This window comes from Odocoileus virginianus, chromosome 15, assembly GCF_023699985.2.
Source record: "Odocoileus virginianus isolate 20LAN1187 ecotype Illinois chromosome 15, Ovbor_1.2, whole genome shotgun sequence".
In the NCBI taxonomy this organism is placed as follows: Eukaryota; Metazoa; Chordata; class Mammalia; order Artiodactyla; family Cervidae; genus Odocoileus; species Odocoileus virginianus.
The window spans coordinates 35,005,916-35,078,004 of record NC_069688.1 but is presented as its reverse complement, the minus strand read 5'-3'; the positions used below and the strand labels follow the sequence as shown (position 1 = coordinate 35,078,004).

General features: G+C 37.3%; 1 long non-coding RNA gene across 1 annotated transcript; it reads left to right on the top strand.

Annotated features, from left to right (window-relative positions):
- The first annotated feature begins 19,044 nt into the window (after nucleotides 1–19,044).
- On the top strand, nucleotides 19,045–60,646 carry LOC139038397 (uncharacterized). The gene is made up of 4 exons (XR_011491361.1): nucleotides 19,045–19,262; nucleotides 43,364–43,500; nucleotides 58,596–58,646; nucleotides 59,761–60,646. It is a non-coding gene; the product is annotated as an uncharacterized lncRNA (long non-coding RNA).
- The last annotated feature ends 11,443 nt before the right edge of the window (nucleotides 60,647–72,089 follow it).

Here is a 72,089-nt window from a genome sequence, read left to right as displayed (position 1 = left end):
TCACCCTTTATTTTTCCTGTTCTTTTAGATTCTAAAGCATTTTTATGCTTCTACATAATCATTAAACATGCTTCTTAGATTAACCAGTATAAACACAGATATGGTGTGATCTTGTCTTATATCAGTCTTGAAACTGGATTAATGATTCCATTTTACCCCTCAAAATATAGATTCAAGTGTATTCTGTGCTCAAGAGAAATACAGATTTTGCTGACGATTTCTTGGGAAGAAAAAGAAGAGATATTACAGCATACATACATTTTTCACTTGGCAAAATTTAAGTATGGCTATATACATTCCTAACTTCCCCTGAATTCCTTTTGTGTATGTCAAGAAACTTTTCTTTCTTCTCTCCTTTTTATATTTCAGTGTCTGAAATCTTTTCTATTTTATTAAACAATTCAATGCTTGCTTCAGTTGTGCATACCTACTCTGAGCTAGGACAAAGAAAACTCTTAATTTAACTGAACTTGATTCCCTGAAACTCAGCAAGTAACTGTTATTGCTCAGTGTTACTCTTACAGTCAGCTCGTGCAGCTATCAACAAAAATGGTCTTTTCTTAGAGGCAAATTCAAATGTTAAGAAAAATACATTTTTTCCTGACTTTTACAGTGATATTTTCATTATAGTATTATTTAATATGAACATTCAATCCTTTGTCTCAACTGTAATTTACTCTGTGAAATTAACTTATGGAGTGAAATTAATTGTCTTTCAAAATGCTAACTAGTTTAAAAACATTCACTTAATACATATTAATTGGTTAATTAATTCATACTTATTGACTAGCTGGGGAAGGCCCTAGAGGTCTTACTTTTAGAAAACTCACAGAGAAGGAAAGACATAGAAATATTAATAACTTGATATAATAAAATATGACCAGTTTTCTAATAGTGTATGCTATAGGAAACACTGAGGTTATTTAATAGGTAACAGATAACACTGAGGCTATTTAAGCAAGATAATGGGAAGATTTTATATGGGGACAAACTGAAGGACAAGGAGAAATAGGGCAAGAAGAGAAAGTGTGGACTTCAAGCAAGAGGGAAAAGTATATGAAACAGTGAATGAAACAATGCGTGAATTCTCATTACACCCCCTTGTTCCTTCAAGAAGGCAAAAATCACTGCACAAATCAAGAAGAAAGCTAGCTAGAAGTATCTTCTTTACTAGGACTTGACCCTCCTGAAACTTAGGCAAAGGTAATACTCTTCTGTATTAATGTTTGGTTAATAAAATAATACTACAATTTGACAAGGTTATGATGATGATGATGGGGGCTTGAAGGTAGTGTTGCTCTTCACCCAAAGCAAAACCAACAAAGCGGAATCATTGGTAAGCAACTTCTAAGAGAACAACTAGCTTTAGACAAATCAATATAATTAAAATTTTTTTGATAGCAAGTATGAGCAGTAGAATTTTTAGTGGCTTCATAGGCTATTAATATCTTATTTTCAATTTAAAAATATAAATAACTGAAACATCACTAGGAATCAAATGTCAAAGAATATAATATAGTATGTTTCTCTAAATATCATAATGTGGATCAATTGGAGACATAAAGGTAATGGAATATTCTATGCTCAGAATAGAAAGAAGCTGAAAAAAATACTTTGTGTCTAGAAATATTCACAGAGGCTCACAGGGTATTTTTTAGAACATATTTTTTTCCAAGCAGGTACATACACAGAGCCTAAATTTTATTTGGACATATATATATATATAACAAGTAATAAATTGTTTTTTGTTTGCAGAAGTACATATTTAGAGATCTGCATTTGTGATTGTTGGTGAATTTAAGAAAGTAACTCTATAGAATTTGAAAGTCATACCATTTGCAAAATTGTTCAGGCCTATTCATAAAGACTTATTTCCCTGGACTATCTTTAAAAACATATGTGTATGACTGTGTCTTTTCTCATACTTCACTTTTCTTATGTATTGTGACATAGAAAGGCAATAAAAGAACCAAAGCAAATGGTCCGTCTACAAGGAGAAAAAAGTGTACAATGAAAAATAATTTCCATTCGTTTTTTTCCCCCTACGACAAGCGATTATTTTTTCATGTTACTTTTAGTAGATATTTCTTTTTCTCCTCTCTTTTTTTCATTTATACTCAAAGTGATTGAGGAAAGATACAGTGCCAAGGGAATAAAAATATAGCTAGTTTAAGAAAAGTAAAAATGATTTGTTTGGTGAGCTTGAAAATATGGAAAATGGCCATCATATTGTCTACCGATTCATTAGGCAGAGTTGTTTGTTTTAGGCAGAGGAAAAAAATAGCTCAAGCAGAGACTTATCAGAAAGATCTGAAATACAATTTTCACACTTGTCTGGAAGTGCAGTACATTTTATGCAACCCAATACAAAGCAATTTGTACATTTATAAATCCATAGAAAGCACAGCAGGTTCAGAAAACACGTTACTGGTGGTGTCTAGACGTGGAGAAACTATGACCTCAGTTAGAACAACCCAATATTGACTTTTCCTTTGCTAAGAGCAGTGTACCTCATGATCTCAGTGCTCGGGGCAGCTGGAAGAAGGGCAAAAAACAAATTCCGCACTGGGCGGCAATCTTCAAACACAGCCAGGGCCTAGACATTCCAGAATCAAGGAAAATTTTCAGGAGGATACCTACTTAGACTGCATGTAAAGATATTTCTGTTGTATAAGCTCTCTATTTTCTATTCACCCCAAGAACACAGTACATATAAAAATCAATTCACTTAAAAAAAACAAAAACTGTTCAAGTGATGAACTCATGAATGTTCTGTACCGTGAGAGATGGAGAACATCTTGAAATAGGCTTTGTATTAATGCTGCAGATGCTAACTTGTGACATTTTCTTGTGTCTCCTCTAAACTGCTTGGATCAGAGTTCAGTGTTTTAAGATCAGGGAATTTTACATTTGACCTCAATTTGATAGGCTTTAGTGTCATCCAATCAATTATTTTGATTAAGAAGTCATAGTAAATTACCTCCCCCCTCCCTGGTTTTTCTTATAGTTACATTAAAGTCAGGATTCTGGGATTATGTTATATTATTATGACAGTCGTGAATCATATCAAGCAGTTCAAGTTTTCTAAAGCTCCTTTTTAAAGTGTCTTAGCATCTTAGTACCACCTGAGGGATACCTCCTATTTTCACAGACACCACGCTGAGCACTTCCTTTCCAGCCGTGCTGTCCAGGACCAGGTTCCGTCATGCCTGGCTTCCTGTGGCCGGGGCCTGGGGCATTTCATGCCAGGACCTGAATTGTTTAATAACAAAGGGGCTACCTTCACATTTTTCTTTATCTCATCAGACCTGTGTAATTCTTTAAGCCATAAACACATACTCCATTGTGGCACTTAAGAAATACTGAAAAAGTATCATAAAAATAGAATTAAAAATAAAAACAGGCCCTCCTAACCAACCAATCAACCAACCGAATGAAAAGCAAAACAAGTCTTTAAGAGTTACCAACAAGGTGATTTTTAAATTTCATTTCACACCAGCATCATGCAGATTAGGGAGGATGCAGAAACATGAGTATTACCTTTACACAAGAACAGAACAGGCAATTGAGATGGGATTGTGAGGTCCAGCAGTCAAGCAAAAAGGTGGTAGGCAGGCAATAGTTCTTCCTTCAGGCCATACAGAGGACAGAAATGGGGATGAAGAATGAGGAATCTCGAGAGGTAGCTGTTTCTCTGAATATCAGCTTATCATAATTTACTTTCACATACTTGAACCAAGTTGTTTAATGATGGCAGCAACACAATTCAATAATGTTGTGTATGCCCGTTGACTTTGTTTCTTTTTTTTTGGTCCACAATCTCTAAGGACATTCTTGAATGAAAGGAGAGATGGCTCAATATTTTCCTTTACATGATCAGAGCTGTTACCTGGGGTTGGATTTTGGAAAGCAAGCGTGAACAGAAGCAAAAAGTATTATTATGGGGTTTAGGGGTGAGATGGCTGTCCTCTGTGGATTTATATCCAAGACTGCAGAAAGTGTTAGTGTTCTCTTGTCTTTTTTTCCACAACTGATGAGGCCCATAGTGAAACTGCAATTTTCCCACAGCCAAGCTTATGTCAAAGGAAAATAAAAAATGAAGAGATATGTCCAAAGTCACATAACTCATGAAGAGTAAACAGGGATGCAACACTTGACATTTTCTCATTTACCAGGTTAGAGCACCAATCAGATTGTGATTGGCAGTCACATCACCCGTGTAGACTTTTTCCATGACTTGGGCCATACTTTGTGGGAGATTAAAATATGGGTGTATGTGTGTACTACCTCTTTGGTTTTATTTTTCTGGAATTATTATAGGTATAATTTGCCTTGGTTATTTACAAAGTAAACTTTACCAGTTATTTTCATTATCACTGGTATTATCTAGGTGGAACTGTTTTGCAGAAAGGGAGCAGTAGCCTGCCTCTAGCTTCCTGGGTTGTGGTTTTCTTTCATTTTGTTGTTCTAAATGTCCTGATGGATTTAATTATTCTGATGCCATCAGTTTCTTATATTAGGGTTTTGTTCACTGTTCTAAGGGCTTAATGTTATATCAGCTGATTGTATCCAAACTCTATGGCATATTATTGTCTCTGAATCAGTTAGGTAGTTATGCCTTGAAAATTTATACCACTTAAAAAAAGAAAAGGAGTCCATATGGTTTTTTCTAACTCCACTAGTTTTAATTGGATCAAAAATGGAAATGTTTATCATACTCATCTCAGAGAGTGATGGATGGTACTCATGTTAATACAGGTTATATTCCATTATAGCAATGCTCCTGCCAAAATAAATTTCTGTATAACAAAAATTATTTTCAGGCCCCAGCATACAAATATACTTTCAAGTGATATTTAATTTATTCATTCATCAGGGAAGGAATCAAGAAAGATTTGACATTTGAGCACAGGCTTTGAAGGATTAGATAAAATGTGGGCTTGGGAATGGAAGGGAGAAAGGATATGGTAGGCTGAAGAGACATTTTGAGAATCACATTAAATAAAAAAAAATCTTAACAACATTAAAAGATTTGTCAAAATCTTTGTTGTTGTTTAAGTTCTAGCCCTTTGAGATGCCATCCACAAAACTTTCATACTCCCTGTTTCCAGACAGAATTAATTAGCCCTCTCCCCCCACTTAGATCTTCTATCTCACTATCTTCCTTATTGTACTTAAGTCTTATAACTGATTACATGCTTGCCTCCACACCAGCTAAGGCATTACTATACTAGAGGGTGAACACTTTATACTCTACCGCTTAATTCAAGAATAACAGCAATTGTATCGTTGTATGTGTTGAATGTCTACTCTGAGCCAGATACTGTGCTAAGCAGTTTGCATACATCGATATCCAACAATCCTTGCTATGAGATGCAGGATGCTGTCATTTCCACCGTTTTACAAAGGGTGTGATGAGTACCAATGCGGCGGGGATGCTGACTCTGAGCTCCTTTGCATTTTGCTCAGCTGCTCAGTCATGTCTGACTCTGCGACCCCATGGGCTCGCCTGCCACACTTCTACGTCCATGGGATTCTCCCTGCAAGCATACTGGAGTGGGTTGCCATTTCCTCCTCTGAGGCCCTTTACTGTGTGCGACAGAGCTGAGGTATAACGTTGAGGGCGCGGTAAGGCTCCGAACCACACAATCTCACCCCCCCCCCACCCCCCCAGGTGCCTTGCTACGTTCTTCCTAGCTCCGTGCCTGGGGCTCAGGCTAAGCGCTCAAGAACTGTCTGTGGAATAAAGAAAGGAATGCATGAAGAAGAGTGTTTCAAGTACATGATAGAGAGGAGGATGAAAAAATTTGTAAGACTTCCATGTGGTTAAAGAAAAAAAAAAAATCTGTCTGTGCATCAGTGAAGAACCCTCATAGTGTTGGCAAAATAAACAACCTCTTGGAGTTTTCAAAACGGGATTTGCCTTGCATGCGTTTAAAGTAGAACGTCCCCGAGGCATTTCTGCAAATGTGCATCCGCCCAGACTTGAAAGGCTTGTCCCTCCCATCCTTCTAATGATGATCGGACCTAGACTTACTCCAGAGGCACCACAACCAGCTTTTTAAACAATTTCATCAGCACAACCTCGAGCCTCATTTAATCTTAAACAGTAACAGGGAGCCCTGACAACCAGCTTTTGGAATACAGCCCAGCTCCCAACAGTGCCTGCCTCAACAGGTTCCCATGATCTGCGCCACGTGCTCGGGATGGATGACGGCGGCGGGGTCCGCAAGCACTGCTGTAGGAGGTGCTGAAGCAACTAGATCATAGGCAGGGTGCGCAGAAGAAACGTGCGAACCGACAAGTCGGGGCCAAGACAGAGGTGAGGAGGACACAGCTAGGAAACCACAGCAGTTTCAGTAGTAGCGGCGGCAGCAGACTAATCTGTTGTAGGCTTTTTACTGTCGGGAGGGTTTGGCAGAACTTCCAGAGCTACAGGAGGGACTTCAGAGGTGGAACTAGAACACTGGAGGTCACAGTGACCTCCTCAGTGAAGGCAGACTGAGGTTGTTTTGGCTCAGCCTAGCAACAGAGAAGTCAGCGCAGCCCAACAACTTTGAGACACTCACCCAGACGACCTGATATGTTTGGGTGCTCACTGCTGGTAAGTAGGTGAGTGCACCCAGAACCTTTTGTAACACAATCCTGAGTAATGGAAAAATGAGTCACTCACTTCCTAAATTTGTAACCTGCCCATCAGAACTACCAAGAGTTCTTCCCTCCTGGCTCCGATGGTAAAAGTATCTGCTTGCAAGGCAGGAGACCTGGGTTCGATCCCTGGGTGGGGAAGATCCTCTGGAGAAGGAAATGGCAACCCACTCCAGTACTCTTGCCTGGAAAATTCCATGGATGGAGGAGCCTGGTGGGTTACAGTCCATGGGGTCACTAAGAGTCGGACACTAACGACTTCACTTTCACTTTCACATCAGAACTAACACAGTGATTGGCAAAGTTTGCCTGAATGAGCAGTTGAGTATTTTTTGCCAGTCTTTTCTTCTACTTAGATATCTCTTTTCCTTGTAGTTTTTCTCTACTGATAACATTTAGAATATTAAAGGCATTGGCTATGTAATAATAAGTTCCCCTGTATCAGAATTCCACACAATATATTGTAATGGAATCATGTCATGAATTCAAGTCGTTCAAATGTATATAACATAAATATAAATGCATCTATCTTCCTATAATTCCACAAAAACAACAACAACAAAAACTACTTCATTAAAAAAAAGGGCAAAAGACTTAAAGATACATGTCTCCAAAGAATATTACAAATGGCCAGTTAGCTCATAAAAAGATGCTCAATGTCACTAACCATTAGGGAAATGCAAGTCAAAACCATGCAGAGATACCACTTCATAGCCATTAGGATGGCTATTGTAAAAATAAAGCCGGAAAGTAACAAATGTTGACAAAGATGTTGAAAATCGAAACCCTTATGCAGTGCTGGTGGGACTATGACATGATACAGCTATGGAAAACTGACTGGCATTTTCTCAAATTAACTAGGATTACTATATGATCCAGCACTTTCAGTTCTGGATATATATGTGATCAAATGGAAAACAGGGACTCAGATATTTGTACACACAGATTTATAACAGCATGATAGCTAAAAGATTAGATGTAAACCAAGAGTCCATCAACAAATAGATACATAAAATGTGGTAGACCCATTCAACAGAATATTATTCAGCCTTAAAAAAGAAAATTATAACATCTGTCATAACAGGTTGAATCTTAAATACATTATGCTAAGTAAAGTAAGTCAGTCACAAAAGGACAAATACTGTATGAATCCACTTACATGAGTCACCTAGAATAATGGAATTTACAGAGACAGAAAGTTGAATGGTGGTTGCCAGGCATTGGGAAGGTGGGAATTAGTGTTTAAAGCATGCATAGTTTCAGTTTTGGAAGATGAAAAGCGTGGTTTCACAAATATGTGATTGCACTTACTGCCACTGACCTATACAATGAAAGGTGGCTAAAATGGCAAATTTTATGTTATATATGGGCTAGTATTCAGGTGCTCAGTCATGTCTGAGTCTTTGGGACCCCATGGACTGTAGCCCACCAGGCTCCTCTGTCCATGGGATTTCCCAGGCAAAACACTGGAGTGGGTTGCCATTTCCTCTTCCAGGGGATCTTCCTGATCTAGGGATTGAATCTTCTCTTATGTCTCCCATTGGCAGGCAGAATCTTTACCACTGTGCCACCTGGGAAGCTATTTTACCACAATTAAAAAAAAAAACAAAAATAAAATAAAATTACATTTCACAGAGATAAAAAAAAATACATTCACTATCAAATACTGTGTTTTACTGTATACATTTCATATGTACACGTATTGTATGAAGTTGTTTATATAAATGATATATACTTTATTATACTTCATGGGTAAGTTAGGAAGTATTAACTGGTCATTTCCCTCTATTATTGAGTTTACAGGCTGAATTTCTAACCTAATCATGGTGTAGCAGGCAACTGCACTGAATATGCTCTTCAAATTTTAAAAAGATTGGTTATGGCAGAAAAGTGAAACAAGATTGCCTTGGTGTATGTTATGGACTAAAATATAGGGCACACTATGATAGATAATTGTTCAAATTCCCAATAGTTTTCTCTGAATTCATTAGGTCACTAAGCATCCAAATCTCAAATGACATCTCCATGTCAACTTTGACAGAGTAGCCATGGATAACTTGGTGCCTTTTGTTTGTAAAAATCATTGGTCAAGATTCGAGCCAGGGACTTTTATTTCTTGGAAGAAAATGACAAGGTAAGTAAATTTTATATGCGTTCATATTGCTTTATGAATTTTGCTGACAAAACACATCAAAATAGATTGCACATAAAAATTGGGGGTAAGCATTATAACCAGCACTTTAAAAGGAAAATTCATGAAAGCCATAATAAATTGGAAAATTCAGCTTTATTACTTTCAAAAATTATGTCAATCATCTCATCATCTGTCAGTTTAGCCATCCTTTTGTAATATGTTGTTGAAAAGCCTACCATTGTCTACAGGCTTTTTCCAAAAGCACCCACACATTTTTCTCTTTTCAACATAAGGAATTCATTTTCTACTCATAGTACCTTTTGCTGCAATCACATTCAATTCTGTGGGTCTTGGTGACAAAGTAGCCCTGAGAGCTATTACTGGAAATAGAAATAGGAAACAGTGGGATCTCTGAGCCTGTTAACTTCCTTATTTCAGAATCTTAACAGAAGAGTGCAGAAAGGCCACTGGGAAAGAAAGGCCATGTTTTGAAACGGCTGAAACTTCTTCTCCAACATAACATCTACTTAGCAGCCACAGCAAAGGGTATAATCCCTCTTTCTGAGCAAAGATGGCAGAACTCAATCACAAAAAGACTTATTTCTGTTCCCTTTTAGAGTCAATTAAATTCATTTTTCTTTTCAATCTAGAACCACAAGAAAACTTCCTGTGTTCAACGTACCATGTAAAGAAACTAGGAATGAATGTCCCGTGTATCTTTAAAGGCAATGGCAAGTATTGGCCATTTATCACAGGGGAACCATAGAGGCATATCAGGAACTCCATCACTGAAAAAGGAAGGGCTTATCTTGCCAGTCTTCCCATATCCTACATAGAAATTCCTGGAGGTGAATATGATCTGGCTCTAACCTGAGGCTTATTTATGTGATTGTCGTCTCTCTTATTCTGTGAAAGATAACACTGGCAGGATACTGGAATGATGTTTGATTCTGTACTTAGAACTGAGATTTCAGTTGATAGCATTATCAGAAAATCTGAAACCCATGCTCCCTGATCTACCTGGAAACTTGATTTTTTGCCAGTAGGGGTGTCCATTAAAGAATAACTTTTCACTGTAAAGGCACTAGAGTTTCAATATGTTGAATTGGACAGAGGGAATGGCAAGAAATTATATCTATACTAAGGTATCCATATCATTATTTTACAATTATTTCTTTCACACAATTTTAGTATTCCTAAATGTTTCTCAATGACTCTACCTGAGATCTGTTCTATGGGAATAAATAGGAAACCTTTTCCCCTCAGGCATCTTTCCAAAGCCCCAAACAATGTCTACCCCTCTACAACTCATTGAATTGTTGTTGAAGCTCTAAATTGTGTCTGATTCTTGCGACCCCACAGACTGTAGCCTGCCAGGCTCCTCTGTCCATGGGATTTCCCAAGCAAGAATACTGGAGTGGGTTACCATTTCCTTCTTCAGAGGATCATCCTGACCCACGGATCGAACCCACATCTCCTGCACTGGCAGGTGGACTCTTCACCACTGAACCACCAGGGAAGACCTCACCACAGAATATCTAATGTCAAATGGAGAATTGGGACTGTCACTCTTAGAAGACAGAGCACCTGTCTTGGTCAAGCCTTATCCTCTCTCTCAAGTTTTGCATGTGGCTTTGCCAAGGTCGGCATTCATCCATTGCTTGCTGAACTTGAATTTTATTGCCACATGCTTTAGTTATCTCATCAGCCATCATCTTGGTGGATTTCTTCAAAAAAGCTGCTTGAAACAAAACAGTAGTATAAGGAGGGCTCCAAGAATTGTTGCTGTTTTTTTTTGTTTTAAGTAACAAATCTTAAGAGCTTTAATTTTTGGTCTCACACGTATCAACTTCAATAGCTGTACATAATAATTTTCATTCTGTAGGTGCAATGTTTATTGGCTTATACGAGGTATAGAAATGTTACAGCCAAGAGCATGGCCCATATTTCATGATACTTACTCTCATGATTTATAATACTTTTAATGTCTTATTTTCTCATATTGGGGATAATTCATTTGGTGATATTCTGTGATTCATGATGCTGTACAAGATTTTCTATGCAGCAATGTGGAGAGAAAGTTCCTGTAATTCTAGGCAGTGACTCAGATTCCAACGTGTCTCTGTGGCTTTCTCTTCAGACTGTTCCTGTGTAGACAGGATGATTAACTCAGCAATTACTGCAGGCTTGATGATATGTGAAAAGTAGAAAAAGGAGTGCCTCTGATTCCCATGTTCAACAAGCTTATCATCTCACTGGTGAGATCAAAAGAACAGATAGGGAACAAGAAGATACTGAGGATTTAAATGATGAGGTACCAACTATTTCAGCAAAGATCGAGCAAGCCTCATTGAAGAAGTGAGATTTAAATCAGGCCTTGAAAGAAGACTGTACTTTGAAAATGCAAAAAAAAAAAAAAAAAAAAAAAAAAACCCTCACTACAGGATATAGAGAATAAAATGTAATATATTGTGTTATTTTTAAAAAATGTATGAAGTATATATCTGTGTTTTAATTTCCTTGTGCTTGAAGAAAGAAACACAATAATTTAAAAAAGCAGCTAATCATGAGAGTGATGGACAAGAATAGGATGGAAAAGAAAAATCTAAATGTAATGTTTTTGCATTGTTATGATTTTTGAAACATATGGATTATTTACTCAAAAGATTAAATTTTAAGAAGAATGAGAGAAAGCACCATAAGAATTTTCTACTCTAAATACAATGAAATTTAAGAATTGAAAAATCTGTTCTGTGAGCACAAAAAGTATGGAAAAGACTGGCTTAAACAAATGTAGGAATTCTTTACTTCCATATTTTCCAGAGACTTTTGTAGGCTAATTATCGTTGTTAGTAACCAACAGGCAGTTAATATTTGATAGCATTTGCCAAATGTACCCAAAATTACTTTCTTCTTTTTTCCTATCTAAAGCACATGTAAATATCTTAAAGAGCAAAGTCTGAGAAATCCTACTATGTGTATTCAATTGGCCGGTGTGAAGAATAGGATTCTTTTAATATTTAATTCTAATATTTGATTTGATTAGAGGTGAAGAGGTCAAGGAGTGATGGTCAATGAATCTGCACGTGAAGACTAAACACAGCATCCTTCTTTTCATCCTTGCGTGCATGCATGCGAAGTTGTTTCGGTCATGTCCGACTCTGCGCGACCCTATGGGCTGCAGCCCGCCAGGCTCCTCTGGCCATGGGATTCTCCAGGCAAGAATCCTGGAGTGGGTTGCCATGCTCTCCTCTGGAGGATCTTCCCAACCCAGGGATCGAACCTGTGTCTCTTACATCCCCTGCATCGGCAGGAAGGTTCTTTACCACTAGCAACACCTTCCTGGTCCTTAAATAGTGTCTGGTACACTGTCTGCCCTCAATTACTATTTACTGAGTTCAACTGAAGCAAATTAAGAAAGATTTTTCAAAATCAAACATAGGAGTTTAGATTCAATATGGCAAATTAATGATTTCTTGATCATGAGCATGTCATGGTGTAAGTGATCAAGCTTTGGGAGACTAAGTGATGGAGTAGAGTACACATCAGCTTTGGATGCAGGTGAACTTGTCTGTTTTTATGACCATAGGCAAATTATTAAGCTTTTCGGAACTTCATTTTCTTTGTAAAAGAAAAAAAAGAGATTATCACCCATCTTACACGGTCACTGTGAGGATTAAAGGAAATAAAATGTGCCCAGTTCTTAGCATGGGGTCTGATAAATTCTAACTATTTTTACCAACTGGATAATGACATTATCTAGTTAAAAAGGGGAAGAGGCCGTCAAGAGGGATGTAAACGCAGCCTGGAACAGGATGGGGTTGTGAAAAATATACCAGAGAAATAAAAGGGAAAAACCAACAGGATTCAGAAAAAAAAAAATCATGTTTGGCACATGAAGTAAATAAGAGACCAATGTTTAGTATTCCAATGCAAATGAGGATGGTTTGTAAAAGTGATTAAAAAGTATGATTACTGAGAATATCTGACTTTTAGAAGGTACTTTTCTACTTTTAAACATAATCACGTTTTCCCAATTACTTTCTTAAATATACTTTCAGAGAGTTCTGACTTGATCAGCATAGTATTTATGGGGTTTTCTTAAAAAACAAAGAAAACATATTTTCTGGGATAGAAAATAAACACAAGTAAAGAAGTGATATTCTTAAAAAGGGGGCACTTTGAAAGGTCAGTGCTGTATTCCAACCTCATGGATTCATTTACAGATTTAAACTGATGCTGAGTTTTCTAGTGAATTAAAAGAACATTGGTCTATTTTGACAAATGATCATATAGTGGGTTACAGTCTAAGAACCACTGCAGTCCACTGCACAGATTTATGAAAAGTATGCTTGAAAAAAATTTTAAATATGAATTTATATTAGTAATTAATGCTTGCTTAGACCAGTAGTGATAAGGAAAGAAAAGTGAATGTGTCCTATTAAAAGAATAGCAGGCTGACTGCCAGTAGCGGAGCCGCCTTAGCCTGAAGCCTTTTTAAGTAAAATGTGTCCCACCTTTGCTTCCCCAAACAGGAAAAGAAGTAGATAAAGATGAATCATTATGCTCACTCTGTTAATGAAATGATAAATTTAATTAGAAAAGACGTTTACATGAAAAGTTTATTTTTCCTGAAAAATCATTTAAACTTTTGGCTTTACTGAGGTATCATGAGAGATGAGGTATTTGTCCTGAATCATGCAAGACTCAAAGGAAACGGAACTGGTCTTTGTTGCCAAAAAAAAGTCAGAGAAAAATGATCAATGAGGTTGCAGGGTAATCTAAGCTGAAAGAGTGTAGAGCACATGTGATTCCTCCACAGCCACCCATGAGTAATTCCTAAACAGAATTTTTTTTTCCCCAGCCTGATCATCAATGATCACAATACAAAAACCATGTGGGGGTCACACACACACGTGTTGTCCTTTGAACAATGGATATGATGAACTAGTGCCATTGTACAAAATTATCCCCAAGTCTCATAGCAACCTGTCTCCAATCGTAGAAGGAAGAAAAGGGGTCTGACCATGCCACTCTCTTATTTAAAACCCTTCAGTAGGGACTTCCCTGGTGGTCCAGTGCTTAAGGCTTCACCTTCCAATGCAGGGGTTATGGCTTCAATCCCTTGTCAGGGAGCTAAGAACCGCCATGTCTCGTGGCCAAAAAACAAAACAGAAACAATATCATAACAAATTCAATAAAGACTTTAAAAATGGCCCACTTCAAAACAAAACAAAAAAATCTTAAAAATAAATAAAAATCCTTCAGTAGACTCTCCAAGCTCTGAGGATAAATTCCAAATACTGGCGTGTGCAAGGAATAGATTTAATTCCTGTCTACTGTTTAGGATCTAATGTATTTGGCTAATAAATGCCTTGAATGGACTTCCCAGGTGACACAGCAGTAAAGGATGTACAAGATGTGGTTGAATCTCTGGGCTGGGAAGATCCCCTGGAGAAGGAAATGGCAACCCACTCCAGCATTCTTGCCTGGAAAATTCCATGGGCAGAGGAGCCTGCCCAGCTACAGTCCTTAGGGTCACAAAGAGTCAGCGTGACTGAGCGACTCAGCAGCAGCAGCAAATGGCTCGAGGTTTTCTGGTTTTTCTTCCTGGTTAGGTTTGGGACATCCTCCCCTTCTGTGTTCATCATACAGCATTCAGTGGTGCAGTCATGCTATTCAGAAAGTCTTCTTCTTCTGCACTGCTGGTGGGAATGTAAATTATTCCCACCATGGAGAGGAGTATGGAGGTGCCTTACAAAAACAAAAATAGACCTGCCATATGACCCACTAATCCCACTGCTGGGCATATATGCAGAGAAAAACAAGATCCAAAAGGAAAAATGCACTCCACTGTTCACTGCAGCACTGTTTACAATAGCCAAGACATAGAAAAAATCTAAACGTCCGTTGACAGAGGACTGGATAAAGAAGATGTGGTACAATATACAATGGAATATTACTCAGCCATTAAAAAGAATGAAATACTGTCATTTGCAGCAACATGGATGGACCCAGAGAGTATCATACTGAGTGAAGTAAGTCAGACATAGGAGGAGAAATAGCATATGACAACCCTTATATGTGAAATCTTAAAAAATAAATGATACAAATAAACTTATTTTACAAAGCAGAAAGAGACTCACAGACTTAGAAAAGGAATCTATGGTTACCAAGGGGAAGGGATATCTAGAGAGTTTGGGAAGGTCATGTATACACTGTTATATTAAAAATGGATAACCAAAAATGATCTGTTGTATAGCACATGGAACTCTACACAACGCTATATGCCAGCCTGGATGGGAGGAGGGTTTGAAGGAAAATGGATACATGCATATGTATGACTAAGTCTGTTCACTGTTAACTGTTCAGCACAACATTGTTAATCAGCTATACCTTTATACAAAATAAAAAGTTAGAAGTTTGAAAAAATAAAGTGTTCTTCAATCATTCCCTTCAAACCCCACTCGACCTAGTGTTTTCATACTACTGATCGCTTCTAATGGTGGTGTGTTTAATTGCTTTCTCTGCCACTAGCGTATGAACTTCGAGAGCAGGGACCCTGTTCCCATAACTCTAGCACACAGCACAATTTATGGCAGCCGGTAGATACTGGTAAATAAAGGAAGTGAATGAAACTCAACTAGGTTTCCAATATAGATGGTTTAATCCAGGTTTCAGGAACAGCTGAGGTCAGTGTCAATCCCTACGTAGAAGTTTTTCATGGATCATTGAGGTTGTCCAGTTTCCCAATCTAGTTCCTTTGGAATATATACTGTTAAAAAAAAATCTTTCTCTCTACTTCAAATTCTTTCCTATGTAAGAATCACTAAGAAGACACTTGAACTCTAGATACACCAGGAATTTCACATTCTTGGCACACACTTCAAGGTTCTTTCTTCCCTGAAAGGAACTCTTTTCTATGAATCTGATAGAAAACTATGGCCCTTTCCTTGTCCTCTTTGCTAGAGGCTATTTAGTAAACACAGTGTGGCTTTTCTAGAGAAATCTTAGTGATCGATGGAAATAAAACAAAAATACCACTGGAACGATATGAATCAGACTTATACCAGGAATATAAATCTCTCTTCATACAGTCTTCTTACTTCAACATGCATATTAAAAATATAAAGGTTTTAAATTGAAATGTTGGGGTGTCCTTGCCTCCTTGATGTGTTCATAAACTTCAAAGATACAACAGAAACTGAGAATTCTCTACTACTTTTTGTCCAAGTTATATAGAGATAAAGAAGGTAGCCTCTTTGTTTGTTGATGGTTTGATAAAACAACTTTATGGTTCCTACTAGTAGCTTTAGAAAAAATCCCCACTTAACTGAGTACTTACATTCCCTAAATAAACTTACTATTCTCTTCCTAAATAGAGTCCACTTAACAGTCATACATTATATACACCAAATATGCACAAACATATGTGGTATTTATGTATGTGTGTCTATGTGTGTATATAATAAGTTTCCATGACTATAACCCAAGCCTGCTCCCAATATGATCCAAAACATGTCATGTCACGTTGTCAGGAAGAATGCAACATTCTGGAGTCATATTTTTTCTGTTTGAACAGTCTAATTATATGATAGTGATTGGAGTCTGTAGCTATCATTTACCTTTTAAAATATTTTGTCAGAAGCCCTACAGCTTTTTGTTCCTTCAGGCATTTTTTTCCTTTTAATTAAAAAAAAAAAAAGAAAGTTAGGGGTGGCATTAGATGTCACTGTCACCACTGAAGAATATTCAAAAAGATTACATTTAATGAAAGTGAAAGGAAGGAGTAACATGGGGTAAATTGCTCTTGGCTTCACCTTCATGTTGTAGGCAGACTGGACTAAATGTCTCTGTTATTGGAGCTTTTTTTTTTTTTTTAATTTTCTTCCGGTCACAGAGTGTGAGGAATATGATGGTCAGATCTCCCCATGACTGTCTGCCTCTACCACTGCTAAGCTGCGATATGGACCCATGAACATGTAAGACAGAAAGTGTCTCTGATAAAAGAGGAAGCATCCAGAACACAGGCTTGCCAATGGAGGAAGAGTTCAGATGAAAGAGCCAAAAATCAGGCTCAAATATCCAACCTCTGCTATGTGAGTATAAGGGAACAGGCTTATTCCTGTCGAGTTAAGGAATAACTCGTAAGGCAGCAGGGGAACCAGACCACTTTGTTTCTTCCAAGAAGATAAACTGAAGTATTGGCAGTTCTTCTGGAAAATAACCCCACTTTGGAAGGGTGGGAAGAGATCCTGAATTCCTTACCAAAACTCTGCCAAACTTGAAAAATAGGAAATTCTGTCTTGGAAATTTCATTGATTTAAAAACATATTTGAATGACATTAAAAAATCAGGCTTCTCTTTTGTCATAAATTGAACTCAGGTGATCTTGAATATTTTCATGGCAACAAGTTATTAAAAATACAGAAAAAAACAGTTGTAGCTATTTTCAAAGCTAGGGTTGTAATCACCTGAAACCTAATACATTTTGGTTGATATTTTCATGTAGCTTCTTTCTTCTTCAATGTCTGGGACAGTGACTATAGTAATTATAACATCCTTCCATGCAAAATAGCTTAAAGTTTACAAATATTTCACAATATTTTTTCAAATTAAAAGTGAATTGAAAATATTTATTAGACTATTTCTTCCCCCCCCCCCCCGCCCTTACCAATATACCTTTGTCCTTGTTAGCTAAAGAAATGAAATCAGTGATGATTCCTCTAATTCAGAGTAAATTTTCCTTTTGCCTTGCATGCATACTAGTCAGATGAGTGGGCAATGATTTTGAAGGTTGACAATGTGCTTCAAGTCTTAGGAAGCAGACAAATCTCTGAAGAAAGAAAAAGAAAAGGAGGGGGGGAAAAAAAGCCTGGTCAACACAGATTTGAGATCTTAGTTTAGACTTATAGGAAGTATATAAACTTAGTAACAAAGAGGGGAAAAAAATTCTATCTCTGCTATTTATGAATGTTGCAATCTTAGGCAATTAGTTGTTTTTGGCTGAGCCTCAGTTTCTCCATTTTGAAAGTGGAGAGAGAAACATCTCCCAGTAATGGCCTGACAGTTAAATGAGTTACCGTCTACACTTAGCTTGGTGCCTGATACTGTTGTGGGCTCTCCACCAAAATTATTTCCATTCCCCTTTTCTCTCCTTCACATTATTCTTGCTTTCAGACTATACTAATGCTTCCTTTCTTTCTTTTTTTTTTTCCTGCTTTTTACTGAAACTAAAGCTGCCCCAACTTCTAAATGTTAAGAAATCTGTGGTGCAGCAGGTATGTCCTGTTTCCATGCGGCTCCATTTATTCAGCATTATTAGTCGATCCATTGATGCTTCTAAGCACAGGAGCACTCTTGAAAGTTACTCAATAGAAGTCCTTTTAGTTAAACATTTCCTTAATCCTAGCTACTTCACCACAGAGTAATACGTGATGACTGAATTCTGCTGACCTAGAGAAGTCACCTCTAATTTTATTTCTGATAGCCTTTAATTAGGAAGATCCAAAACAGCCTAACAATATCTAACGCCAACGTATGTCCCCAAAGGCAAGGAGCAAAACCTTCCATAAAGTCTTTTCTGGGATTTGTCCTTTCATGTCACTGAGTTTGACACTTTCAGCATGGAAACACAAAGTAAAAAGGTGTGTGTGTTGAGGGGGCGGGGGGTAGGTGAGGGGGTTTAGGAAGGCGGGGAGAGAATCCAGGAGGGGAATGGGGAGAGAAGAAAGAAATCATGAAACACTCCTCAGCTTTGCGAGTGTTATCAAATTGTGGACGAAGTCATCTGCCCAAATCTGTCACCAGATAGCTCAAATCTGTGAGTACAAACTGGGAGAAGGACCATCTTAAACAAACAAAAATCTTTGTGTTAACATAGCCTCTGCTTTTGGGACTGGGGCTTTTAGAACAGAATATCACATTTCTGAAAAAGCTAACTATGAAAGTAACAGTATTTTCAACCACAAGTCTCCCCTCCCCGCCCCCCACCTCCAGCAAACAGAGCTTCCAAAACGCAACACCTATCAAATATTTCCTCTGAAATGCCAGACTGTAAAGAGTTCTACCTTTTTTTTTTTTCTTTTTGACATTTAGACAGATTGAGTTTGAGAGAGGAAGTGACTCTGGGTCCAGACTGCCCCACACCACTGTCAGAGGAAAGAACTGAAGTCAAATGAAGTGATAATATACTGTAGAATATTTAACAGCGCAAAGCAGAGGAAAATGGCAATCTGGGAATATACAACTGATCCCCAAAATAGACACGGTCTCCAGTGCCAGAACAGATGCCAAGTACAGTAGATCATAAAATGGGAAAATTACCTCTGCCCCGTGGGCTATGTGTTGACACGGGGGAGATGACTCCCCAGCAGTCAGAGGAGCTGGGTCTCCATTCCCAGTCACAGTCGTCGTTTGTCATGGACCCTGCCAACTTTCCTTTCTACTCCTTTCTGTATAGTCATCGGTGTGGAAGCTGGTAAGTAACCCCCGTAATGGCTGCTACGTGCTGCCGTGGGATTCATGACAGATAAAGTACTAGTCTGAGCTCTCGGATCATGTTGTGAATGAAATCAGAGGGTTCTGAGCAGGACATTTTGCAAAGCTCTTTCCATTTCGTGGAAGACTCAAGGTGACTAGGGACATTTAGATTTCTCTCTCAAGGAAAGATAAATAGAGTGATGAAGGAAAAATACACTCCCTTCTATGTGCTTAATAAGCGACCTGCCACCTTCTGGGGGAAAGGGGGGAAGAATGCTTACGTGGTGGCTCAAAGTGATGTAAAGGTTGAACAATTGGCCAAACAAACTTCATCATGTGCTGAAAGCCACAGCGAGAGGAATGATGTTTCCAGGGGGAGGTACCTTTTCAAGGAAGACAGCTACCTCATATTCATAGTGGAGTTGAGGAGATTTACGTTTTCAAGTCCTATTTGTCTTTTTACTGTATGGATAAAAGAAAGTAGTCAGTTTTCCTCACTTCCTGGCAAATTTTCACTGAATCTTTCTTCTAGGTTTGTGACTTTTTGCTAGCCAGCCATTGAAGGCGGAGATAATTATGAACAGAAAGAACTAGGAAAAGTTTTTGTCCTAGATTTCTTTCTTCTTTTCCTGTTTCCTGCTTTTTTTCTTCCTTCCATCATTTCTCTCAATTTTTTTTTTTTCCTTTCAAACCCAAAGACCTCTGTAATATCTGATACAGAGGAAAAACAAATGAAGAAAAATAAACATTAAAGAGAAGGGGTGGACAAATAAGGAAGGAAAAATGACCAAAAAGAGCCAAAAGAAATCAATGCTGAAAGTTTTGCTGGGACCATTACATTATGAGACAATATGTGTTCAAGAATGTATGTACAAAAAAAAAAAAAAGAATGTATGTACACACACACACTATGGAAAGTTTTCCACAAAAAATGATTACTCTTGATTCCTGAACTTACAAAAATTAAATGACCTTAAACCCTGGCTGAAGTTTTTTTAGGTGTGTGAATCTATAAAGTTTCAGTAAAAAGAGAGTTCCTATTTGTGGAAAAGTTTAAGTTGCTATTATGTGAGGCAGAAACTAGGAATAAGAAGAATGGTTTACCAGAATTTCTATTCAGATCTTGTGGTTTTTAGAATAGAAATTTGTTCAGTCTTGGTGAAAAAGAACTTCTCATTTCAAAGAAGAAAAGTTTATAAAAATTTCAAAACATTTCTTCATCCAATAATTTTTATAAAATGTTAATTGATAAGTGGAAACTAGTTCTCTTTTGCAGATTTACAGAGTGTTAAAGGGACAATTATATTGGCAAGTTAAATTGGACATTTCTCACACATAAAATGTTTGTAAAAGCATTTCCATATTTTATATAAATCTGTATATAATTAGGATTATCTTTTCCTGGTAGACCATATTGATAAGCATAGGAGGATTTTTTGGTATGAAAACAGAAACAACTGTTTTCATTAACAGTGAAATTAAAGTTATTAAATGAAGTTCGGAAATATATGTGAAACTAGAAAAAAGCCTTCTCTATCACATAAATACAAGTACTTTTGATACTTTGATGTGGCTTATTTATTTCTCTGTGAATTCATTCTCTTAAATATGTTTTAGTTATAATTATACCATCTGCATAATTTAATAATAATGATGATATCCGTAAGTTATTAACATCCATAATTTCCCAGATATATTATCTACTTTACATTTAATCCCTAAATTAACCATATAAAGTAGGAAGATGAAGGAATTAAAATTCAAACTTGCCTAAGGTGACATAGCCAGTCAGTGGCATAGCTGACCTGGAATTCAGACTTTTTTACGTAGGCTCATTCCTCATCATCACAATCTGTCTATGGAATCTGAAACTATTTAAGTTTCAATATGAGCAATAAATAACATTGTATCTATAAGCATTTCCCACTTTTAATAAGTACACATTTCCCAAAGATAAGTTTCAACACAAAATTGCAGTTCTGTGATAGAAGCATGGTGGACAGTTCGCCTTTGTAACAGTTTCAACTAAAAATCCAAGTTAACCTTTTGGTTTTTGGTTTGTTGTTTTGGCTAATAATAGAATGTGGGTTCATACTAGAGTATGCCCACTCATGAAAATATACCTTTTTTTTAACTCTGAGAACTCTATATTTATTGCTAATTCTTTATCTTACATATTGTTATGATTTTAATTTTGATGGACTTGTAAGACCCCATCATGGTATTCCCTCATGCTGTGTTCTTGAACGTTAATTATGTAAAAGTAGAACAATTTGCCTGCACAAAGGAAAAGGATGGGGAAAAGGAGGCTGTCTGACAGTCTCAATTACGCAGTTTCTCAATAATACACAGGGCACTATTTGAACCTGTAGCAATTTTCTGGCACCAGGAGTATCAAAAGCATATTCAATGGATGAGAGGAAGGATAACAATTCCTTCGATTAGACTGGCAATTGACCATCTGCTTCAGAGGGTAACGATTCAACCTGTAGGTAATCACGGGGAAAATACTTTGATGATGAGTGTCAGACTTTATTTTTTCCTGGGTGGGGGCAGGGTGGGATGGGAGTGGTTAAAATACAAGACAGACAGCTGCCCTACCATCCTGTTAGAATCATGGACACATTCAGTACATTTTAAAGCATCTTCTCCTCAAACCAACCAGAAAAAAAAAAGTACAGCGTTCAACATTCAGTTAAATAAAGTCAAATTTAAGCTCCATCCCCTAATATTTCCTTAGGAAGATAACTCCTAGCATCAGATGAAATGTATAGTGTGTTACAGGTGTTCTTGCATTCCTCTTAAAGCCACCATCTGAGGACTAAGATGGTTAAGGTCAAAGGAATGATTCTGAAATTTTTATTAATGCTTATGTATTATTTCAAGGTTTTTGGAAGTTATTCGGAGCTTTTACTGGATAGAGTAAAATGCTATGCACTTTTGAGAGAAGAGTAGTTTGTGTCAATTAGATTTCTATCTTCTTATGTAGCCCAGCATGAAGCAACATAATACTGTTAGATAACAGACTTCCAGGTGGCTGCTGCTGAAGGCGTAGGTTTTATTTTTTAAGATAGTGATCATGGAATCATTTTCTTTGTGTTTAAATTTGTTTATTATTAATGCAACATTGTAAACCAACTACACATCAATAAAATAAATTTAAAGAATTTTTTGTTGTTTTTAGTAATGGGAATGCTTTTTGAACATAACCTGAAAGCTATTTTTTATTGACAAATAGTTGGAGAAAAGAAAGAAAGAAAGGATTCGCAGATTCCCAGCTAGAGCAAAATTTACACAGAAACATTGCACAGACCTATGCAGTAACTTATAGTGTCAGGAACATCCAGTGCCTGGAATTATACTAATAGCAGTTCCCTCTTAGCTCTGGTAATGCAAAACTCAAAAGTGTAGGGAATTTTAGACACAATGAATTATTCTATTATCCCCTCTAATACCCCCAGCAAGTGTCACCACCAACACAAATGTCAGGATGTCTGTTTTATTAAGTATTAATTTATAGTCATTTATTCATTCGATAAGCAGATATTTGGGGGCAACCTGCTCTGTACCAAATACTGTTCTAGGTTCTTGGGAATACAACAGTGAATGAAAACAAAACAAAACAATACAAAATAAGAAAAAGAATTCTCTGCTTCTGTTGGAGCTTACATGACAGTGAGGAAAGACACAATATAGAGACAATGAATACACCCAGAATATAGTAGATAATGATAAATGCTAAGAAGAAAAATCCTGAGAAAGTGGATAACTGAAATTTTAGGTAAAGCGGCATTAAAGATTCCAAAGAGGAAAAGAAGGGGTAACACAGCTAAGGGAAAATGGCCCTAAACATATGCTGTCCAAATACAGCGGCTCCTAGGCTCAGGCAGATGGCATAGTGGACAGCACAGATGTGGGGCAGGTCCATCTTTGCAGGAAGTTCTAGTGGATAGTGGGGCTCCCAACAAAAGGAATAGACAATACACAGGCTCTGAATTGGAGAGCAACAGAGGAAGCCACGAGAAGACCAGGGTGGTTGTGGCTGAGTAAAAGTGATGGAGGGAGACAGGAGGCTCGGGCAGAGACTTAGTGAGGGGCCAGCAGGCACAGAGCCTCTCACAGGTCCTGCATGGACTGTAAGGTGTTACCCTGAGCCGCAGGGGTAGTCTTTGCAATGTGTTGAACAGGAGAGTGACACGATCAGATTTGTGTTATTTCAGGGTCACTCTGGCTGCTGTTTTGTGAAATAAGTAAAAAGAGGCCAAGAACACAAGTTAGGAGACCATTGTGATGATCCAGAAAGAGGTGATGATAGTTTACAACAGAGGGTAGTTGTGAGAAATGATAGATTCTAGATCTACATTGGAGTAGGATAAAAGCCACATAGAGATCACTTATTATCATGTAGATTCTAGACCCTCACTCTTAGAAATCATAATTTAGGTGAACTATTATGGGACATAGGAATCTCTGTCTATGCTTTCTCCAGTGTAAATTCGAGTCCTGATGTCCCATTTTGTCTCCTGACTTGTATCTGCCCTGCATCCCATTAAACTTTTGAAATAAATCTGTTTGGATTTGTTTAACATTAATATTTCAGCTGATGAACACTGGGTGCTTCTGATGCATGAATTTAGGGAGCAATTAAAACCCCACCAAATGCCTCTCTAATATCATTGTGAAAGATAGGATACTTGACAAGTTTTTTTTTTTTTTTTTTTTTGCTCTTGTTTGATTCCCTAGAATTTAGCTAAAAGGTACACAGCAGGTACCTAAGTGAGATGGTATTTCCACTCTTTTTATCAATGTGGCAGCTATAATTTGGCAAACAGATCATGGACATACATTTCCCCTATGAAAGTGCTTAAAATTTACCTGTATAAGATAAAATCATCCCATGATCTATTTTCTCTTCTTTCATAAAGAGTACTGCCTACAAGTCTCCATGATATGATAATTTTTAAAGTCACTATCAAAAAGTACTTGCAAAATTGTATAAATGTTGAACAAACCTTTGCTTTTAATATTGGGATTAAATCAAACATATTTTGCTGTTTCATTTTTCAGATACATATAACTTCAGCTGGGAGTTTTTTCCCCTTTTTCTGTTTGTTGTTTTCCTTCATTACCTTGGAAAGTGAAATGAGATTAGACTTCAAGGAGGAAACTGAAGGAAATGAATTTAAGAGAAAAAAAATAGGTGAAGATGAATCAGGCTGAAATGAATAATTACATTTTTGTCTACAATCTGGCATAACTGCTTTCATGATATAATCACGAGGGGAAAGATGCTTCTAAGTATAATGTTCACATAAATCAAGTAGCAAATGAAAAGGAAAAATAAACTTAATATTGCCTTTAGGACTATCCACAGGTAGGTGGAGGACCATATAGGAATAGACTATTGGAAAGTAAATAGATATTATGGATAGGCAGAGAAGACAAAAATTAAGGATGGCTGAAAATTCTTTCAATATAATTTCCCTAAAGGTTTATTATTAATGATTTTTTCTTTTGTTTTAAACAAGACCTTAAATATACCCCGGGAGAAAAAAATCATGTAGTCACAATCTTTCAAGGTGAATTCATTGATCAGATCACTCTTTTTCCTGGCAGAAAATCCTAGGAAAGCTTTAAATATTTGATATCAGAAGTTTGAAAAGAAAGGCATGAAACAAAGACAATAAATCTTACTGCTTTTTAGGGACCAATTCAGAGAATAGTAAGAATATGCATAGACATAATTTCTGGAAATGCAGGTAGTTTCATGGCATATTCTAAAACATGGATAAGTTGAGTGCACTGTTTCACCAACTCCTGTATTTTTCCTTGGACTTGATCTAAAGGGTGGTAGCTGAGAGCCTGGTAATCACTCTGGGAGCCAATTGCATTGCTACCTGAGCTTTTGAGAAAATGCTTTCTATCATATTCACCCCTCCACATTAAGCCAAATAATTTTATCATGAGAATAAGGATGGCAAAGAAACTTGGGAGAGGCAAGGAAATGCAGGGTATGAGAACAAGGAAGTCTGGAGAAACTATCCTATTTTTTTGGTCCCATAACTCCCCTAATATTACCTCTTGGTTTCAGCCATCACTAATTTTTATCCTCCCTATCTGTAACATCCATTCCCTTTCCAATAGTTTAGCCCCGTTAAGAAGTCTTTAGGAGCTGACTCCTAGGGAAAAAAAAAATGTAATATGAGGTCAGTTCTTGGGAGGGACTTTGTATAGGAAGCCATGCAAGAAGTGAAAAAATGAATCTTTACCCAAAGGTGAAATGGTAGTTATACGCAGTGGTAGCAAAAGGGTATTTGTCATGAAGATGACTTATCTCATTGATTTTGATTTTTCAAAGAAAAAGATAATTTTAAGGGTCTGGAGTTGAAAAAAAAAGAAAAACCCAGAATGTCTCGATATGTTTTAAACATTCTGTATATAACCCAAGAGTAAACATTCTCTATATGCCCTAAGTATTTCTCTGTAAAAATATTCCACTAAAACTTCATTAAGCAAGTAAAAATGGAATGAAGCATCCTATTTCAAGAGATTCAAGTTACATATAACACTAACTAAAATTTCGGGGCATTTACTCTGATTAGGCTTCCCTGATAGCTCAGCTGGTAAAGAATCCACCTGCAATGCAGGAGACCCTGATTCAATTCCTGCATTGGGAAGATCTACTGGAGAAGGGACAGGCTACCCACTCCAGTATTCTTGGGCTTCCCTGTGGCTCAGCTGGTAAAAGAATCTGCCTGCAATGCAGGAAACCTGGGTTCAATCCCTGGGTTGGGAAGATCCCTTGGAGAAGGGAAAGGCTTCCCACTCCGGTATTCTGGCCTGGAGAATTCCATGGCCTATACAGTCTATGGCGTTGCAAAGAGTCGGACATGACTGAGCGATTTTCATTTCACTTCACTTCACTCTGATTCGCACTTTATATGCATTATCTCATTTAATAAGTGCTTCAATTCTATAAAGTAAGTGTGATGATACCTGTTTTTATGCTGAGGAAACTGAGCTATGAGATCACACAACAAAGAAGAAGCTAAGTCAATGCTGCAATCTTAATAATAGAATTCAGTTCCCTTGTAGCCTGGACTCCAGGAGAGGGTCGATAAAAGACAATCAAAACCCACCATTACTGAGTATCATAAGATATTCCTTATATATCGAATCTAGAAAAATGGTACTAATGAACTTATTTACAAAACAGAAATAGAGTCACACATGTAGAAAACAAACTCATGATTACCAGAGGTATAGTGGGGCAGGGATAAATTGGGAGATTTGGGTTGACATATACACACATTTATCTATAAAACAGGTAACTAATAACGACCTACTGTAGAGCACACGAACTCCACTCAGTACTCTGAGCCTCAAAGGGAAAAAGAATCTAAAAAAAGATACATGTTTATGTGTATCTGATTCACTTTGCTGTATACGTGAAACTAATGTGCATTCTCAGTTGCTCCAGTCCTGTTCAACTCTTTGTGACCCCATGGACTGTAGCCCAGCAGGCTTTTCTGTCCCTGGGATTCTCTAGGCAAGAATGCTGGAGTAGGTTGCCATGTCCTCCTCCAGGGGATCTTCCTGACCCAGGGATCGAACACACATCTCTTATGTCTCCTATACTGGCAGATGTGTTCTTTACGGTAGCACCAACTGGGAAGCCCATACCTGAAACTAATACATTTTAAGTCAACTGCACTCCAATAAAAATTTTTAAAAACCACCCTTGCAAATCTACTCTGATGCCACACTGGGCCTCCAGTGGCTCAACCGGTTCTGCAGTGGACACAAATGGGCAAACATTTGAGTTCATTCCCTCTGAAGCCTCTCACTGACACCTTCTTCCCACAAAGACTGCCTTCCTCTCTAGTCCCCACCTGTTGTTTTTGTCATAAATGTCCTCCCCTGGGACTTATGACTCAGGACCACCCTACCTTGCTTCTTGCCTCTGGAACATTTCAGTTTTATTGAACAGCTTCTTCTATAGCCTCCCAGTGTTGGCAGAGCACGCTTTTTCCTTTGCCCTGAACTGGAAGCTAGTTTTCCCTGAAAATATTGTCTCACTGGCTTGTGAAGTTGAGGCTTCTCTTTCTACCAGACCCCGGGGCCAACTGCATGGTTAGCACTATCCTGGGTCTCTACCACTAATGAGAGAACTTGTTCATCTCCCTCCACATTTATGTCCCAGCTCCATCCCACCCCCCAAACCTCCTCATCGCTGTCATCCAACACTCTCCCTGTCACTCACCTTTAGATTGATGATCCTGAGACCAACATACATAAAGGTTCTTTTTAAAACAAATGTACTGATGCACAAAGAAGGATAAATGGAAAGAATATATATCAGGAGATGCAGAGCTGTGAGCTGTTTTTACAGTGACGTCTGAGACACCCAGACTTAGAATTCTTTTAAAAATCCAAGCTCTTTAATAAGCATTCAAGAGCCTACATCATCTGGTTCGTGCCTGCTCACGTCTTAAACATCCCCCTTCATCACTCCATTCCTGACCTTTTAACACCTGAGCTGTGCAGAACTTTGAGTGGTAAAAAGAGAGCATTCCATGTCCTTCTTAATCCTCCTTCAAACCATACTCATGCTCTGTCTTCTTTGCCAGCCCAATCCGAGACCAATTTATTTGGCTAACTTCTAGCCTTAAGGCTCAGTTTAGTGGTTATTTTTCACAAGACCCTTGACCCCATCAGGTTAGTGGTGGTGGTGGGAAGAGGAATTTAACTCTGTAGTCATCTCTCTCATGCACTCCCTTCGTGGTTTTACAATCATCTATTACGTGTCTTCTTCCCCACTAGACTGTTTAAAGGGATGAACTATGGTGTACTTTTCCCCTCCCCACCCCCTTCCCCAGCGCATCCTGAGTGCAGAGCACAGAGCAAGCACAGGATGAATGCTTGTGCAATGAATGGATACCACCAGTGTCTTCAGGGGAAAGGACTCCCTTAGAAATATTTCCCCTTTTATTACTCCCTTTAAATTCCTTCATCATTAGGACAAGCTCCTAAATGTGATTTCCAAGTTGTAATTTTGCATTTCAGAGACCAAATTGATGTTGTGATTTATTTTTTCCAGAAGCATGACTGCCTTTTACATTGAGGGCTGAGCTGGGGAAACACACACTTGCAAGTTTTGTTTGCATACTCAGGACACTGAAAAATGCTCCCATTCAAAAAACCCAATGCTTTTAAAATCCCTGGCTCTTTCGTTTTAGAGAACATTCACGGTAGATGCCCCACCCCCACCCAGAGTAAAATAAATGTAAAATCAGTATGTATCAGAGGGCACATTTAAACATTTTAATTGAACTGCTAACCTAATCAGCTCCATCCTCTGATATATGCCCTCTCATTCTCATTTCCTGAAGCCAAGAGCAAGAAGCGTGCCTTGTTCCAAGACGTGCATTACGTGAGTGCCGCTTAATCAGCACATACAGGTCTCAGTCTTCAGATATACTTTCCTCCCTTCTCTTGACGCCACGTTGCCTTTACTCTTCCCATTATTTCCAGAACCTTCTTTAGGCTCCTACTGAGAACTCCAAACACAATTGGGGTGGGGGGTAGGTGGGGAGGTATGTTTGGCCTTCAGTAAGAAAAGTTCTGTGATCTCTGAGGCATTTGCCATATGGACTCTTACAGAGGCAGACACTGGAATGCTTTCTTAGAAGGCTCCGGAATGTTTCCAGAGACACAGGCATGCAAATTAAAACTTCGGCAAGGGCAGGACTGATTTACTGTATGCATTTGCCAGAGGCTTTACCAGAATATTTTGCAGCATGAATTGTAAACTTTTTTTTTTTTTTTAACAGCAAGAACAAGGAGGACATTATAAGCCTCCTTGTTCTTAGGACAAGAGTTAGAGGAGGTAAAAGAGTATGCTTTCCGTGTGTGTTAATTTCTGTCTAGTGTGCCTCCTATCACGTCTTTTATTGTAAAATTTGGTTAGCAAAAACAAGTGAAGAGAAAAACAGGTTTCGATGAAAGAAGAACAGCTTCAATGAGGAAGAGGAGAAGGTTATTTTGGGAGGGGTAGCTCTGAAGGTGCCATCATGGGCACCATCACCATAGAGCAGTTAGGCAGTCTGGTCCCATTGCTGTTTTGGAGGTTCAAGTGTTTACCATGTTCTCGATACGCTGTGAAATGGTAGCATGGTATCACTAGCGTGCCAGAAGGTAGCGCTGGCATTTCTACCGGTGGAAGGTTTACAGGAGGAGACTGAGAGTCTAGCCATGAACCTATTGAAGTACAAGCAGGTGGTGCAGCTTTAATGTAACTTAAATTTCCAGAGCTACAGGTCTCAGGGAAGTTAATGAATTGTGGTTTTACAAGAAAATATACATATAAATCATCACCTGGCAGTTCCAGGAATAAAAATGAACAGTGAGTTGATTAGCAAAGACTGTTTCCCTGCCATCCTGCGTCCTAATTCTTAACTCGCCTCAAATATTAATACTTTATACCTAAAGTCATCATCGAAATAATTATTTACAAACGGCTCTTTAAAATTACAGAACAGAATTTATTGTACAAACATGAATAGACTCCACATAAAATAACTCTTCAATAATATTTATTGACTACCAACATTTTAAAGAGTGAATAAAATTGCATATTGGAAGTTCATAGAAACAATTATCTTTTTAAAAAATTGAATGAACTGGAAAACTTGTGGGTAGATCACCTTTTTAAAATCAGAAAGAGAAGTATTTGTAGAGCTGTAATTAATTCTTGGAAACAATGCTTTTATCACTTGATATCCTGGACTCAATTCCTTTAATTAAAAAATTAGTACAGTAGAAAAAAAATGCCTGGTAAAATTTTAAATGTGTCTAAAAAGTGTTTAGTAATATTTGAAATTTGCTGAAGCAGAGCTCTTCAGTATCCTGAGGGATATCATAAAATTATTCATTTGGCCTTTATCTGAGAAAATACCTTTAAAAGCTATAGCTCTAATATTAATATCCTGAAGAGAAAATATGTGATTAATTGGTAAGTAAAATTTTTAAGATAAGATGGGATGGATTAGAAATATTTTTTCAAAAAATATTCAATAATTCAAAGGTATGAGGAGCTACACATTTCTCCCAAAATGCACACAGACTAAAATAAAAATCTGCACTCATGCTTTGTCAGTCACCAGTCAAGCTGGCATAACATTTGTAAGAAGTAGCGCATGAGGGTTAAAAGTGTGAATTAAGCACCAAGGACCAATTCTTAATGCTGAAGTACTGGTTACTGGTAATTTTTTGTTTTTGTTTTACTACAAGGAATGTTCTTCCTATAAACATTTTCCCAGAATATTCTACTTTAAATTGTATATTACTTTAAGCAATAATTCATCCTTCCAACACCTGTCAATTCATCTATTTCCTAAATCTCCATTATGCTTTTAATTCTCTGCTTTGGGCTGCTGTGTGCTTACAGCTGTTGATCATTAAGGTCACAGCTGGCCTATAATGAAGTAGTCTTTGCAAAAAGAAAAATTATTTATGTTTCTTCTCATGTTCCAGTGGACATTAGCTAAAGCAAGTCCAGAAGCAGATAGCCGGCCTTGTCTAGGCAGCTGGTTAGCAGAGTTACACACTGGCCTGGAAATCACTTTTTCTGCAGCTAATTTGAGTTTACAAACATCGAATAGGGAATATCATATGCTGTCAACTAGATTCCCTGGGATTTACACATGTGACAAAACTACTTGTTTATATTGAAAAAACAAAAACAGAAAAACAACCTCCTCACCTCCCAAAACCACACAAGTATTCACGTGTATTTAGAATAAGAACCTTTCAAAATATAGCTTTGTAGGTGGTGGTAAGTTCTGGTTGCCAGTACCTTTCTAGATTAATATCAGTGTGATTTTATGTACAACTGTTTGACAATAGGCAGTGGGACAGTGGAGCTGGTTATTACATCAGTGAAGTAACCCAAGGTATGCAAATTGAAACAAAGAGGCTCTTTCTCTTAAATAAAATAGAGAATCCCTGGAAGTTCTGAATCAGAGTGAAAACAAATTCCATTTCTATCAAAACTGTTTTCTAAAATGATGTCACTGTTTCTACATATAACCCTCTGAAAGCCAAAGAACAGACACAGTAGAATATTGATTAATTATTAATAAATAATAATACCTGTAATCATGATTTGTCATTTCACAAAGTAGGAGTCTTTCTTCATTTCATTCTATCATCAGTCCAGTTACCCAACAATTGTTGAAAGCAGTAAAGAGAACAAATTAAATGAAGCTACTTAGCATTTGCCAGATAAGCCACAAATTAAATACTCTCTTAAAAAAAAAAACATTTCAAGTCTAAGAAAAGAAGTCAGTGCTGGTTGATGAATATTGTCACTTGAAGATATATTTATGTCATGAAATCTTTTCTTTGTCACTTGAAAATTGTCAACAATCTTTGCCTTATATCTGGTTCATCTTGAAAGCCACAAATGGCATGATTTAACTGTTACATGGCCTTGGGATAGTAACAGTGGAAAAGAAAATGGAGGAAAATAAAAAACAAAGGCAATGATAAACTTTAAAACAGGTCATCCAATCTCTGAAAGAATGGGGAGAGATTAGATAAATCTAAGGACAAAAAATAAAACAAATCAGAAGCTGTTGGGTTGGCCAAAAAGTTCATTGGGTTTTTCTGTAAGACAGTACGGAAAAACCTGAACAAACTTTTTGGCCGACTTAATGTTTTTGTAAAACAGATTCTTTGGCAGGAAAAAAAAAAAAGAAGATGTCTAAAGAACAGAAATAAGCACCTATGACAGCAGCATATCTGTGGCTTTGACATCTTAGCAGAGGTGGCTGCTCGGAACTCTGAAAACAAAGTTCAGGCTTCCAAAAGCAGTGAGCATTCACTAACGTAGCAGTGATTGACTTGGGTTATGGTATCTCTCAAAGTGGGCCTTCTTTTTAAAGACAAGTTTTTTTGTTTTTTGTTTTCCTAATTCTTAGTACTTATTACAGATATTAGACATGTTTCCCTAGTGCGGGCATGTTAACCCTTGATGTGCTGGACAAATTCCAGTTTGGGTACTGTACTGTAAAAAGCAATAGAAAAATCTGGAACTCCATTTCATGTAAGAAAACATATGGCTTGAAACTAAATATAGTTTAAACATATGAAGCATATTAAATTAATTATTATAATTTAAACGATTTGAAAAATGTCTTCAGTTTTTATGACATATGCTTCTAATGATTCACATTACCTGTAGGTACTTCAAAAGCATTGGGATTTAGATTCTCTTCAGTAATTAGGGGGTCAAATGATACGCTGGCTATATTAGGGAAAAGAGCCCTCTGAAAGTGGGCCATGGACCAAGATAATACCCTTCAAGACAGATGGGAACCAAGCCTCAAAATGTTCTGCAGTTGTATACCACTTCTGAATACCATGCTTTACTGTTGTGGGAAAATATAAGGGTTGTATCTGAAGAGCTTCATACAATATTTGTATCTGAGGTTAAACAGAATGTATGTTTTTGTTGAAGGGTTCCCACCCTCAGAGCCCATTTCTACCTCCTAGACTATTATATGGCAGATGTATTTTCATGCTTTACCACCTCTGAACATCCTAATCTGAACCAAATACCCTATTTATTTACTCACTCACTCAGATATTTATTCTATTAATATTTATTGAATACCTATGTGTTCTAGACATTGCTTTAGGTACTAAAGGAAAGGTACTAAGGAAATGCGGGAAAGAAGAGAAATACAGTCATTGTGCTCTTGTCTTTTCTATTCTGGTGGTCAGGTGGACAATAAAAAATAGAAAAATAAAGAAAAGAAAATTAAGAAACATCAAATATGGAAAGGAAAATCAGAAGAGAGTGAGTGGTGGAAGATAAGTTTCTGTCTGCAAAAGCAGGTGACCTGGGTTCAATTCCTGGGTTGGAAAGATTCCCCTGGAGGAGGGCATGGAAACCCACTCCAGTATTCTTGCCTGGAGAATCCCCATGGACAGAGGAGCCTGGCAGGCTACAGTCCATGGGGTCACAAAGAGTTGGACATGACTAAGCAACTAAGCACATGAGTTTCTTTAGTCTGGGTTGTTCAAACAGGCCACACTGAGCAGCTAGGTGACATGTTCTTGAGACTTCAAGTGTGAAAAGGCAGGAACGCTGCTTTTTAATCTTGGAGGAACAGTCAGTAGATGGGCCTTGAGCAGGGAGAGAGTGGTTCAGAAAAAAGCAAGAAAACCTGATGGCTGGCTCCAAGCACATGGGGAGAGAGGAGAAGAAATGATTGTTGGGCAGAAGTGAGATGATACACAGCCCACAGTAGGATGTCTGTATTTTATTTAACCTAAAATAACCATGATAACCATAATGATGCTAATAGCAAGAGGTAACTCATTGAATATTTACTATGTGCTGGGCACTGTTAAGCACTACCTACAGCTGCCAGTAAGTATCTACTCCTCATTATTTCCGCTGCATCAATGGGAAAGTGAAGCACAGGGAACTAAAGGAATTTCCCTCATTACCAGGCTAGGCAGAAATGTCATTTGATGATAAATACTCTCTATGCCTTAAATTTCACAGAACTTGCAAACACCCAAATGAAAATTCTTAATCTTTCCTTTTAGCTCAGACCCTCAAATATGCCTTACATACCCACTCTCTGCAAGCCATTGTATTCAGCACAACTAGAATGCTATCTCACAATTTTACCTTTGTCGAGACTCATGTCTTACAGAGACAGGCCATGATGGAGAGTACATGGCAAAGTGGGAAAAGCAACAGATTCAAGAATTACCATTCTGGTTTGACAGGCTGGATGGAGTAGTGGTTAAGAGCATCTGATTCTGTGGCCTCAGACAAATTATTTGATCCCTCCAAGCATCCCATTTATGTATTGCTAAAATACAGATAATAAAAATATTGCTTACCACATGCAGGTGTTCATTCATTCATTCAACATATATTCATTGAGGGTCTTCAATTGCTTTTATGTAGGTCACATTCTTTTGGGATAGGCAGAGCTCAGCCATGGTTAATATATGTTAAAATGTATAGCAAAATGTACGATATGTTAGATGGTATTAAGTGCGGTGGAGAAAAAAAATAAAAGCATTAAGAATAACAAGAAGAATCAAGGTGGGGAAATGACTGCCGTTTAGGCGAAGAGCCCAGTTGAGCAATCACTGAGAAGATGACACCTGAGGAAAGATCCTTAAGAAAAAGAGAAATCCAGAGGCAGAGGCTGAACTGAGAGAAAGCCTGCTGTTCTGGAGAAGGTCAAGGGAATGCAGTGTGGTGTAGGATCTGCTGAGGCAGAGACATGAGTCTGGTTTTTACTCAGAGTAAAAATGAACAGCCAACGGAGGGCAGTGAGCAAATGAGTGATACAATCGGACCTATGATTTGACAAGACTTGCTCTGGCTGCTGTGTTTAGAAGGGACCATGGTGGAGAAAATACAGGCAAGGAGATCCCTTAGAGACTATTGTGGTATTCCAGGTTAGGGACTGTGGTGGCTTGAGCCAGGATGGTAGCCGTTGAGGTGGTAAGAAGTAATCATATTCTAGATTTATTCTGAAAGTAGAACAGACAGAATTTGCTGAGGATCGACTGTGAGATGGGGAAGAAAAACAGGGCACAGAAAAATTGCAAAGCCATTGCTTATTATGAAATATACATAAGAACCTGCATATAAAGCATGGAATATGGTGCTTAGTACAGAGTGGGGGCTCCTGGACTGACCATTCTTATGTAAATTTCAACATGGGCATTGTAATTTCTTCATCCAATACATGGCTTTGGTTCTGTCTGTAAAATAGGTTTACAGTCAGAAGCATGAACAGAAACTGCAAAGTGATTCATACATTTAAATCCTTACAATAGACATTTAACAAGGATTTGGGGAAGAAAGTTTACACTTGGCCCCCATGAATAATAACTGTACTTAGTACTTACAGAGCCTTGATAGAAGTTCCCAAATGCTAAAATGAGAAGAACTAGAACCATTCGGAAGGGAAGACAGAAAAATAGGTTCACTCACTAGAAGGGTTAAGGCACTGGGGAAATGACTAAGGTAACTGCAAGGCAAATTTCCCTAGAACAAACCAGAGGGGTATTAAGGTGAATGGACAAAGCCCTAGGGTTTATTTTTGAGTTAAGAGAAACTAACAATGAACTGCAGATTTCCAATAATAAAGTCATTAGTCGAGGAGAGCAAGACTAGACATAATAGGAAATTGAAGGTAGAGTCCATTTTAAACTCGCCTGCTTAGAAAATATTTTAGATAAAATGCTGACTAGATAAATCAAGAGGTAGATATTGTATTTCAGAGTTTTAATCACTTTACAATAAAAATGAAGGGAATATTATTGTCTGCCATTTTACTGTCTTCAAAAGCAGATCTTAAATTGTTTTCACATATACTGGATAGAAAAAAAGGGCCGCTTTTATCATAACTGAACTATTTTGTTCTATTCTTATTGTGAATCCTGTTAGATAGCTCTGTAACATGTGCATTCATGTCAAGCGCCTTTTTATATTTTAAGAAGTATATAGGATGTCTATCTGATTACTAGCGTTGGGATTTCTCAGAAACATATTACAAAGTCACTAATTTTTGAAGATAGCTGAAGAACTGAGAGAGTCATATCACTAAAGAAGGATGTAATTTGCAGTGATTAAAATGGTGGCTACCAGAAAGAATGGGAGATTATTCTAATAATTTATTTTTTAAAACATTTCATTACATTACCAGCTTCTTAAGGAAGCTATTGACAGACATATGTTGTGAGAAAAACTGTACCTCCACCTGCTAAGAAATTGTATTCATGATTATGAAAACTGCCTGGCATTTGTAGAATCAGATGCTTCTGTAACTTTCTTCTGAAAGGTATTACCCCTTGGAACTTGCATTTTAATTACTGATTATTTGCTCTGCTTTATTTCTATGTAGTGATCAAGGTGCTTGATTGAGCTTTTTGAAAATAGGACATATGCATTGTTTCAAAGTAGTTTTGCATAAAATGTGAATATGAATATAGTAACTACATTATTTATTTGAATCACAAATACATTAGCAACTATTACCTTCTGTCTTTCATTTAACTGTCTTGCAATAATATTAAAAGAATATTACATGTGTCTGAATTACTAAAGGTTTTTTTTTCCAGCTCTGATTTACATATTATTCACTTAAAGCTAGCAATGTAAAATTGCCTTTAATGTTTACTGTTTCAACTTGAAAGTTTTTCTTTTTAATCAGAGAAAATCAAGTTGGCAAAATACAATTACGATTTTCTCCAATTACATTACCTTTAGGCAATGCTGTCTTTTAGATTTGTAACATCCTCTGTTCTGGTACTATGGAATTATGGAATGTACAGTGTTTAAGTGTATGTTTCTTAAAATCAACAGATTAGAGATTCTTAGAAATACTATATACTGTATGTATTAAAACCATTTCTAGCACCTAAATGTACTTGTTATGTTTAACGTTTCAAAGAGCAATAATTCTGTGTTGAATTAAAGACCTTAGGAAAGTTTGACATTTGAGGGTGTATTTTTGAATTATTTAGATAGTATTTTAAATGTAAGAGGATACATCAGTTCCCCTTTAAGAATCACCAAAATGGTGTTATTAATTTCTTCCTAAAATATTTTTTAAAATCAAAAAGTTACGATTGGCTAGAGATTAACGGTGGAAAGTTTTAGAGTGAAAGGAAAATTATTCAGAAGGTTGAAAGCAGTTAGAGTTATAAAGGAGAATCTTTAGGTCAACTATGTAACATCAAGTCTCAAATGGAACAAAAATTTTTATTTAGTCTATTAATCTTAATCTTGATTTTCAAGGTGGATTAAAATGAAGCTGTTTTATTTTTTTCAGAACTTGCTCAATTTTACTATTTTGGTTAATTTTTCTTCTGTTTAAGAAAAACATTTTATTATTTGGAAACTGTCATAACTGACATTAGAAATCCCTGTCTATTTTTCTATAAAGTTTCAAAACTATTATTTTTTAAATTAAAAACTTGAACTAATTCTTCAGCTCTTTCAATTATATGTTTTTTCCCTCTCTATGAAAAAGAAAATCACTTTTTTGTCATAGGTTTATGCATTCTGTCATTACTGAAATATAGCAAAGAAAGTTAGTTTTAAAAAATGAATATTTCTAGTGTACTACAGATTTCAGCATAGTGATCCTGAGGTCTGAAAGATATGCTTATACTATTTTTCCAGAAAGCCTGAAGCTATCACTTAAGAAAAATTCTAAATGTATTCTATACTATACATATTATCTTTTAGGGAGGATAGTAGGGCAGGTGTTATTATCCAAACATTTAATTAAACACAGGGGAAAAAAGAAGCTATATATTCAGCACTTCTTCAATTGATAGAATTTTTGGCAATGGGATATTTGGCCCTTGCAAAAGTCTAACTCAAGCTGTTTTTTGATTAATAAGAAAACTCAAGTGCAAACTGGAAGAGAAGCTTTCAATGATATCAGCAGCTATAGGAGAATTAAAACTGGGTTAGGAAATGATCTAACATTATGAGGTCAGTTCTGCCTTTTACAGATAGAAGTCGAACCAAATAACCTCGTTCCTTCATATTAGAAAACTGAAAACAAACTTGCTTCTCAGAGAAAGAGAAGTTCATAAGAGATCAAAATCATAAACTGGGAGTTTTACTCTGGCTTCATGTCTAACTTATTCCCAGGCATTGGCCAAGTTACTTAAACCTCAAATGGCTCGTCTATAAAATGGGGATTACAATAATCCCTTCCCTTGTGATGATGCACAAAAATTGAAGCCTTGCTTGCAGTGCTTTTTGAAGTTCTTCAGTAAGCAGTAAGGCATTATTCAGACATGTGTAGAGATTATCATTTGGGAGAAAGTAGCATTGAGGAAAAAAAAACAAAAAACAGGCCTGTGACCAAATGTAATGACTCTTGGAGATTATGGTTTTCACTCACCGACCCATACCTTAGTTCTATTGACCTCAGTGATATTAAAAATAAAGCGAAAGACATTACACAAAATAAAAAATTAAAAGTAAAAGATGGAGCAGACCTGCCTAGAACTGATCAACATAGTGAAAGTAGGGGAAAGTGTTTTTGTATTCTAGTAAGGATGATTGTATAGATGGATCACTTACTTGGGCAGAATTGAAGCAAAAGTCTGTTAGGGAAGCAAGCAAGAATCTGGGGTCTGTAAGCACTTTCAGAGCACTTTTAATTATGCAAACCTTTAGTCACACTGTTTCTAAAAAAGGGAATAGATGCCAGCTGAGAAATTCCTCCAAGCCCCCGCTTGCAGCATAACTCATCAGATCCCGGCTTTGAAAGATAACAAGGACTCTCGGCAAATGCAGGGCTCCATTGGGCCGAGTTACAGGAAGATTCCAGTCTATCAAAACAACAGCAGCAACTACAACCGGAGTAACAATAAAATGAGCAGTTTCAGCTTGGTTTCCATTTTTAAAAAGACGGTGGTAATAACTTCTGGTCTGGTTCTCCAATCTCCGTTAGAACGTATTTCAAAGCGGGCAGAGAATTTTTTTTTTTTTTTATAGCTTCCTATAAGAGGGATACAATTTTCTTCCAGTTTTGAAGGTTTCAATACCTGTCTTAATAAAAACCATTCTAAAGTGCTTTCAAAACAAGCAGGAATAAGTGAGGCTAAATAAGCATTCTGTCCTGATAATTTAACAGGAGAGAATGTTCAGGAGTAATAAATATTACTAGTTTTTCTTAATATCTTAAATATTTCCCTTTATTACCCCTCCATTTGGCATAAGGAGTGCCAAATACAGAGAGCGTGGGGCTAATTTTCATTCACAAACACAAAATTTTCCTTCAAGGAGAAGTGTTTTCTTAATCGCTGATAATAAAAGGCATCTGTGCCCTGTTTCATCTTGCAGTTGAAGAGTGCGAAATTGTGACAAAAGCGCGTGCGCATACACGCGCGCGCGCACACACACACTCACACATACATACACGTGCACACACACAGACATTTCTGTCTTCTGTCATATGTTTGAATCCCATTAGAATTCTCATCGAGCCCCTCCAAAATTTAGCCACAAGCAGACATTTTACTTAAGGAAAAAATCTTTACATGGGCATCTTATACTATAAAACTTAAAAGGTCCCAACTGATGGGGGTGGGGATTGCCCAGAGCGCATACATTAGTCCATAAGGAAAGTGCTTTGATGTGTTTTGGCTATTGCAAGCCAAGTTCCTATTAATTATAGGTTGCTTTACCTTTCCACACATAATTTACCTTTATTAAATGTAAAATACATTTTATATTATGATTATACCAGAGCCAGGCTAGCTGACGATTCTCTTTTCTGCATTATGTGATGACAATAACTGCTATTACAAAACCTAACATACTGTTGGTGAGCATGATACCTAAAATGTGATCATCTCAGAAACACCTTTGAGCATAATTCCTAGGAGGGAAAAAAGTGAAATATTTTAACATCCTGCCATTTAACCTCATATACAATTCCTCTTGTTCACCTGTTTTACTGAGGTCAGTGGAATTTTTGTTTTCTATTTTACATAAAGCCAAATACCCCAATGTAATCATGATTCTACTCATTAACACAAATTTGAACTTTGTGTAGTTTGATTTTACTAACCAAGAAATACTCAAATTCTGGTGAGTTGATCCAGCTCCTCTTTAAAGCTCTATAATATACAGATTTTGAACAGAAATATCAGTTTGCAAAGAAACGTACCTTTTTTTCCCTTCAAGATTCATAGTGAGTACATGAACAATCTGTATCTGAAAACACTCAAATTTATTTTTGCACATTCCCAAAAGAACCAGTAAGATACACAGTATAGAAACAATTCCTTGCAGAAAATGTGATTTTAATTTTAAAAATCAAATCTGTGAACTAAACAAACCTTTGGTTTCAGTTTACTTTAATCAAAGGATAACGACTCAAAAATTATTTAACTCCCAATTGAACAGTTGACTTTTAAATTAAATAATCCAAGAAAAGTATATTCTGGCTGTGGCATATTTTAAAACATAATTAAATTAATATCAAAATAGAAAGTACAGCATTTTGTTTATTTTCATCATTATTAAGTTGGTGACCACTCAAATCATAGAGTGTGATGTGTAAACAGAAAAATTCAGCTGTCCATCTGTGAGGATTACACCTGCCATAAACATAGTAAGCTTACCACTGGAAAAGTATAACACTTCTCCACTTTCCACCCCCTTATTTTTGTATTAGTAATATAAATGTTCCTGCAGATAACACAATCACTTTAAGAAACACAAATTCTTCTACCAAAAAAAAAGTTAATTTGATAGATGCCAGTGCTCATCTATCATGGATATATTTCAAGTGCAGTAATTGCAATTAACTAACATAATTAAGGGTTGTATTTCAATTTCAAGAAAGCCAACCGTGTTGAAATGTGTGTGTGATTCAAAGATTGGTGATACTCAGCTTTCAAAAGCCACTGGGTTATACATCTCCCCTAAGCAGCCACGTCTATGGAATCAGTGTCATTTGTGCCAGGAACAGATAAAATAAAGATCACAGGATAAACACTGCCCATATAGCTTTACAGAGGAGGATGTGATAGCTCTGATCTCTTGTCTAGTTGCCCAGATTAAGGATTCAGGACGGGAGGAATCAGTCTTAGGAACAAATCATACTTTACATACAAGACACAGCCCTTCTTTTGTACAAACCACGTCAAGGCATGGTCCCTGCTGGGACCTAATCTATAACAACTTTTCGACCTCCTGCTTCTACAGCTTAATTATTTAGGATCAAATAGACAACTAGATACATTAACATGACCCTGGAAGCCAAACCCTGTTACTCTCTTCAAATATTCAACTGACCTTCCAAAGTAAATATTTCCCCCTGACCCTTCCACCACTCATTTTCTCTTAAATTGGTTGCTAATGCTTTGAAAAGTCTCCTGATATTTTGCAAGCGGCTTTAAAGTAAACAAACCCCGGACTGTATAATTTTAGTCTTATTGACTGGTGCTCTGATAGAAACTAAAGCACGCAAGAGGTCCCACAGATTGAACATTATGTTAATCACACTAACCTTTTTGGCTCAAAGTTAGAGATCTTTGTGGCAGGCTTACAAAATCTGCAGCTTCTATGTTAGCAGAGAGCTTTCTTTGTTTTGTGCCAAGAGGACCTACTTTGAAAGAATGAGGCAAGAGTGAGTGGAGAATATCAGCACCCTAAGCAGAATAAGGATTACTTTGATGCATGAAAATATAGGTCATGGCTATTTCCATGGCATAAGTACCTCTGGCTACATCACTTACACCCAGATCATTTTGGGAAAACTACCAGCAACAAGAAGTGCTTAAGTGGACAGCAAACACATCTTGTCTTAACAAGGTACTTTGGGTTCCATTTACAATCTGTTGAACTTAACATCACTCAACTATATTGCTTGCCTTAAAAAAATAATGTAAATGAGCTAGAAGTTGAACAGTTGCTTTGCCTGTTTTTTTTTTTTTTTTTTTTTTTTTTCAAGTTTAGGTGGTAGGGCACAGAAAAGCTAGAATGAATAGTGAAAGCCAGCAGTATTACTTTAGTATGTAGGGTGGGGAGAAGAACATAATTAGTTTTATAACATTAGTGGCCCATTCTAAAAGAATGCCTTTTTGAAGCAAACACAAACACACCCCATATGAATCCATTCCATTTTCATTGAATCGAAATGGTGGTAATGGGCAGAGTAATGCATTCACTCCAGTTGTAAACAGACATTTTCCTCCATGTGAGGACATAATCCCCGCTGACATTAATGGGAGTGACACGCAAGCAGGGAGGAGAGAATAGCCCCTTTTGTTCTCACTCACATTACCCTAGAGTCCATTTTACAAGTCCAACTTCAAACTGGTGGAAAACACATCCTGTGGATTGATAATGGAAAAATGAGATTAACCAAGTGAGCAAACAGCCTTCCTACTTTTTGTGATGTGGGAAGTTAAACAATGCAATGGAGAAGGATCCTGATTTTACCTTTTCTTTTCATTCTTTTGCCTCCATTACCCACTCTATTTAAGAACCTCTTCAAGCTTGTAAAATTCCCTTTCTTGGTTCATGTAAAAGAGTAATAAAACCATTATAGTTTTCCTTCGCCAAAAGGTACTTTAGAGACTAACCTTAATTTAGATCCAGACACTGCTAAGTCAAATACATCAGTGTTGGGAAAACGAATTAGAAGAGAGGTCATTTTTCTTACTAATTTTTAAAAAAGGTGTTGCAGATTGAAAATGCCTTAGGAATCATTCCTTAATGCTATGGCTACATTACAAAGTCATAATTCTCCCACTTTGACACTTGGGATTTCCTGTGGCTTATTTTTAGGAATCTACATTAGGAATTAATTTTTTACTTATTGGTGGTTCATATCAAGACTGAGATTCCCTTTACCAAAATAATACCCCCCCAAAAAAACCCCACAAATTTTCAAAATAACTATGCTCTAAAGATTCTCACCAGGTAGAGATAGCCCCCAAATAATGACTTAAGCTTTCAAAAATATCCTTCAAAAACTGTTTACACATAGTCAACATTATCTTCCTTACAGAAATAAGAAGTCTAGAATTCGTCCTTCAAGCTGCCCAATTCTTTATGTGCTCTATTTACATCTTTTCCCCTTAAATGAGGCAATGTGTTTGTTGATATGTTTTGATCCTAAGGGAAAACTGATAAGATCTCAAACTGGAGACTTCAGCCTTCATTCATAGATGAAAAAGAAAATGAAACTCTCTTTCCATTAGTAAAAACCTGTTAACTGAGTGAACACAAAACTAATGGAATGTAATGAAGTGAAAATTCTTTTTTCATATTACTTTTCAATCCATAACAGCTAAAAAGTTGAAATGCTAGTCAAATCTGGAAAACTGAAAGAAAACATATCTTCAGAGCTGGGCCTGTTACAATGAAGATGAGATATTAAAACCAAGATACTGATCTGATCTGTTCACTGAATCCAGTGAGATGGTTAGACCCAAAGATGTATACTAATGGTTTTATTCCCAAATAACCTACAGTGTGAGTAACTCTCTTGTCGTCTTTTTCTTTTTTAGATATAAGTTCCCCCAGAGGAATCTCTCAGATTGTGTCGGTGCATTTGTAACCCAGCAGCTCTGAGACAGTGCCATGCAGATTCTTCATTCATGAACAATTTATTCAATTCCAATTTCATAGGAAACCCATTTTGGAGGTACTCATCATTTTTCTCACTACGCAATATGAAAGACTGCCAACCATGCTTCGCCGCTTTTCAGATTCACTTGTCATGAACAAAATATGTGATTAAGTTCCATTTTCTGTAAAAAGAACTCTATTTGATCTCTCTACTTGGGAACATAAAAAGGTGAAAGGGTATCAGGTTTTAATTATTCCTTGCCTTTTTAATCTCCAACATCTGGAATACTTTGAACTGGATAGTACTGTCACATTTTTAAAGGCACTATTTTAATTTTTAGAGGAGTATTAGTGTTTTTCTACAGAATGCAACAATGTAAACCAACACTAATAGGTACATTATTATCCCTATGACTCAGTAGATGTTTAGTCTTCATAATTTAAACATGTTTGTAGTAGACCGAATTTTCCAAAGATGATTGCAAGGATATCCACAGTTTCTTCTTACAATATGACTTGGACACTCCCCTCAAGAAGGTAGAATCAAAAAGGTAGAATCCACCTGCTGCTCTTGAAACTGGGTGGGTTTTTGTGACTATTTTAACTAGTAGATGATGGCAGGAGCCACCCTCTGTGACTTCTGAGGCTAAGGCACCACGGAAGTCTTTAACTGTATGTAGGCAATCCAACTATCCTGAGACTTCCATGCTGTAAGGAAGCCTGAACTACCACATGCAAAGAGACTCCATGAAAAAGGCCTGAAATTACAGGAAGAGAGAGAGATGCCAAGGCAATTCCCAGATACTATACTCCCTTCCACCTCTGCTATTCTAGCTCCAGCCATTGACTGACTGTAACCACAAGAGAAACTCTGAGTAAGAGCTGGCCAGCTGAGAGTCTTGCCAGATCTCTGAGCCACAGAAACCATGAGAGATAATAAAATGATTGTTGTTCTCTCAAGCCACCAAGTTCTTCTGTGATGAGTTACACAGAATTAGATAAACAGAACAGTGATAAATAACTTTTAGAATTAGGTCTTATGATTTTAGAGCATTTTGAAGATTATGTGTGTGTGTGCACATGCTGTCATGACACTTTGCGACCCCATGGACTGTAGCCCGCCAGGCTCCTCTGTGCATGAGATTTTCAGCAAGAATACTTGAGTGGGTTGCCTTTCCTCCTCCAGGGTTGAACATTATATACAGGCAGAAGAATGTGTGTTTTTTGCTGTGTCAGTTAGTCTTTATTTTAAAATGAATATTACCATAGGGTAGACTTTGCCCTAAGTGAATCTGCAATCAATAGTCTTGGGACAGCCGAGGCATCTTTCTATCTCCTGTTCTGCATCCAATAGGAATGCATCCAAAGTAAGTGCTCTATAAATAACTGCTGTATAATTAAGTCGAATTTGTATGTTCCACAAAAAGATTTTATTCTAACTAAATATAGTAAAAATAATTTTCTATAATATATTGCAGTATTCATTGTCACATGGAAACAGAGTCAATCAAACATAAATTTAATTTTATCATGGTACCTTTAGGTCACATTGATTGTGAAGGTTACAGAGCTGTTTACTTCTATACTGACTGACCCAAGACTGCTGATCCTAATGGTGAAACTGCCTAGATTCACATATCACCTTTCAACCGGTGGCCCCAGTTGGGTTTCCATTTGTAATCTGGTTTCTTCCATGTTCTGGAGGAATAAATCATATATTCAATCTGAATAAATAGGAAAGGATTTAACTGGTTGGGGATGTATTTTTAAAATATTCTAGATATTTTTAGGTTTTCTAGGTTGCTTGAAACTGTTGAAAAATTGCCTAATAGAAAGAGCTTTGCTGTCTTAAGAATCATAGTCTCATACATTTGAACAAAATGTTAATGCTTATCTATTTACTTCAAGGTTCTACTGAAATTATTCTATAAGATCCTTCAGCCAATAGTTGTCAGCTTGAACATATTAAATTAGCAAAGATAATTAAGTATTCCATACTTTGAGTTTGATAACCTTAGTACTTCCAAAATTCCTCATACAGCATAAAATAATTCTCCTTATTATCTTCATTAGCTCCAAGGCCCAGCACCTATCCTACCAGATCCTTAGAGACTCTGGCTCCCTCAGTATGCCCAGCAGGGCTTGGTAATAAACCTCAGAAGTACTAGGAATGACATTTTATGGGGAAATCTGACCAATAATAGACAGGAGAAGAGAAAAAGCTGCTCTCTGTCTTTCTTAGCCTCAAGATATCATGCATGAGTAGCAACCCACCAAGTTTTTTGCTTTTGTTTTTGTTTTAGATAAACAAAGTATATGGGCCTAGGAACCAAGTTGTGAAAACAGGAGATACTGTAATTAGTGCCTGTCACCATCATTCTTGAGCTTCCTCAGTGGCTCAACAGGTAAAGAATTCACCTGTGATGCAGGAGATGTGAATTTGATCCCTGGATTGGGAAGATCCCCTGGAGGAGGACATGGCGACCCACTCCAGTAGTCTTGCTGGGAAAATCCCATGGACAGAGGAGCCTGGTGGGCTGTGGCCCATGGGGTTGCAAAGAGTCAGACACAACTGAGCACACCATCATTCTCAGAGACCCACTTATGCAACAGGTGCAGCCCATTCCTGTAGTTAGGGGTCCAGCTTCCAGGAAGGATACTTCCACAAAAGGACATAGCGATGGCTATATTGATGCAGCAGTTGAAACTACCACCTGGCCATTATTTTTACATGTCACACCTATAAATCAGTAGACAAAGACAGGAAATTCTGTATTGACTGAGATGATAAATTCTGATTAACATGAAGAAACAGGTTGTTATTGCACAATGAGAGGGGCTTCCCAGGTAGCGCAGTGGTCAAGAATCTCCCTGCCAGTACAGGAGACACAAGAGATGGTTAGATCCTGGGTTGGGAAGATCCCCTGGAGTAGGAAATGGCAACCTGCTCCAGTATTCTTGCCTGGAATGTTCCATGAACAGAGGAGCCTGGCGGGATACAGTACATGAGGTCACAAGAGTCAGATATGACTGAGCACACGCAGGCATGCATGCACAACTACACAATGGAGAACAAATTGTGTCTGAAGCCAAGAATATTCACTAAGGAAACTCATTTCTATACCCAGTGATAACTGCTAATAGTCACTGAAAACCCCTGAAGAGGAAGGTTTGTGCTACTCTGCTGCTGCTGCTAGGTCACTTCAGTCGTGTCCGACTCTGTGTGACCCCATAGATGGCAGCCCACCAGGCTCCTCCGTCCCTGGGATTCTCCAGGCAGGAATACTGGAATGGACCTGGCAAGCAAATCAAGACAGTCAAAATATTGGCAGAAACTAAGAAATAACAGGAAGAATACTGAAGGGGGATGACAAGAAATATGAGATTCCCAGGTCCAGCTCTAGCAGAGAAGGGTTGTGGCTCAGTGGGCTAATCTTTCGTAGGTCTTTTTAAGAGATTGACACAAGTCAGTCTGATTTTCCTAGAATGTTCTTGCACCTCTCATCTTAAGAAAAAGTGAGAACATCTACTTCTTATATGAAATATGGAAGTAATAAAGTGTGAAAATGCATCTGAGTGGCTTATGTACTAAATTATGTACAGTAGTGGATTATGGTGGAATCAGTGTTGCCACATTTTTACTTTGAATAGCCTGGGCCTCCAATATGTGCTCAATGGAGAACCTGCATCACCATCAATTGTTTTATCTCCTAAGATTTCCAGTTCTCTCCTCTTCCCCCTGGGTCTGGACTTCAACAGAGTTTCATGGTATTATCCACTTAGCTCCAGAGCCCAAGGTCAAAGCAACCAGATCTATGGAGTCTCTGGCTTTCTCTGTGTCTGCCTGGAGGTCTTGGTAAATTCAATTCGGAAATTCAGGGCACTTGGTGGCTCAGATGGTAAAGTGTCTGCCTACAATGTGGGAGACCCGGGTTCGACCCCTGGGTTGGGAAGATTCTCTGGAGAAGGCAATGGCAACCCACTCCACTACTCTTGCCTGGAAAATCCCATGGACAGAGGAGCCTGGTAGGCTACAATCCATGGGGTCACAAAGAGTCGGACATGACTGAGTGACTTCACTTTCTCTTTAATAGTTTTGTAGAACAGTTTTTAATTCAATACAGATAAGACATGGAAAGGAGCTACAGGTAAGTTTATCTTTCTCTCCCCTACTGATTGTCTTATGTAGCTCTCTAAAGACATCTCATATGACTGACTGTTTTTCTTGTGAGACTCTGGATCACTTGGTAAGCTTTCCCTCTTTCCCTGCCTCTCTTCTTTTTGTCCATCACTCTTGTTGCCTAGAGATTACATCACTTAATAAAATATTAGCATATATTCTAGAGACTTATGCTAAGACAATTGCTCATCTCTGAATAAATTCTAAGCTGCCAGTGTTCTTAGTATGAGGTGCATAGATTTGCTCTATCACGTCCCTCATTCTAGAGAATACCCATTTAGGAATTAAATCTCAAATCATAAAAACTTTAGTTATCTATCTCACAATCATCTCTTATACAGCTTTGGAAAAATGAAGCTCCCAATGAATTATCATATATGCTAACATATTTCTATTCATCACAATTTGCAAATTTATCATAGTTGACTCTCATGTTAAGTTTTATCCACCATTCTAGTTTGTTAAGTCCCTTTAGAACTTTATCTTCTAAAACTTTAAGTTCCTCTCCCAAACAATGTAAACCAAATATGCAAAAAATGTGCAGACACACAAGCTGACTTTCTTAGCCAAATCATTAACAAAACCTTGAACAAGACAAAACTGAATACAGTCTCCTGTGGCATGCTACTATAGACTACTTACAGATTGCTATTGACTGTTGTTAAGCTGCACCTATTTTATATCCTGCAACTTTACTGTATTCGTTGATTAGCTCTAGTAATTTTCAGAAATCTCTTGCATTCCTATACACTAACAATGAGAAAACAGAAAGAGAAATTAGGGAAACAATACCATTCACCATTGCAACAAAAAGAATAAAATACTTAGGAGTATATCTACCTAAAGAAACAAAAGACCTATACATAGAAAACTATAAAACACTGATGAAAGAAATAAAAGAGGACACAAACAGATGGAGAAATATACCATGTTCATGGATTGGAAGAATCAATATTGTCAAAATGGCTATACTACCCAAAGCAATCTATAGATTCAATGCAATCCCTATCAAACTACCAACAGTATTTTTCACAGAACTAGAACAAATAATTTCACAATTTGTATGGAAATACAAAAAACCTTGAATAGCCAAAGTAACCTTGAGAAAGAAGAATGGAACTGGAGGAATCAATCTGCCTGACTTCAGACTATACTACAAAGCCACAGTCATCAAGACAGTATGGTACTGGCACAAAGACAGAAATATAGATCAATGGAACAGAATAGAAAGCCCAGAGATAAATCCACGAACCTATGGTCACCTTATCTTCGACAAAGGAGGCAAGGATATACAATGGAAAAAAGACAGCCTCTTTAACAAGTGGTGCTGGGAAAACTGGTCAACCACCTGTAAAAGAATGAAACTAGAACACTTTCTAACACCATACACAAAAATAAACTCAAAATGGATTAAAGATCTAAATGTAAGACCAGAAACTATCAAACTCCTAGAGGAGAACATAGGCAAAACACTCTCCGACATAAATCACAGCAGGATCCTCTATGACCCACATCCCAGAATTTTAGAAACAAAAGCAAAAATAAACAAATGGGACCTAATGAAACTTAAAAGCTTTTGCACAACAAAAGGAAACTATAAGCAAGGTGAAAAGACAGCCCTCAGATTGGGAGAAAATAATAGCAAACGAAGCAACAGACAAAGGCTTAATCTCAAAAATATACAAGCAACTCCTCCAGCTCAACTCCAGAAAAATAAATGACCCAATCAAAAAATGGGCCAAAGAACTCAACAGACATTTCTCCAAGGAAGACATACAGATGGCAAAAAAACACATGAAAAGATGCTCAACATCACTCATTATCAGAGAAATGCAAATCAAAACTACAATGAGGTACCATTACATGCCAGTCAGGATGGCTGCTATCCAAAAGTCTACAAGCAATAAATGCTGGAGAGGGTGTGGAGAAAAGGGAACCCTCTTACACTGTTGGTGGGAATGCAAATTAGTACAGCCACTATGGAAAACAGTGTGGAGATTTCTTAAAAAGCTGGAAATAGAACTGCCATATGACCCAGCAATCCCACTTCTGGGCATACACACCGAGGAAACCAGATCTGACAGAGACACGTGCACCCCAATGTTCATCGCAGCACTGTTTATAATAGCCAGGACATGGAAGCAACCTAGATGCCCATCAGCAGACGAATGGATGAGGAAACTCTTGTCTGTTTTATCTTTGCGGATTCTTCCTTTATAGTTGCTTCCATGTCACAGTCTATATCTTTAAAAAAATGCTTTTATTAACTTTTCAATATAGAAAAGCACTTGAGAATTCAATTAAGACTGATGATGTTCTTTTAAAGCCAAATGAATCCCTCTGGAAAACTTGGAGAATAATAAAAAAGTCTCTGATCAATTTAATAGTGCATTTCAAATGCCTTAAGATGTACATAACTCTTGGTTCAGTAATTCTACTTCTAAAAATTTGTCCTAAAGAAATAACCATAAAAGTGTGTGAAACATACATGTGCAGATTTTTATAGAAGCAAAAATTAAAATAATTTTAGATACTAAACTTTGATACAACAGTAGAGGCTCAGTGAAATGAAGTAAGCAAATCTTGGAGTTGGAATAAAATTTACTCACTAAAAATAGTTCTAAGGCTATTTAATGATGTGGAAAAATATTTGTATTAAGTGAACAATTAGCCAGATATATTTCTGCTACCTTTTCACTAGAACTTTTTGAGTGGAAGCAACAGAAATCTTTGATTATTATGAGATCAAAGAGTTAAATTTATCATTCTATGGGCTAAATATAGCATCCTGCTTATACCAATGTCTCCTGTCCACAGAAGTGCTGAATCAGCTACAATTACTACATGTGTTGCATACATAAACACATAGCACACACAGTGGGAAATTGACAACAAAATAAGAACTTGGACTAATCCAGAATCATCACCACAATCATGATACTAAACATTTTCTGCCCTGATTTTCAAAAGAAACAGTGTCAAAAGTGAGGAGAACTTTTGCCTGTGGGCCCAGTTGTTTCTGTGGCCTAAGTTTCTGCTGGCCCTGCCAGCACTGAGGCATGGAGACTGAATAGTTTGAGGTTTTTGTTTTTTTTTTTTTTGAGGTTGGTTACATGAAGATTATTTAAGGGTACTTTGTGGTTTGTGTAAAGTTGCTCAAAATTAATACATTAATTACCACACTGGAAAGAGTTCTGTTTTGGATAGACAGACCTGCACCAAGAAGCAGCCAAATAGCAACATTAGTAGCACCTATAGAACATGGGGCTGCCATGCAATGAACTAGAGGTAATGAGCTGTTCACCTCTTCAGAGAGCTGTGTTCTCTGTCTCCCGTGCACACATACAAATAAATAGTGGTGGGGAATTTTTCACATATTAAAGTATGGGGAAGTCATTTGGTTTTATACATGATTTATCTTGAATTTTAGGCTGAAAATGAAAGTGAAAGTGTAGGTCACTCAGTCGTGTCCAACTCTTTGTGATGCCATGGACAGTGGCCTGCCACTCTCCTTGTCCATGGGATTCTCCAGCATGAATACTGGATTGGGTTGCCATTTCCTTCTTTAGAGGATCTTCCCAACCCAGCGATCAAATTCAGGTCTTCCACATTGCAGACAGATTCTTTACCACCTGACCTATCAAGGAAGCCCTATTACCTAATTTATCTTTGAAGATTCTTCCTTTATAGTATGCTTCCATGTCAGTTTATATCTTTAAAAATATAAATTGTATGCCTTTTCATTGCCTATTAAACATGCATTGTACATATGCTTTAACTATTAAAAAATTATGCATTTTTTTCTTTATTTTTTTCAAACTTATTTATTTTAATTGGAGACTAATTACTTTACAATATTGTAGTGGGTTTTGTCATACGTTGACATGAATCAGCCATGGTGTACTTGTGTTCCCCATCCTGAGCCCCCCTTCCACCTCCCTCCCCATCCCATCCCTCTGGGTCATCCCAGTGCACCAGCCCTGATAAATAATGCATTTAAAAAGTCAAAATGGGGTAACAGTGGTTCAGGTATTCAAAATAGAGCTGGGGTGCCATTGAGGATATGGTTTCAGACATGTTCCTATATTACTGAGAACTTGAATCTTCTGAACTGTATCAGACTCAAGGATACCACCAGCTGTTCTCAAAATAGAATCTGCCGGTTGTCAGCTGCAATGCTATAGTCTTAAGGTTCCCCCTATAACGATGCAACCATTTCAAACCCCAATCAATCCTTACTTAACAAGCACCCTTACTTTTTGCTAGCTCCAATCCTAATCATGACAAACAATTTATATGATTTTGTGAGTTTTGCCTTTATGTCATTGTTGTTTAGTCGCTACGTCATGTTTGACTCTTTTGAAGTCCCATGGACTGTAGGCTGCAAGGCTCTTCTTTCCATGGAATTTTCCAAGCAAGAATACTGGAGTGAGTTGCCATTTCCTTCTCCAGGGGATCTTGCCAACCCAGGGACTGATCAGCATATCCTGAATTTACAGACATCTCTTTTCCACTGAGTCACCAAGGAAGCCCCTACTTTGTAGTCCTATGGTCTACAGTTCAAGTACTTCTTGAAGCCATGCCTCCCAGTCTATAGTCCTCAGTTCAATTATTCGGTCATGTCTGACTTTGCAACCCCAGGGACTGCAGCACGCCAGGCTTCCCTATCCATCACCAACTCCCAAAGTTTGTTCAAACTCATGTCCATTGAGTCAGTGATGCCATCTGATGAGATGCCAACCATCTCATCCTCTGTCATCCCCTCCTCCTCATGCCTTCAATCTTTCCCAGCATCAGGGTCTTTTCAAATGAGTCAGTTCTTCGCATCAGGTGGCCAAATTATTGGAGTTTCAGCTTCAGCATCAGTCTTTCCAATGAATATTCAGGACTAATTTCCTTTAGGATTGACTTGTTTAGGATAGTCCTCAGTTTGGCTCAAATAAAACACTTTTCTATTCCTATTATAAATTGGTTTACTGAATATTATCCATCGACAATAGAGAGACACACACACAGAAACAGAGATAGACAGGAAATAGAACATGTTGGAGTGTTTTTAAGGAGAGTGCCTGTTTTTAAAATAATTTCCATCCTCTTAGAGCTCAAAGCTGAGTCACAGTGCAATGAACTGTTTTGATGAGTCACTATATACTTCAACTGGGAATGCAATGACATGCCACTCCAGTACTCTTGCCTGGAAAATCCCTTGGACAGAGGAGCCTGGTGGGCTGCAGTCCATGAAATCGCAGAGTCAGACATGACTGAGCGACTTCACTTTCACTTTTCACTTCCATGCATTGGAGAAGGAAACGGCAACCCACTCCAGTGTTCTTGCCTGGAGAATCCCAGGGACAGGGGAGCCTGGTGGGCTGCTGTCTATGGGGTTGCACAGAGTCGGACACAACTGAAGTGACTTAGCAGCAGCATATACTTCCACTGTATGCCTGTATTCATACAGCATCCCACAACTTTCCCTTTCTGGACCACTTTCCTCTTGTAATGCATTCTGACCTTGTTTTCAGGCATTCTGATTCTGGCACACACCATCAGTTCAGTTCAGTTCAGTTGCTCAGTCGTGTCCGAATCTTTGTGACCCGTGAACTGCAGCACACCAGGCCTCCCTGCCCATCACCAACTCCCGGAGTTTACTCAAACTCGTGTCCACTGAGTCAGTGATGCCATCCATCCATCTCATCCTCTGTCATTCCCTTCTCCTCCTGCCTTCAATCTTTCCCAATATCAGGGTCTTTTCCAGTGAGTCAGTTCTTTGTATCAGGTGGCCAAAGTATTAGAGTTTCAGCTTCAGCATCAGTCCTTCTAATGAATATTCAGGAATGATCTCCTTTAGGATGGACTGGTTGGATCTCCTTGCTGTCCTAGGGACTCTCAAGAGTCTTCTCCATCGCCACAGTTCAAAAGCATCAATTCTTCAGTGCTCAGCTTTCTTTATAGCACACATCATAGTAAAAACCAAAATAAATGCTCAACTCACTGGTATTAAATTACAATGACTAGCAAAAGTTTGTATTTGTGTTTTTCTTTTTTTGTATTTTTATTGATATATACAAGTACACAAATAAAAAAAGTACAGCTATGTGCTTTCCCCCCCCCAAATTGGCACCCTATATATAATGACAATTCAGATCAAGAAATAGTATATTGCCACATTAGAAATTCCCCACTTATCCACTTCCAGTAATTAATCTATCTCCACAAAGAGTAAACACTTTCCTGACTTCTAACATCCATGATTATTCTGACTTACTTTTAAACTTTATATACATGAAACCATAGATTATATTCTCTTTTCATGTCTAGCTCCTTTCACTGGGCATTATGTTGGTAAGATTCACCAATATTGAAGTAGTTACAGTTGATTCATTCTCATTGCTATATTTTCTATTGTGGAATAAACCAATTCTACCGATAACTATATAAGTAGTTTTCATTTGGTGCTCTTACAAGTAGTAGTGCTATTGTAACATCTTAGTTCTGTGAGCATATGTAAACATTTCTGTTGGTTGTACATCTACTAAAGCAACTGAGTATCAAAGACTAGGCATATGTTTAGCTTAAGTAAACACTGGACTGGCAAAGTTTATGATATTACTTTCTCTGTTGTATTTACATTTTAATATGAGTTAAGACATCTTAAGCCACAAAAGTAAATCTCTAATTGTGGAATTAAACTGCCAAGGAGATATTTTGAGTGCCAAGAAAACTTTCTGAATTACATGGGGACCATCCAAAGCCACCTAAACTTTGCCTACAACTGATTTTCATGTTGGGGCAAACAGAGATCATAAAAATATTTTTGCTAGTTTATACTAATAAAAAATTGTTTCCCTTCTGAAATCAATTATACAATTCTTAGAAGGCCTTAACCAGATTTGTCACAAGTCGAATAGAGTAGACATTTCTGGTAAAATTGTTTGAAATCTATATTATTTTTTACTTAAGACATAGCTTTTGTTTAAAATTAGAGAAAAATATCTAAGTTAATATAATACTAAAGAAACATTAGTGCTTCAGAACAAAAAACTTCTCTGAAGCGACAAAATATTTAGGAGAAAATTTTGAATCACAAAGAAGGTTTTCAAACTGTTTTATATGTTTTATAAGGAAACCTTTAATTCTTGAAGTGAATAGTACAAAGATACTTGATAAACCAGGGCTCTTGTAATTCAGAAAACGTTTTGTTCAGCAGAAGGTTAAAAATCGAAACAGAAATGGAAAGTGGATATACACGGATGTACTTATACAATACGTTTGGAAATGTATCTTTACAATAGTTTTGGAAAAGACCCTGATAACGGGGAAGATTGAAGACAAAAGGAGAGGGAGGTGGCAGATGATGAGATTGTTAAGTTGCATCACTGACGCTATGGACGTGAATTTGAGCAAACTCCTGGAGATGGTGAAGGACAGAGGAGCCCGGTGCACGGTCCATAGGGTCACATAACTTAGCAACTGAACAACAATTTTTACAATAAGAATAGAGCTTCTCAAGATTATACGTTCTGACGTTCATTTGTTTGTGCCTCTCATATGAACAATGTGTTGTTGTTTTTAGTCGCTCAGTTGTGCCTGACTCTTTTCAACTCCATAGACTATAGCCCACCTCCTGTGTCCATGTGATTTCCCAGGAAAAATACTGGAGTGGGTTGCCATTTCCTTCTCCAAGAGATCTTCCCGACTCAGGGATCAAATCCACATCTCCTGCATTGCAGGAGGATTCTTTACCATTGGGCCACACCCAGGAAGCCCCAAAGAGAGTGATATATTCAAATTGGTCTCAGTCTGCTCCAAGCAAAGGATTATGAGTTCCTAAAGGGTAAAGGTCTTGATCCCTGTCTCCTGTACAATGTCACAAACCTCCATCCATAGTTCATCAGACACTCTATCAGATCTAATCCCTTAAATCTATTTCTCACTTCCACTGTATAGTCATAAGGGATTTGATTTAGGTCATACCTGAATGGTCTAGTGGTTTTCCCTACTTTCTTCAATTTAAGTCTGAATTTCGCAATAAAGAGTTCATGATCTGAGCCACAGTCAGCTCCCGGTCTTGTTTTTGCTCACTGTATAGAGCTTGATCTTTGGCTGCAAAGAATATAATCAACCTGATTTCAGTGTTGACCATCTGGTGATGTCCATGTGTAGGGTCCTCTCTTATGTTGTTGGAAGAGGGTGTTTGCTATGTCCAGTGTGTTCTCTTGGCAAAACTCTATTAGCCTTTGCCCTGCTTCATTCTGTACTCCAAGGCCAAATTTGTCTGTTACTCCAGGTGTTTCTTGGCTTCCTACTTTTGCATTCCAGTCTCCTATAATGAAAAGGATGCCTTTTTTGGGTGTTCATTCTAAAAGGTCTTGTAGGTCTTCATAGAACCATTCGGCATAGGCTTGGATTGCCGTGATATTGAATGATTTGCCTTGGAAACGAACAGAGATCATTCTGTTGTTTTTGAGATTGCATCCAAGTACTGCATTTCAGACTTTTGTTGACCATGATGGCTACTCCATTTCTCTAAGGGATTCCTGCCCACAGTAGTAGTAGATACAATGTTCATCTGAGTTAAACTCACCCATTCCAGTCCATTTTAGTTCGCTGATTCCTAGAATGTCAACATTCACTCTTGCCATCTCCTGTTTGACCACTTCCAATTTGCCTTGATTCATGGACCTAACATTCCAGGTTCCTATTCGATATTGCTGTTTACAACATCAGACCTTGCTTCTATCACCAGTCACATCCACAACTGGGTATTGTTTTTGCTTTGGCTCTATCCCCTCATTCTTTCTGGAGTTATTTCTCCACTGAGCTCCAGTATCATATTGGGCACCTACCGACCTGGGGAGTTCCTCTTTCAGCATCCTCTCATTTTGCCTTTTCGTACTGTTCATGGGGTTCTCAAGGCAAGAATACTGAAGTGGTTTGCCATTCCCTTCTCCAGTGGATCACATTCTGTGAAAAGAAGAGAAGCAAAAAGCAAAGGAGAAAAGGAAAGATATTCCCACTTGAATGCAGAGTTACAAAAAATAGCAAGGAGAGGTAAGAAAATCTTCCTCAGCAGTCAATGCAAAGAAATAGAGGAAAACAACAGAATGGGAAAGACTAGAAATCTCTTCAAGAAAATTAGAGATACCAAGGGAACATTTCATGCGAAGATGGGTTCAATAAAGGACAGAAGTGGTATGGACCTAACAGAAGCAGAAGATATTAAGAAGAGGTGGCAAGAATACACAGAAGGACTGTACAAAAAAGATCTTCATGATCCAGATAATCACGATGGTGTGATCACTCACCTAGAATCAGACATTCTGGAATGTGAAGTCAGGTGGGCCTTAGAAAGCATCACTACGAACAAAGCTAGTGGAGGTGATGGAATTCCAGTTGAGCTATTTCAAATCCTGAAAGATGATGCTGTGAAAGTGTTGCATTCAATATGCCAGCAAATTTGGAAAACTCAGCAGTGGCCATAGGACTGGAAAAGGTCAGTTTTCATTCCAATCCCAAAGAAAGGCAATGCCAAAGAATAATCAAACTACCGCACAAAACAATTGCACTCATCTCACATGCTAGTAAAGTAATGCTCAAAATTCTCCAAGCTAGGCTTCAGCAATACGTGAACTATGAACTTGCAGATGTTCAAGCTGGTTTTAGAAAAGGCAGAGGAACCAGAGATCAAATTGCCAACATCTGCTGGATCATTGAAAAAGCAAGAGAGTTCCAGAAAAACATCTATTTCTGCTTTATTGACTATGCCAAAGCCTTTGACTATGTGGATCACAATAAACTGTGGAAAATTCTGAAAGAGATGGGAATACCAGACCACCTGGCCCACCTCTTGAGAAGCCTATATGGTCCAATACTTTGGCCATCTCATGCCAAGAGTTGACTGGTTGGAAAAGACCCTAATGCTGGGAGGGATTGGGGGCAGGAGGAGAAGGGGACGACAGAGGATGAGATGGCTGGATGGCATCACCAACTCGATAGACATGAGTTTTAGTAAACTCCGGGAGTTGGTGATGGACAGGGAGGCCTGGCGTGCTGCGATTCATGGGGTCGCAAAGAGTCAGAAACAACTGAGCGACTGAACTGAAAGGGTAAAGGATGTCTTAATCCTCTTTTTATCCAGTGACCTAGCCCAGTGCCTTCCTATCTATTTGATAAACTGAGTCTTTTAAAGTAGTCTACACATCAGACTCTCTGACAATACTATCCTTCACATATGGTACAGATTACATGTAATTATTCCCTGTTAATTAGATGGAACAAGTTTGAGCTTCAGTGATAAAACTGAATTTGGAACTATTAATTCATGAGCATATAAATTGTCTAGGCCTCATGTTTCTTACATGATATTGGGATAATAACAGTTATTTCAAGAGTTGTGCAGAGGAAATGTGATCATATAGATAAATTGCTCAGTGATAGTAATGTAGAGAGCAGAAATTCAGTATTAATTCCATTTACTTTAAAACACTGAAATTCTAGTAGGTAATTTTCCTCTTGCTCAAAAAAAAAAAAATCTTTACATTTAAGGAATCTTAGAGTCAAATGAGAAAGAGAGTCTAGAAAAAAAGAAAAAGGAGAGGAAAGACAGATGACATTATTTATAAGGAGGAATAAGACTCTTGATTTGGTTTTCCCATACTCAGTTGTAAAATTAAATAAAGATCCTAAATTATGTTCCTTCTTTCACTTACACAGCCCAATTGTAAATGGAAAATAGCTAGTTATAAAGTAAAGAACATGAACCGTGAAGTTTGAGAGGTCTAGCATTTACTATATTGATTACATATGGGTAATTGGATTAACTTCTCCAAACCTTAGTTTCTGTTTGTAAAATGGAAATAAAATGACTCAGGGTTATCAGCATTAAATGAGATGACATACAAAATACTCTTAAAGCGTCTGTCTCACAAGATATTAAACAAAATTAGTTCTCCTCTTTTATCTTTTTTTTCTTTCTCCTTTGCCTTTACCAGCTAATGACTCAGAGCTCTCCCAAGGAAAAGAAAATGGAAACAAATCAAAAGGTATTGTGCTAATTGAATGGTTATCCCTACCCCCCTAAATCACACTGTAGATATTAAGTCACACATAGATTTTAAAAAATAAAGGAAAAAAGTATAGGGTATAATTTTTGCCAACCTTCCTCTAAGTAAAACTTCTCTAATGCTGCTGACTTAACATTTACTTGCATATTTTGCCTATGAATATCATAGATTCAAACATGAGGCACCAATATTATTTTTTCCTGGTCATAATAGCACTTTCCATTTTGGGGGAGGGGGGAGGAGGAAGGAGAAATGTTTTCATAACCATGAGGGTAGGATTGAAGTGGCTGTCTTCCCAAAGACTTCACCTGGCTGATCACAATGATGGGTTAGCAGTGGCTTTTGATCAAAGCCAGACAAGTTAGAGCTCTTGGGATTTTGCCCAAAAGATGCAGGTCTCAGTCTCTTTGGAGGGCAAAACTGGGAAAAATAGTATTTTTAGACCTTCCCTATTTATCTTTTTTTTCCTTCTTCCTTTCCTTCTCTCCTTCTTTCCTTTATTCCTTTTCTCCCTTCTTCCCTCCCTTTCTTCTTTCCTTTTTCCCTTCCTTTTGACAAATGTTGAGATATAATCAAAATACATCAAACTGCACATATTTATAGTATATAATTTGATCCTTTTTGAAATATGTACCCACCTGGAAAATCACCCCCACAATCATTATATCAAATATTTACTGCATTACTTTTCAAAACAGAATCCTGAAATTGGGAGGAAATTTTGCCAGTGACCCTAAGACCGATATAGGCTCTGCCTGCATTTTGATCAGATGAGTCAATAAATCTTTATACCTTAGCTGGATCAAGTTGGGTTACCATCATTTACTACTAAGACTCATCAATAAATGCCCTGATTACCAGCTCATCCAGAAAGCTTTTTGAAGTCATTTTATAAGCAAAACTCAAATCAATTTTCACATTCCTATTCATGCTAAGTAAAATGTACAACAAAATTAATCACAAGTGCTCATCAATGTTTGATGAATTAGAAGCAATTCAGAAACCATTTGCTAATTTTTCTTTCAGTGTGAAAAGGATTCATAAAGTTACTTAGAAGATTTAATTCATATTTCATTTTTCTGTTCCTCATCAGAATTATGGTGCTGGAGAAGGCTCTAGAGAGTCCCTTGGACAGTCAATCTTAAAGGACATCAACCCTGAATTTTCACTGGAGGATTGATACTGAAGCTGAAGCTTCAATACTTTGGCCACCTGATGCGAAGAGCCAACTCATTGGAAAAGATCCCGAGGCTGGGAAAGATTGAAGGCAGGAGGAGAAGTGGATGACAGAGGATGATATGGTAGGATGGCATCACCAACTCAATGGATATGAGTTTGAGCGAACTCCTGGAGATAGTACAGGACAGGGAAGCCTGGCGTGCTGTAGTCCATGGGGTCTCAAAGAGTCGGACACAACTTACTGACTGAACAACAACAACATCAGTTTCAGTAAACTATGACACTGTTTAAAAACCCACCGTGCTGAAAGATACTAAAAGATATAAATTGTCTAAATATTCTTGCTATAAGATATGAAATAGCAAATTTCCCTGTTGGGGTCATTGGATCCCCAAAAGTAGAAGTCTGCCTGAGCCATACATGTGAAAGGGAAAGGCTGTAAGAAATTATAAGAAGCATATTGCCTCCTCCCCCAATCTTAATATTTCTAAAACATGGTAATCTTATTTTGGGTAAGAACTAAATTGGAAGAAATGAAATAATAAGAAAAATTTTGTTAGAAATACTCTTATGAAAATATGTTCTTAAGTATCTCACCTTAGTGTTTGATTAGTCTAAACCTGCTAAAACATCCTAGTATTGGGATTTTAGGAACTAAGAATGTAATTTTTAAAAGTATATACTAGGGGAAAAAAGAATATCCAATGAAAATTTGAGGGATTCTAGATTCTAGAAACATTGTTCTCTTTTTAAAAATGACCTTGGTCATTGTAAGCTAGATTTAATTCAATGTATGCCTAACAGACATTTGAACATTTGAACTCTTTCCTGGCATGGTTGTTGATCTCACTTGGGAAAATACATTCTTACTGGTTGAATTCATAATATCTTAAATAAAGAGAATAAGGAAGTGGATTCAGAAATAATAATTTAAATTATCTTATATAACTCAATGTGTAAAAACAACTATCAGTTTCACAAAAGAAGCTAAAGCTTAGCTAACTTTGTGTATTAGTCAACCCTTGAGCCCTACTCAGCCTCCAGCAACACTCTGTAAAGCTCTACCTTATATTATCTTCCCTGGAATATAGAAACACATTTGCTAAGAAAGGAAACAAAAAAGGCTCAGTATCCACAGTGGCTTCAACAGTTCTTTAACTGTTTCTCCTCTTTTATACTGATCTGAGCTCACTTTGGGCTCCCCTGCTGACTCAGCAGTAAACCATCTGCCTGCCAATGTTAGAGACATGGGTTCTATCCGTGGGTCAGGAAGATCCCCTGGAGAAGGAAGTGGCAACCCACTCCAGTCTTCTTGCCTGGGAAATCCCATGGACAGAGGAGCCTGGCAGGCTACAGTCCATGGGGTTGCAGAAGAGTCAGACATGACTTAGAGACTAAACAAGAAGCTCACTTCATGAAAAGAATGATATGTGTCATTTGCAAAACACTTAGCAAATTTACAAACATTTCTAATAATATGATCTCTGCAGAATAAATGTAGAAATCTTCTGTGATCTGGTATGGGTTAGCATTTTCATCAGAGATCACATCAGGAATAACTCTCCACATTTTGCCCAGCAGGGACTCAGAATTGACTAGAAATGACATTTACCAAAGAAGTAGGTGGTACCGGCAAATCAACTACACTTGTGGTGTGTGTTGCAAACATCTGTGGACTTCCAGATTCCTCCAGCTTTATCTCCATTCTTAGTAAGCTATGTGTCTCCTTGGTTAAATGGATCATGTTTTGTTGATCTTTGCATTCATGATGCTATGTACAAAGCAAATGTCTGATTTGTTGAGCAGATGAATAACAGCTTTAGTCAGGGTCTCATCATCTGAAGTAGGGTATATGCTAATTTATATGGAGTAGAGGTGAAGTTGGAGACATAGAGTTGGCTCTTTGTGACTGTACTTGTCTTCACCAGAGTCCACATTAGTTAGAACTGAAGTACTTGTGAGGGAGAGGTAATAATTTAGTATTTGGAGTCTTTTCTAGGCCATATCATTCAGGGAAGATGGAGAGAAATGAAGAAGCAGCTATGGAAATGCAACATTAAATATAAAATGGGTGTAGAGGATAGTGCAAACCCAGTTGGTCAAGACTCTTGGGGGAGAAAAAGGATTCTTCAGAAGATTTCTGTTAGCATGGGACTGAATTATAATTAGACTTTATGAATAAAACAAAATAATAAGAAAGAAATTTAAAAATGGGGCACATACAGAACTGATCAAGAAGGGATTATCAAGAGACTATTACCCAACTACTCATTTGCAAATGAGCATATTCTCACCCAACACTGTTTTCAGTTATGACTGAATGGAAGCTCTAATTGAATAGTCCTTTGTGGTATCCAAAGTCCAAGACAGCAAGCAGTTCTTTTGTATGGGTTCATAAGTTTTCCCAGAATGAACTGTAAACCACTCATGCTTTCCATGAACAGAGGCAAGCTGGCCTACCCAGTTTCTGGCGAATTTTGTTAAGCAACACAGACTCCCCACTTAATCCTTTGGTTTAAACAATCTGCAGTTAATACAAATTAGTGGAGAAACAAACAGAGACACAGGTCAGTCATCCAAAGAAAGATGTAAAAATAAAATAAAATGTATTTGAAACACACTGAGTGGGTCAGAGTTAAGCCCAGTACAAGTTAGGACAACTAAAAACTCATCAATCTGGAAACCTTCTTGGGTTTACAAGAAGCCTCTTCTGATCTCAGACTGTATTTATCTTCTAGATGGAAAAAAGAGGAGCAATAAATCTCTCCATATCAAAGGCCTGTTTAGTAGAAATAAATTGAAAGTGTTTGGCCAATTAGAATGAACTAAATCTCCCTTAGGCAAACCTACTATCGATATATGTATTTAGCTTCCTGACATCTTTAAAGGTAACCTGGGAAGGGCTGGCTAGCCAAAATCAAAAAAGGTGACAATTCTAAAATTTGAGTTACCTTTACCATCTATCACAGCAATAAAAAGAGATGTTTCTGCTCTATTGAATTTTGTTGAAACCAAAAGTATAGACTGGAAAGATAAGTAAGCTGGACATATTTTATAGGAATAATAATAATAATGGAATAATTGTTGGAAGAGAACATAGAACAAGGGTGTAAGAGCTGGGTTCCTGTCCCAGCTTTGTTAGGCTCTATACGACTCTGGGCAAGGTTTTACACTCTAAACTTCATAGGCTACTTTCTTGTAAATAAAAGAATAGTAACAGATTATTTTTTAAGTTTCCCTGACATCCCCAAATATCTATGATTCTAAAGGGAGGAAAGGAAGATGTATATAAATTATTTCAAAAGAGTCTATAGTAATTGTTTCCCTTACAACTAAAAGGGAAGATCCACAATGCACATTGTCAAGACATCTCCAAAAAACACCTTTCATCATCAAAAGCTACCAAAAAGCAGGAGTCAAATAAACTTTGGTTGAAACAGTTACTAAATAATATTGGCTAATATCTGGTAAGTACTTACTGTTCAAAATCTTATTTGGTCCTCAATGCAGTCCTTTGATATGGATATTGTTTTATAATTATTTTGAACATAAGCAAACAGATACAGCCATAAAGTTCTAAAAGACAGACCAGAATGTCACCTTAGGCTGCTCAGATTCTTAAGTTCATATGTTTAATCATCACAGAGTTAACTAAGTTTTCTATAAATCTTCAGTTTGTGCTTCAGGCTATGGAGCATACACTATATTTGCATACAAGCACTCCACTATTTCTGCTGAGACATTGAAACAAATCCTCTTCCTTTGGTTTGTGTAAAAATATTTTTCTTAATTTACTGAGACTATTTGAGAAAAAATGAATTGATAAATTATGCTAGTCTGTTGAAAGTGACAGAGTAACTCACTGGATTTTTAACATTCTCAGCATCCAAACACCATGCATAAACTGGACTAAGACTCAGATGACTTCCATCAAGTCCTCGCTTCACCAGTTGTTTTGGGACCTTGCACAAGTCATCTCACTGACTCTGAAGTTCAGTTTCCCAACTGCAAACAGTTCTTTCCTCACTAACCGCAAGATCCAAAATAAGTAAATGGCAGAAAGACTTTGGAGCTCAAGGGTCCTGGATGGGAGTTCTGACAGGAGTTATGTTATTTTTCACAAAATCCTTCAGAGTTTGAATATTGGGTGTTTTGTTTGAAAAAAATGAAAATAATAGTAGCAAATTCATAGGGCTAAAGTATAGATTAACTTAGGGAATTTTTCCCACACAAAATAGTTTATGAGACTGACACGCTACCTACTGCGCCAACGAGGCACCTATAAAATAGTTTAATACACAATAATGTGTGTGTTTGGGAGAGGGGGCTGCAGAATCACCAGAAGTGTTTCTGAACACGGCAGTAACATTCTGTCCTGGACATGATTATTTCCAGCATACAACTCCTTGGATGTGTGTGTTGTTTTATTTGTTCATTCGTTTCCCCTAACGAAGATGGGTTTGTGCCTAGACATTCATTTTCTTTCTCTTGACTTTCCTTTTCTCTCTCTCTTTTTTTTTCATGGCCCTCCAAATAGGCCATTTTAAAAGTACCTGCTGGCAAAGTGGCCTACTTATTCCACATGAGGACTAACCCCCCCCCCTGACATGATTAAAAGGAGCACGCATGTGTGCTAAGTGGCTTCAGTTGTGTCTGACTCTTTGCAACCCTATGGACTGTAATCCACCAGGTCTCTCTATCCATGGGATTCTCCAGGCAAGAATACTGGACGGGGATGCCATCCCCTCCTCTAGGGGATCTTCCCAACCCAGGGATCAAAGCCACCATCTCTTACATCTCCTGCATTGGGAAAAACCTCACCAGTAAATCACTGATACATTTTTTAAAAGACACTGGAAAAATCAGAGCTAAGTTCAACTGGGAATCTGGATTTCCAAGTGTAACTGTAGTATTAAATAATAACTATATTAAAATTAGTGACAGCAACTATCATTTACCAATTGTTTATCACAGGCTGGACACCAGGCTAAACCCTTACATTAATTTTCTGTTATTCATTACTCTTCAGGTCACCATGTATATTCCAACCTCATTCAGTGTTGCCATTCCTTGCCACATCATGCTCACTGTCATCTCTTAAATTTTTGCATGTACAGGCTGTGCTCTCTCCTCTTATCACTGCTTCCCATTTCTATGCACAGTGACTACCTGTGGCAAATCTGTGACTACCTGTGACAAATTACATTTGGGGTCTGTATGCTCATAACACTTTCCCTTATCTCCTTCATGGACAAGAACACTTTGAGGTCAGTAGAGCCCCACTGCCTGCCCCATATTTATAGAAATTATGAATGTAGTGGATTATTTTCTTGATTTACCAATGAACAAATTGAAATGCACAGAGTTTAAATTTCCCAGCATCAAATAGCATGTGCATAACTAAGATTCAATTTCAAGTCAATTGGAACACAGAATCTGAATTTTAATAACTCTGTTTTTTTACGGTTGAGGCAGGGTGCTATCTTATTTTTTAAAACTGAAGTATAGTTGATTTACAATGTTGTGTTAGTTTTCAGTATACACTAAAGTGATACCTACATGTATATATTCTTTTTTCCAAATTCATTTCTCTCATACATTATTATATAACATTGAGTATAGTTCCCCGTGCTACACAAAGTAGGTCATTGTTGCTTATCTATTTTATATATATAATAGTGTTTATATGTTAATTCTCTACTATATTAGGTATATGACTTTGGACAAGTTACTTAAACTCTTGGAATCTTGTTTTGCTCATCTATAAAATTCTTTGTGTATATTGGGATGGGGACATGGTGGTAGACCAGGTGAACTCTCTATCTCATTTCACCTCTAGCACTCATGAGTCTAAGTATTTGTCTAAAAGATGATTTATGGATAGAAAGTATTTGACAAGTAGACAAATATATTTTTTGTTGAGTTCACTTAAAGTCAAGACTATGGGCATATGAAACACTTTTCCACATTCAGCAATACTCACTCTCCTTAGCCAATTTTGAAATGACCCATTCTTTCACTTTTGGGGAATTCTCACTCTTACTCTAATAGCAAAAACAGGTAAGTCTGCTCTTTTTCTACAAGAAAATTGCAGTTCCTTGATAGGTTAAGCTCCTTGGCTTTCAACCTCCTTGTTTATCCACTCAGGAAACTGGTTTACTGCCTCACAAAATAGCACACCCATGTGATTAGCACTTAATTATTCCCGAGTCAGTAGCTGGACTATAAGCTGAGGTTGAGTTAACTCACTCAAAATAAATCTGGATGTTGTTTGTTTCATTTGGATTGCAAAGTGACAAAATTTTTCATACCATCTACTACAGATTTTACTTATTCTGAAAGAATATGAAACTTTCATCCATTTCTCTTTTAATGTCAAAGCAAAAATACATTACTTGGAATCTGATATCAAATCCTTCTATGTAGAAAAAAAGATTTTAAAAATTGGCTAGATACACTTAGACACATACTTAAATGTAAGTATTCCTCTATTTTACTAACTGGGAAATCATTGTTAAAAATTTATGAAAATGGTTCACTGACTAAGATATACACTATAACAAACTTTTGGGGTTCATTTGTTTTCATTTTAATTAACTGCTTCCAAGACAAAATAAGCACTTAAGATGAAATATGAATGGGATTCCCTTTATCAGGTGCAGTAGGCAACCTGGTATTCACCTTTTTGGGCCGTTTCTTCCTAAATCATACTAGGGTTGGGCTGTGTGACTGAAAGGGTACAGCAATAATGTTGTCATGTCACCTCTAAGACTAGGTCGTAGGCTTCCTCTGGTTTTCCACTTTTTCTTTCTTTCTTGGATCAGTGGCTTTGGGGGAACCAGCTGCCCTGTGTTGAAGAGGGAGAAAAGGAATTGAGGCCTCCAGCCAACAGTCATGAGAGTGATCCTGGAAGCAGACCTCTGGATTTAGTCAAGTCCTTAGGTGACTAAGGACAGCCCAAGCCAACACCCGGACTGCAGTCTCATGAGAACTACCCAGCCAAACCACTTCCGAATTCCTAACCCACAGAAACTATGAGCTAATAAGTGTCTGTTGTTTTTAGCCACTACATTTTTGGGTAATTTGTTATGCAGCAGCAGATAACTAGGGAATGCACGGAATGAAGACATTTCAATTATCATTTCTATATCATCCTTTATTAAAGCTAAAAAAAAAGAGAGAGATAGAAACTTCAGTGGGTGGACTATATATAATATTAAGAAGACAGTATTATTATTTTCAAAGTAATGTCAAAATACATAGCTTTTGAATTGTGTTGGTTTCTGGAATTACTTGGATGTTAATGGAGCATTTGATTACTAAAATTTAAGAGGGATGTAGAAAGAGGAAAAGATTCAGTAAAGGAAATAAAAACAACTGGAGAAATTAGTCTCAATGGAAAATCCGTGCATTATAATAGCAGCAACTAGAGCAGTAGTTTTGAAAATTTTTGTGTTTTGGGTTGAGAAAGTCTTTTCTCAAATGAAAGCTTTTGGGGAACCTGAGAGAGCCACAGCCAATATGTCCCCGTAGTAGCTTCAGAATAAACAGAAGAGAAACTGGGAAAGGGATGAGGAAAGGGAAATGAATGGGCCTCCTGCTTGAAAAACCATCATACAGTGTTGACTAGAAAAGCCGATAGAAAATATCCTTACTTGCTTCTTAATATCAGGGAGAAGCTTTCAGTATTTTACCATTCAATATGTGGTTTGGTATTCAATTTTTGGTCGATATACTTTATCATGTTAATGACATTCCTTTTGGTTTGCTAAGAATATTTTTTCATAAGTGAATGCGGAATCCTAGTACTGTTCTCAGACATAGGTAACTAGGAACCTTGCTCTTGCTCCGTGTTTTATAAGGCTTCACTCTGCACTTCTCCAGCTGTCCTTTCCTGTGACTGATTATATTGGTCATATTCCAACTTAATAATGTTTTGCCCTTCAACATCCTCACTACATTTGCTCCTTGACATCAATATATGAGTATTATAAATGTATAAAATGACAATGTAAACATTATAAATTATATACTGGTACAAAGTAATGCGTTTTTTTAGAAAAATTGCTATTATCTAGGTATAAAAAATAAGAGAACTCCAAACGCCAGAAATAAAAATAATATAAAAATTAAATAAAAACATGATGTCTTCAATTTTCCTGTGGGTAAACCAATAGGTAAATTTTGTTTATCCATGTAAACATCTGAAAGTCAGGAAATTTCACTTAATATGTGTACTTCAAAGTTCTATTAAAATATTTGATAATACAGGGCAAACAGTCCCAAATAAAAACAACTGGTTGAAGCCATAAGCTAGTCTATGGAAAATTATTTAAAACTTACTGCTTATATGTGAGAGAAAATTTGTTAGAAGTTTTTCTAAAATTTAACATATATCCTAAAAAAGTATTTGACATTAGCAATATAAAGTAGTGGAGTTGAAACAAAATCTAAACAATCAATAAAAGAAAACAGTCTGTCGTGCTAGAGGAAAGATTCAAATATAATCACTACAGAAGACATAAAATGATTGTCGAATAAAGAGGCAATCAAAAGTATGCAGCAAAAAATGTAAAAAAATGTATTATAGAAAAATGTCAATCAGTTATTTAACAAATATATTTTGTTACTTTCCTGGATTTTATGATGGGTTGAGATAACTGTCAGATTTTATAATTTATAATTTATTGTGATTCCTTTGCTAATTCTAAATAAGTATTCATCATTTACATATATATATACACATGTATTTATGAAATTGGCTTCCCAGGTGGCACAGTGGTAAAGAATCTGCCTGCCAATGCAGGAGACCTATGCAGGTTTGAGTTTTGGGTTGGGAAGATCCCCTGGAGAAGGAAATGGCAATGCACTCCATATTCTTGCCTGGAGAATTCCATGGACAGAGGAACCTGGTAGGCTACAGTCCATGGGGTCACAAGGAGTTGGACATGACTGAGCATGTACACATTTATAAAGTGAACTATTTTATTTTCATAATATTGTATTATTTTTCTTAACTGGTTCCATACAACTTGGATCTATCCTTACCAGTTATGAACTGAGAAAGAGAACAGGAAAAAAGATAGTCACATGCTAGATAATTCAAAAGAATACAACTAGCACAGCAAGACATTAAGGAATGCCTTGGGAAAATTTATGATGCCAAGGAACATTCTAATTCTCATTATGATCATTCCACAAAAAGCACAAATGAAGTGAAAATTGCTCTCATGCAATTTTGTTAGCGGGGAAAAAATGACAAAAGAAGCAACAATGTGGAATGTGGAATCTGTTTTTAACAGATGCCATTTATGGGCTATTTTTCAGGTATCTATTATCTATCAAAACTAGAGATGAAAATTCCCAGGCGAGTTATGCTATGAGACTATCATCAGTAGTTAAATTCATTGCTGTTTAGTCACTAAGTTGTGTCCAACTCTTTTGCGACCTCATGGACTGTAGCCCGCCAGGCTCCTCTGTCCATGTGATTTTCCGGCAAGAATACTAGAGTGGGAAGCCATTCCCTTCTCCAGGGGATTTTTCCAACACAGGGATCGAACCCAAGTCTTCTGCATTGGCAGGCAGGTTCTTTACTGCTGAACCACCAGGGAAGCCGAAAGTAGTTGAACAGTAGTAAAATAGAATTACTTCCAGAAAGTTCAGAAACCATTTTTCCCGCCTTCCCCTGGTATCAAATCAAAGATAAGAAGAAAAAAAAAAATGAAGATGAGAATGAAGGAGATAAGAAATGGGAAAGAACAGCGTGGGGGAAGAACAAAGGTGGAAATGAGGTTAGTGAAATAAAAATAGCCATGCCATGCTCCATTATGTATACACATTAATTTCCACTTAGAATTTTCCAGACTGAGTAAACTGAATTTTAGTTAAGCACATTGTTCTGTAAAGCAGAGCTGGAGTTCAAAGTCGGCCATGTATGCCTAAAAGACTTTTACAGTTCTAGATCATTATTGCATATTTTGCGAGTCTCAGTGCCTAGCAAAATCAATTGCATGTGGAAGAAGACCTCTTCCAAAACTGCATTGCAAAAGTTTTCCTTTGGAAGGAATTTCCGGTAAACATCACTTAAGATCCAGATTGTGTGTGTGTGTGTGTGTGTGAGTTAGTCCCTCTGTAGTGTCCAACTCTTTGTGACCCCAAAGGTAGCCCACCAGGCTCCTCTGTCCATGAAATTCTCCAGGCAAAAATATTGGAGTTGTTAGCCATTTCCTTCTCCAGGGGATCTTCCCAAAGGAGGGATCGAACCCAGTTCTCCTGAACCATAGGCAAATTTTTACTGTCTCAGCAACCAGGGAAGCCTCATGAGCCAGGTTTGGATAAGGAAATCCATAATCACAGCAAAGCAACTCTGTGAATCAAATTTTGGAAGAAGACAAACATGATTGCTTATTACAATGCAGATTCTGGCCACAATGAAAAGAGAATCATTTTAACTCTTTGGTATGCAGCCAATTTTTTCTTTTTTCATATAAGTATCATGAAAATGTTTTCTCTTCTATAGTATAATGATTAAGAGAAGGGTGCACAGGAGTCAGGCAGACAGGGATCCATTCCTGCCTTCACACTTATTAGCTGCTTAACTTGCATAAATTCTTAACCTCTGCAAGTCTGAAACTTCTTATCTCTGAAATGTGGATAATGATATTGACGTTATAGGGCTATTGTGATGTATAAATGAGAGCCAAGGTCAAGTACTAACTCATACCTGACATACAGTAGCCACTACTGACCACTCAAAAACATCAATTAATAAAATGATGATGAGAAACAAAACTGACTCACAGAATATATAACTAGCTTCAAAGCAAACAGCAGTGTAATTTTCTTCCAGAAATAACTTCGAAGAGACCATTGCCAAGGAAGACATGAAACACGGCAGAAAATTTTCAAGACGATTTCTCCAATTGCATGTATTATGGATTCCAAGAACCCTTCAAATCAGGAAAGAATGACAGAAGCAAAGACCTCCTTGAAAAGCTGTAGCTACTAGAAAGGACACGGGGAAGAAGGCAGTTGTTTGCGATCTAGCATCTCACTTGGAATTCAGACAAAGGCCTCTGTCCTCAAAATGCAAAAACAAACAAACAAACAAAAAAAACTTTATACCAGCAGCTGCCCCTCAGCTAGAGCAAATATCATCTTGCTTTTTGATCATTGCCCAGAATGGTGTCTTATCACTTCATCCATAATATAGGACTATTCTACAAAAATGGTGCTGTTGTGGGTCTGGCAGTGAGAGCTTCAGTTCAGCTCAGCTAAGCTTATTTCTTTTGTTCAAAGGAGAGAAGCTGTTTACAAATAATCTGTGTATAATTAGTTACCTGGTTCTTAAACTGTTTTATTTTTATTTCCTCTCTTCTTGTGAAGCCATCTGGGAAAGCTGATTAGTCCTAAGTCATTATAAGCTAATATGCAGTCTAGGTAGGCTGGGTTTTGAATCTCTCTGTTAATGCTGGTTAAATACTTAAAACTAATTAGACCACTTTAATAGGAGTCATTTATTATTATATAATGCTCCTTAAGAAAGAATCTTATAGTGCATGCTGAGATATGCTACCAATTACATATTTATAAATCATAGTTTACATGCTCAAGTTCTGTTATGTAGGTGTGTAAGAAAAAAGTAATTCTCAAATGAAAGAAAATTACATCAATGCGTCTACAACTGCCACCAATACAAGGAAAGTTAGATGCTCCTTTGGCAACCCAATCCAGTATTCTTGGCTGGAAAGTCTCACGGACAGAGGAGCCTGGCAGACTATAGTCCATGAGGTTGCAAAGGGCTGACACAACTGAACGACTTCACTTTCACTTTAAGGCTTACGAAAAACCTTAAGACATCGAATACTGATATACTTTTTACATATCTCTATCATTTCCAGATGCAAACACTTATTTCTTGTCTTAGTGCTTGGTCAAATACAATGTAATTCAGACAGTAAAATGGAGCTGTACAAAGTTTTCACACCTATCTTAAATTTTAAGCCAAAAAATTCACCACCTCTCTGAATCTCTGATAGGTTAACTGTGGTTTCCAGTTCAAGAGCTTCTAAGTATACATCTAGTTCTAAAGAGACAGCTAATTCCAATATGAATGTCAAGTTCTCTTTTATGTTCCTTTGAGATAAATAAGAAATGAGTATCTACTTAAAAAGAAATTTTATGACATATATGCAGGCTTCCTTCTTTCCTGCAGTAGCGAATCCATACTTGCTTAATTTTTTG